At 40.5% G+C, this 63057-nt stretch overlaps 2 protein-coding genes across 2 annotated transcripts; one reads left to right on the forward strand and one right to left on the reverse strand.

The window, feature by feature from the left end:
- The first annotated feature begins 11970 nt into the window (after positions 1-11970).
- LOC139453872 (sodium- and chloride-dependent glycine transporter 1-like) lies at positions 11971-25141 on the forward strand. Its single transcript, XM_071235323.1, has 13 exons — positions 11971-12133; positions 12926-13057; positions 15807-16086; positions 17246-17378; positions 18513-18647; positions 19469-19572; positions 19817-19941; positions 20821-20933; positions 21864-21995; positions 22809-22908; positions 23308-23408; positions 23807-23974; positions 25019-25141. The coding sequence occupies exons 1-13, from the start codon at positions 11971-11973 to the stop codon at positions 25139-25141; spliced, it is 1809 nt and encodes a 602-aa protein (XP_071091424.1).
- Positions 25142-37005: 11864 nt separating this feature from the next.
- On the reverse strand, positions 37006-59567 carry LOC139451863 (cytochrome P450 3A9-like). Its single transcript, XM_071233161.1, has 14 exons — positions 59494-59567; positions 56849-56945; positions 53039-53091; positions 52419-52515; positions 51271-51399; positions 46893-46981; positions 43490-43641; positions 41614-41741; positions 41439-41520; positions 40718-40875; positions 38904-38992; positions 37963-38100; positions 37592-37742; positions 37006-37113 (listed from the first exon to the last, which is right to left on the reverse strand). Exons 1-14 carry the CDS (start codon positions 59565-59567, stop codon positions 37006-37008), a joined length of 1545 nt encoding a protein of 514 aa, XP_071089262.1.
- Between the last annotated feature and the right edge of the window lie 3490 nt (positions 59568-63057).

Below are 63057 nucleotides of genomic sequence, written 5' to 3' on the forward strand. Positions count from 1 at the left end.
GCAATCAAAGCAATATCGTCTGCGTAGAGGAGAATACTTAGCATCGAGTCGCCAACACTGACGCCACACTGAAGAGAGTTAATTTCACTGGCCAGGTCGTTAATAAAAACTGCAAAGAGCGTAGGTGACAGGGCACAACCTTGTCTCACCCAGGTGTTAACATTAAACAGGTCTGTTAAATATCCATTGACGCGGACTTGTCCTGTAGTGTTTTCATACATGGACGTAACAGCTTCATAGACCATACCCGTATTCGTGACATTATCCGACATCAGTTAACATCTGTGATACTCAATGAAATACCGTTAGCCCTATTATCTAATTTTGCATGCTGTATAACCATACACATTTTGTTATGTCGTGTGTGTGTGTGTGTGTGTGTGTGTGTGTGTGTGAGTGTGTGTGTGTGTGTGTGTGTGTGTGTGTGTGTGAGTGTGTGTGTGTGTGTGTGTGTGTGTGTGTGTGTGTGTGTGTGTGTGTGTGTGTGTGTGTTTTGCTTTGTGTCTTGTTACATTTGTGTGTGTATGGTGGGGTACTTTTGATCATGGAAATGATATCGCTTTTGTTAACGCACACTGATGTGTAAATGACATGCTGTGCCACAGAATTCTTATATAACTGGCCATCTGTTACATCAAATGGAATATCTGTCTCCTTAAACATACTGACACGGACCATACTTAATATACTCCGTTCTAATCGTTCTTACTATATAATCTATACGCGTCACACCCTCTCTATGGTACCTTGGGTTAATAATCGATTTCATTTTGAATCTACACCAAATGAACACTTTGAGGACATGGTAAATTGTAAAACAAAAACCGAATTACGCTGAGTTCACAACGAACACCACATACGCCATACCACACAGCATGTGATGCATATTAGATACACTGCAAAAAACACAACATGTAATTATACGAGGTTTCATATTTGTATTGTTTAGTACGTTATTAATTAAATACATTGATTTCTTAGGAGTCGTTGTGTGATTATTGTTGAACGCCGCATCAGCATTCGTGTAGCTATTCGTGGCGACTCACCCATAGGATTATGACTCATATTCTGCCGAGAAAATTGAAGCTGGGCGTCTCATTATCTTGGACCTTTTTTCTCTTTATTGGTTTGTTTTGTTTGTGTTTGTTGTTTAACTCAACACTCAACAATATTCCTGATATATGACGGCGGTTTCTTTATTAATGTAATCTCAAACACCTAAATCCTATTCACTTTCCTAGGCATGGTTAAATTTGAATGTTATGAAAACCACCAAAGACCTCAAGGAAGACCCCGACATCCCCATTGCCCCCGCAATGAAAGAAAGAATAGAAATCTGACTGTTACTTTAAGTCCAAAATGATGAGAGAATATCTATCTAATCTGTCTATCCGTGTACAAGAGTAGCTATTGCGCTATCAAAAAAATACCATGGAATTAGGACTCGGAACTTTGTATTTCTTTGTCAGGTACACACCACTTTGAACGGAATCAAAGTCAAACGTGTTGCCATGGAAACAGAATCTTCTTTCTAAAAATGCCTGAGTAGCAAAAGGCACTAGTTGACAACCTGGTCTTTGCGTGTGCACAGTTTCAAGAATACCTATTAGTTTTAGATATATGGTCCAGACAAACACAGAGTCAAAGTAAACCTTGTTGCTATGGAAACAAGAAAACAATAAAAAAAAAAATTCCTAAATAACAAAAGGCACCACTTCAGCCCTTGAAAAATACATGTACCAAATTTGGATGAAAAATGTTGAATAGTTTCTTAGTTCTGCTCCGGAAACGACATCTACCTCCGTTTCAGCAAAGTCTAAATTGTTTCCATGGAAACAGGGAAAATTCAAATGTTGAAAAATTCAGGCACCACTTCAGCCCTTGGTATCAGGTTTGTATCAGGTCTTTCACAGTTTTCAAGTTGTGCTCCGGAAACGACACCCAACCCTCTCTTTTGTGACATTGTCCACATTGTTTCCATGGAAATCGAGAAAAATTGCCCCAAACAAGCCCTCTCCACATTCCCTATCCAACCCGTTTGCTGTTACAGGAAGGTAGGCTACACCTTTGTCGTCCTCAGAAAAAAATTGGACCCCACCTTACTACACCAGCACCTCCACGCCCAACAACCCCGAGTTAAGTTCAGAGACCTTAGCAACAAGATCGAAAACCACCGTCTACACGTCTTCTGATCAGTACATTCACTTCAACTCCAACCAACCCCTAAAAATAAGTCTGGCATCAGATTCACACTTACCAAGAGAGCAAAGATCATCTACTCTGGCAACCTTGACCATGCACTTTAACATCTGCATCGCGTTTCCACCAATCTTAACCAGTATTCTACGAAGTTAGTCAAGAGAACCACCTTTTCATGTTTTTAATAAAGGTGCTCGCGTGATTTGATGCACTTTGCGATGTAAGACCCGTTTTATCACAATATAGATCTTGATTATCATCAGATCGTCTTGACTGGGCGCCACCGTTTTGATTGAAACAAATGCACGTGATGGAATCTGATTGGTCCATAGGAGATGCTTAGAAGGGACATAACTCGTAATGACCGCTGGTGGCACTACGATCGAGCCCAGGAATTCCAGCCATGTTCGGCAAGGGAGGAAACTGGACTTTTAAAGTCAGTTAACTCTCTTGCCTAGGGTAGATAGAGATGGCTGATTTACTGTCTGATTTGACATTTGAGTTTTTGTTTTCTTTGATTATGGTGTTGATGGGTCGGTATGTTTCACCTACGTATGATAATCCACAGTTACAGTTATTTTATAAACTACACCGCCTTTGCGTTTGGTTAGGTTTCTGCATAGCGTTTGAGATGCGTGCATAGTGAATCTTTGCATATCTGGAGTTGTAGCAGTAGTAGTGCCTATCGGGAGTACATTATCCGTCCAGGAGCTACTTAGACTTTGTAGAGAATAGTTGCCCAGTGCTAGTGACTACCACATTCGAAAGGCCAACTGATAAAAAAAAATAGTCCCGTCGCTAGTGATGTTATTAAATACTGTTGCATAGTTATAAACGGTTGATCTCTTCACGGGCTAGTAATGAAAGTATATATCATGAAACGCGAATTAAAACTAAAGGCTATTATGTTGTGACAAAGGTCTGCCATTTAGTTTGATTTCTCAAATAATTCAGTGGTCTCTGTATTTTGTTTGCAGGGATGTTATGGTATGTTTCCTGGAAGTGATGGGGTTGTGTATGCTGTATTCATATACATGTATATGCGTATATGTTTGGTCGACAATTTGTGGAAAAGGTACATGTTCCCCGTTATCAATACTTTCTGTTACATCTTTCTATATTTACACACATGAACTAACTCTTGTACATTCTACCTTCAAGTATAAAATTGCCTAAAATGATTCCTATCACATTCAAATCTAGTATGCACCAAGATATATGAACTATTTTGTCCTGTTATTTGCTATTTTAGGGGACTTGTCCATTAAATGTTACCACATATTTAACATGAAAATGTGGCCAGCATCTTAAGCTCTGAAAGAGTTTATCATTTTAGTCTCAAAGGGAACAGAGTTTTTGTGTGTTTTAGCTAAACACATTTAAGAACTATAGCCAATGTCATGAGCTGGAATCGCACAAGTGTTGTCTGTTTCTTTCACAGCATACAATCGGTCAACTGTGCTCATTAAAGAGTGGTGTACATAGCACATTTAGGAAATACAGAACGACATTTGTTATATCCTAAGATTATAGGCGTGATAAATGTACAAGGCAAAGTTTTTAATTACCTTAGATGTAGACAATAACGAAATATATTTAAACAGTGTTGTATGAATATCGAATTTGTTTGGTACATATCTTTCTCGTTACCTATTGTATTTAGAACACATTTAAATACAAATGATATTTATCCTCCTTAGTATAACAGAGTAGGCAAATCCTTTCATGTCTTCGAATGTTATGATACTGTCCTGTTTCTATTCGGAGATTATGGGAAATGAAACGGAACTGGGACAAATCCATTCTAAATTTTGTAATGGTAATTGCATTCAAATATAATTAATTGAGAAGTAGTTTAAAAGAGAAATAATATGGTGTTTTAGAATTGTTTCACAATGAGGAATGCCACTCCTGTTCAAAAGCACATTTAAGTCTCATAAAAAATTCTGAAATACTATTTTTTATGTGTAACATTTTGAGGTCCCCTTCCATATCGAAATCCAGCACGATATAACAAAGATTTAAATTTGGAAGCCCAGTTAATCTAATTCTAGGGTTCTGGCAATAACTTAAACCGGTATATAATTACATGTTCAGATGCTAATGTATGTATATGGGGCAGCGACCAAATTCGCCCGAGTCAAATTAATTTGGAATGGATTTCTTAACCCCCAAAGCCTCTTTAGGGGCAATAAAGTAAAATTGCATGACGTGTCTCAGAGATGAAGGCCTTAATTGACATAGTGATCTAAAAACATTGAACAATATCTTCTTAGCCTCTTTTTTATAGGTGACACCCAAGACAAAGCTTTACAGAAAATAACTCCAAAGTATTTAAAACATGAAACACATACCTTCCCTTGGTAATTCCATTTTTCCAAGTTAATAATTAGTTGATAGTTACAGCAATATGTTCCTAGGAATCCATTTTGTCTCTGTAATCCAGCAACAGTGTCAGAATAATGAATAACATCATCAACGAATGGTAAATGAAACATATGTACTGTGTAGTATTCAATTTCCTCTGCCAACTCATTAATAAACATCGAAAGTAAATAGGGGCTGAATACACCTTGACGAACACCGATGTTGCATTCAAACAAGACTGATTAAAGTTTGTTATATACTGAACAAAAAAGTTCCTGGGACATTGAATAAGATTTAATGCAAAGTTATGTTTTTTACCAAATGTGAAACAATTTCGGTTTGCAACCGATAAAAGACTCCTGTAAGTGTTCAAATGGTTAAATGTGTCACACTGACTTCAGAAAATGCGTGATTTCATTAATAACATGAATGGACCAGGCGTCGCACAAAGTCCTGTGGGATATCTGTCCATATCTGCTGGAGCATGTTTCGAAGTTCCTGGAGTGTCTGTGGAACACGGGGTTGACGTCGAAGGCGCCGATCCATTTCATCCCACATGTGCTCGATTGGTGAGAGATCAGGGGAGGGAGCCGGCCAGGGGCTGACATTCACGTTGTTTTGTTGAAGAGAATCCTGAACAAGTCGAGCAATATGAGGTCGGGCGTTGTCATGTTGAAAGGTAATGCCTGTGCCATGACGACTCAAAAACGGTAGAACAACAGGGTCGATGATCTCGTCGCGGTAGCGCTGTCCATTGAGATTTCCCTCTACCACTATCAAACGGGTCCTCTGTCTTGCTGTCATCTCATCCCATACCATAACGCTGCCGCCCCCGAACCGATCTTCTTCCATGATAATGATTGACGTAAGATATATCAGATGAAGTTCTTGGCATAACTGACAAACGTGTTAATTATGAATAACTAAGCCTTTAAACATTTGACTTGGGATTGGGGGTTGCAGTTTTGATGTCTTGGCCCAAACATTTCTTTTGTAGCAGGGGTGGTCGGGTAGCCGAGTGGTTGAAGCGTTCGCTCGTCACGCCGAAGACCTGGGTTCGATTTCCGGTACGGTACAATGTGTGAAGCCAATTTCTGGTGCTCCCTGCCGTGATGTTGCTGGAATATTGCCCATAGCGGCGTAAACCCACTAACTTACTCACTCTTTTGTAGCTGGCTCAGCATACCAAAAACACATTTATTTTTGTTGTTGAAAGTTTCAAATTTGTTCATACTGTTTTCAACCAGAACCAATAATCACAAAAAGGATGGTTTCCTTCAGTTAATGCCTTTACTATTTATACAATCAAGCACCTTCCCATCGCGTGAAATCTTCATTACGCTACCGAGTATCATCGCTGCCACGAGTGAGGACACGAACATTACAAGATTCTTGAAGATCTATCTCTAACCCCAAATGTAGCGACATGTATATATTTTATTTGTGGGAATGCCATTAATAGTGAATTGGGAAAACCTTTACACTTGTCTTACAATTCCCCACATGAATTTATCAGTTTCTTTGTTTAATAAGATTGGTTCGAGATTGCTGACTTACGGAAAGTCACCCAAATCCCCCTTTTCATCCTCACTATGCTGGTGGCACGGGTGGCCCAGTCGTCTAAGGCACCGCGATTCGCTGTGCAGCGTTGCGTACCTTGGGTACGCCAGAAACCTATGATTGTGGGTTCGAATCCTGGTTCGCCCCGATTATGTTTCTAGGTTTGTCAGCACCATACCCGTGCTCGTGGGTTTCAACGAAGTGGTAAACGTCTGAGACCTGCATCACTTGGGGCTTTCCTCCCACATTAAGCTGATTTAACTGGAATACTGTTAAAAGTGGCGTTAAACCCAACTCACTCACTCTCACTATGCTACGTACACGATAGTTGATTAAAATAGAAATTGAAACTGCTGAACAAAATAAAACAATTTAGTTTTGGGAAGAGTTTTGGACGTCACAACAGTCATCACCATTTGTAAATATAACGGCCAGGCATGACAAGCGGTTGTCAATTCAACACAATGTTCTGTAGGCCGCCTAGAACAGCGGGGAGCTTTCGGCTGATGAACACAGCAGCTCTGTGCGAGTGCTCCGTGAATGCGTTATTGCTTCGAGGAGCTTGTTTGCACGTTATGATGACAAATATCATCTTTACAAGGTTGGTATGATTTAGATATCAAGTTCACACAGTCTTGTATATTTTGGATATATCAAATATCCTAAATACGATGGAATGGCTAGCAGTCCCCACAGCTTAATGAGATCGATAATATGTAGCTAACATTGAAAAAAGAAAATACATCCATTAATCACATTACGACCATTGCGCACCTGTTGCATGAGACGCCCGACGCTTGTCAAGAAATCCATTTAGATTATATCCGATGAAGTTAATATTCAATCCCGCGCAGGAAAGCTCAAGTTTGGTTATGAATGGACAACTGAAAAAGTATTAAGGTAGGCAATTCAAAATAGTTCTTAATTAATATATGGACCTTTTGAGTAGCGTGTCGAAATGTAGCCGAACAAAAGCCATGTTGGATCTGACGGTGAAATATATTCAGAGAAAAGTGTAACTGTGATCATGTTCTTATTTATCATGCTGTGACTGCTCGGAAGCTCACACCGTAAAACGCCCTATTTCATTCACCATTTGAATTGTCCTGGTGTTGAATGTGGCTGAATATTGACCCCAGAGACTTTCTTCTAAAGTGTTGTGAGTTTTTAAAAGTACAAAATTAAATTCAAATTTTGTGTTCTTTATTGAAGTTATGGTACAGTTAGTTATATTTTCCATTATTTATATCAACAGTTTTGATCTAAAGGGGACAACGATTTGAGATCTACATTCTCGCATTTCTATCTTGACAAGTGGCTCGTTGTACATACAGTTGGCCAATCTCTAACGCAGCGGTCGTTATTATCCTGACGAAAACTATTGTTTGTTTGAAGTTTAGTGGCGCACTCCGCAATACTCTAGTAATATGACGGCAGTCTGTAAATAATCGATTCTGCACCAAACAATTCTCCTATTGACATCATGATCATCGATCCACGCAATTAAAGGGGATATGATGACACTCATCAAACAAGTCAGCGAAACTGACCCCCCGATCCCGCTAGTCGCCTCTTACGACAAGCATGGTTGCTGAAGACCAATTTTCACGGGCCCAGTCGATAAACATACTCGAGGTGAGGTGAGGTGAAATTGGGTTTAACGTCGCGTCCAAGATTATTGCGCTTATATAGCGACGTGCATGCACGTGTGTTTGTGTGTGTGCCTGCTTGTACTAGTCCGGACTGATGCCGATTTATAGTGCTAGCTCACTAAGATACCATGCCGCAGTTTAACATGAATACCCCACTCAGACACAGTATACTGACTCCGAGCCGACCAGTCCTTGTTTTAGCCCCTTAATGCCGAGCGCCAGACAGGGTAACAACAAGTACCATCTTTTAACGTCTTTTGGTATGACGCGGCCGGGGATCGAACCCCGGACCTTCCGCTCTCCGGGCGGACGCTCTACCACTAGACCACGGAGGCGGTAAACATATACGAATCAATACATGTATATCATCACAGTTACGTTTGCCATCTCTGACTCATAGTTAATACATTTTGTTTTTTGTCATTTCTAATCATACCTAACTCTGCACACAGCAAACCTGTAATAGGAGATGTGCTGTCAAGAACACATGAAATGTTATTGAAACCTTGAATATTCATACGTCATAGCCGATATGACATACATGTAAATATAAAATGGCAACGAGAACGATCAGTCTCGAGTAATTACCAGATTTCATTTTGCACAAAAGGCAAAACAGCAGTGAAATGCATATGCAAATTAGTGATGACACAAGGTGTTCGCGAAACAAGTTACTCCAGTGCAATTCGCAGAAAATGTCCCTATATTGAAGATCTTGTTTAGTATTTAAACTTTAGTCAGACAATTTAGGTCAGCGGAGTGCCCTTCAGAGCCGACCTTGATACCAAGCATCACATTATCATTTAACCAGACACATCAGGGGCATAGCAAGTTAGTGACCGGGGGAATTGTGTTTGTATCCCAAGCTGTTGTACAACCCAGGTTATTGGCCACAGATCATGTTGGAAGTCAAAAGTGACTCATTTATAGTTAATATATGTATCAAATAATGTCAGGCTGCAATGCATTCAGCAGTTAAGTAGTAATGGCATTCCCCTGTAGCTGGGGCTATTAATGTAACTATGTTATGCTGATTATTTCAGACATTATACATCATTATTTTCTGTAAATCTGCATATTTAAACTAAGAAGTGTTAACACAGAAAAAATAAGCACCTCCTGTGTATTTTACAATGACGACCGATGGCTTTGACACCCAGATAACAAAACCACGGAAAAACGTTTGTGGTTTGCAAGAAGACACATCTGACAATAAGAAAATATAAAAAAAGTTTATCCTTTTTTGAGATTTTAATCACGATTCTGACAAAAACTCTGAGGCACTCTATTTGTGCAAAAACAGTAGCCACAATAGGTATGGATGTGGAGAGTTAGGAACACAATTCCACATCATGATTGATGGTGAAAAATTTTCAGCGCAAAGATGACATTCATGATTCAGATCATCAACAGAGGGTAAACCATCGGCTTCCAGTCTTTGACTCATCCCTCCAGTATGTTATCTGATCTGCTGAATGGGCAACCACAGCCATTCCCAATGAAGAGCTGCCAAAGACTTGTGGCTGGCCAGGGCAGTGTGGTCACAGCGTCATTCTGGAGACAACAACTCGTTGCAGGACGGTACGAATGTACCGATCACCATTGAGGTTGCCATGGGCGGTGACAACATCCATCTTACAATCGTGTGACAGGCAACCTCCAACCATTAATGCCCCTCCACCAACCGGGGTCGGAGGTCTTATATTCCTGGGTGTGAAGGCTGTAACCCTCAATCGGCCATCCGTGACATGGAACATGGAAGTGATCCAGACATGTCCTTGACACCGGTAGTTTGCCTTTTATACCCAATGGAAGCTGTTTCGGCCGATATTGGAGACTGGTCGTTCTCTGGCGTTGCATTGCAGTTATTATCACTACAAAAAAGGTTCTAGAAAACTGAAAATTGGTCGTATAAAAATCATACAATCGTGTGACAGGCGACCTCAAACCATTACTGAACCTCAACCATACGGGGTCGTAGGTCTTATATTCCTAGGTGTGATGGACGTAACCCTCAATCGGCCATCCGTGAAATGGAACGGGAACATACTCTCATCGGACCAATGGACTCTTCGCCAAGTCGTCAGGTTCCAAGCTCGCCAGGCCAAACACCATGGTAAACGAATTCTCCGATGAAGATCGGCAAGGAAGGGACACCTGATTACCCTTCTGGACTTTATGCCAGCCGATGTTAGTCGATTTTAACTGTTCGGGTTGACATCTTGCGGGGTGTTCCTGACCGTGAGAGATCCTGTAAAGCATTGCTTAGCCCGTGTTTTCGTATCAGTGTGCTGATTACGTGATGATTGTAGGTCATGCCTGTCAAATCAATACCAATAATACGACATCTTTGCGCCTCTGATAACCTTCCTCGTGCCATTTTCAAGGACAATGCTTGAACAATGCAATACAGTGACGTTATATACCCCCAATTGCGGTGTACAGATACTGCATTTTGTAAAAAGTCATGAGTGGCGTACTGCACGTGCATGGCCTGCTGCGGTGTGACGTCACAGTTACCCTCATACCGTCTTATCATTTCGCCGTCCCATCTCGACATTTACAGTTGGTAATGGGGATATTTCAGTTTTAAAGTTTTCCAGGGGTGCTAAACTTTCGTCTTTGTGTTTATAACATTTTATTACATTTGACCACTTTCTAAAGGGATTGTCTATATCTTCGGCCATGGGAGACGTGTAAATTTACACTTGTCAGAGTGGTGCACACAGTATGTTGGTTGGTTGGTTTGTTGTTTAACGCCGCACTCAGCAATATTCCAGCTATATGACGGCGGTCTGTAAATAATCGAGTCTGGACCAGACAATCCAGTGATTAATATCATGAGCATCGATCCACGCAATTGGGACCGATGACATGCATCAACCAAGTCAGCGAGCCTGAGCACCCGATCGCGTTAGTCGCCTTTTACGACAAGCATAGTCACCTTTTACGGCAAGCATGGGTTACTGAAGACCTATTCTACCCCGGATCTTCACGGGTAGCACACAGTATGTGATGTAGACTACCAGTGGTCAGACTTCCATTTTTGTGGAAGCCTCTGTGGCTGAGTGGATTAGGTCGCTGACTGTGTGTGCTGGCGATTAGGTGCCTCACTCTGAGAATGTGGGTTGGAATCCCGGATGGGACTCCACCCAAGTAAGTAGTAGAGTCTGAACTTTACTAAGAAAGTATAACATACAGTGTGCTAAACGAAATGGTCTATATGAAGTTGTATATAACAGCATTCATCGTTCATCTATACATTCCTTAGTTTGCTTGTTTGTTTGTTGTTTAACGCCCCACTCAGCAATATTTCAGCCATGACGGCGGTCTGTAAAATAATCGAGTCTGGACCAGACAATCCAGTGATTGGCATCATGAGCATCGATCCACGCAATTGAGATCGATGACATGCATCAACCAAGTCAGCGAGCCTGACAAGCCTAGTCGCCTTTTACGGCAAGCATGGGCTGCCGAAGACATATTCCACCCCGGATCTTCACGGGTCACATTCCTTAGTATTTGTTGTCTTTGTTTCAAAATGTGACATGTACGTTATGTACGAAGGTATAAAGACTTATAATTAATAATTATTTGTGTCACATGTAAATGCAAGATCTTGTTTGAAAATGAAATGAGTTTCTTTATTAAACATTCCTTGGCAACATGGACTGGAAAGCATACACCATCTGATGATACCCGTATAAACGTAGAATTGATACAAGCCATACAAAAAACAACATCTTTATCCAATACTCAACAGCCATTACTGCTCATACTGTGTTAGACTCATGGCTGAGGGAAACGATTCACGCAACAGTGCACGGCACCATATGTTTAGTAATAAATGATGGGTGGCACCTTTGAATACGAAAAGTGTATGATCTCAGTTATGATGACTATGACAATACTGTCGGTAAAAAACGAATTGGTCAAATGCGGAATGAAGTCTGTGAAAAGGACGCAGTTCGTCAGTTCTGGTATATTAAACCAGTTCTGGTATATATCACAGGGGTATATTAAAAAAATCATTTGACCCTAATACCCTATCATCAATAACAGCCTACGTAATGACATGTTTGCGCAAGAGCCATATGAAATGTAGAATGTAATACAATACATGGGACTATTAACTGTCTCTCTCTTCATTCAAGCTCTATTGCTGCGCGAGAGAACACATACTAGGATCATCATGTCGCAAGATGGGAGAAGGATGAAGGCTGAGACTGATCACCTAGGACAAAAAAGAGAGGTTTGGACCAACAAACGAGAGTATATTTTGTCTCAGATAGGCTATGCTGTAGGGCTTGGATCATTCTGGAGATTTCCATACCTCTGCAACAGAAACGGTGGAGGTGAGTATGCCTGTAATCCCTTGTTTAACATACCTGAAGTCCTTACTAATGAATGCCGTCCCTAAAAGGGACCACCTTTTCTTTCTGCTATGACTGCGAACAAGTTTGACTGTTGAAATTGTAGAATTGAATGTGTCACTTAAAAAGTAAAGCAGTAAACATGGACACCAACTGACCTGATGTGGGCTCTAATAGTTAAACCTAGACAGTCAAATTCATGCGATTTCACAAAAATGACTTTTAAAACTAGGTTAGGCAAGATTTGTTGCAATGTTGACTCCATCGTGTGCAGATTTGCGTCCCTTAGGGATATCAGAAACCTATGACCGTAATTTCGAATGCTAGATTCGTCCTAAGTGCGCCTTTTAATTCTCTCGTTCCATCTCACATCAAACCGAAACGCCCTGATATAACTAAAATACCGTTCAAACCTCAGTTTGGAGATTCTAACCGCACGTATAAGTGATGCTAATTTGCAGCGTCAGAGACGACTGGGGCCCCAAGGTAAATACAAAGCTTAATACCAAAGGCTGTTGGGAAAGGGGAATGCATTAGATGGAGTCATCTCAAGATCCTCATCCAACAAAATGTTTTTCTCAGAATACTTTTTATTAGTAATATGAATATAGTACTAAGGTCGCTCTGTAGATTGACTTGGACTTGTACGAGTATAATGAGTTGACCAGGCCATCTAGACATGGTGTCCCATTGATGAAATATTGATAACACAGCTTTATTGAAGTATTTGGTGAAGGTTATATTTTGCTTTTGCTTTTTGCTTTTTTTATTCAGGTGCATTCCTCATCCCTTATTTCTGCGGGCTATTTGTCTGTGCCGTTCCTCTATTCTTTCTCGAGGTGTCCATTGGTCAGTTCTCGAGCCGGAGCGCTGCGCATGTGTGGGACATGTGCCCAATATTTAAAGGTAAGGATAGCTCTGTAATCGTGTCAACTGAAAGATGAACGGACAATGTATGATAGTGGAATTTGTGTTATGATTTCACGGACGAATTTAAACTTATGTCAAAGACTTGCTCATGTTCAAATGCTAAAAAACAGTAGTTGTACCCCTTTACTACGTGGAATTGTGAGTAAATAATAATAATAATAATAATAATAAAGGTAGAAGAGGGAGGATCAGTCAGTTTACTCGGATGAGGAGTTATTGACAATCTTGTGGAAGGTCAGGCCTATACGTACTTAGGGATGCAGAATGTCCATATCAAGGAAAAACTCAAAGAACATCTGAATTCACAGCTAAACTCTTGCAATAAAGTCACAAATACTTATGCTGTACCCATCCTTTCATATTCTTTTGGTTTTGTTGATTGGACGAAACCAGAAATTCAGGGTACTGGAACCGTCACACGAAGAATAATGTCAGACAATAGATCCCACCACCCTCACTCTTGACTCAATCGCTTATATTTACGGGAGGACGTGGTTTGATTAACGTTGGGGCTCTTCATGATAGAATTGTTTTGTGCACTTTTGCACACATTTATTTGTCTGATGATCCTCTTGTGAAGCATGTCAAGACTCATGATGAAAACAAGGCATTCAGCAGTTTTCTAAAACGAGCCAAGGATGATGGACATAATCTCAATGTCGGTGTTGATTTGTTGATGGTTCTGTACTGCTGGACGGTATAGAAATGAGTGTCAACCAAGCGAAGTGACATATCAAGTCAGCCCAGACTTTTTTAAAGGAGAGGCTATTTAAACGACCACTGCATCGAGTTTATGTGCAGTGTGTTGAGAAGATCAGTAATCCTGCAGAGTCCTTCACTTGGATGAAGTCGTCTGGCCTGAAAAGTGAAACAGAAGGCTTCCTGTTTGCTGCTCAGGACCAGTCACGTCCCACTCGAAACCGTCAATGTGTGATTTTGCATCAAAATATAATATATGAAATGTAGATTATGTAATGAATTTAATGACTGTCCAACACATTGTCAGTGGATGCCCAGCTTTGGCACAAACACAGTATCTTAAACGACATGATGGTGTAGCTCGATCATTATATTACCGTCTTCGGCATGATTGTGGTTTTGACACAGAGGTCCATCCATGGCACGACTCGGAATATGTAGAGGGCGTCATGGAAAATGATCAATACAAAATTCTTTGGAATAGGCCAATTTACAGCCTTAGACGTATCAAGGCCAGCAAACCTGATCTTGTCCTTTTTTGATAAATCAATGAAATCATTTGTTTCATTGAATTTTCTGTCCCCTTTGACACTATTGTGAATGACAAGATTGAGGAAAAACATGGCAAATATGCAGACCTCGCTTTCGAAATGCCACGCTTGCATCCCAAGTACCAAGTTGTCCTACTCCCCATTGTTCTCGGTGCCTTACGTTTGGTACCTCCCAATCTGGTGATAACAATCATTGGCGAGTTGACATTGGGAAAGTTACCGGGTTAGCTACCAGGAATACAGCCCTTCTGACAATCTTGGTAATGCAGAAGGCTGCAGTGTTGGGGAGTCTTCACATTCTCCGAAAAGGCCTGGGTGGGTTTGACTAGGCAGCGCTTCCTGGGAGAAGTCCCATTCGCTGTCTGGGCTGCGTTTAGAGGGGGCAAGGGCCCTGAGCTGATGATGAGCCTAACCAGCCTGACTGTGTCAGGATCACCCAAACCCTCTTTGCTGCATTTTCTATTTTAATCTGTACACAATAATAATGGTAATATTAATACCACTTGTAATGCGCTGGCAGGTAATTATGGTTTATAGTTTCAACGTGATCATGGTTTGCTGTGAAACTTATCGACTAAGCTGCAAATAATTAAAAGATAAAAAGCGAAATCTCTTTCGTACTAATATTTTTTTTCTTCTCAAATCATGTTTGTTAGTTTGTGTGTTTTTTAAAGCCGCAGTCAGCATTATAAGTCGCAAATTACAACTAGTATAGTCGCTTCTTACGACAAGCATGATCTCTGGATCTCCACGGGTCACCAAACCGATCGGGTTGACAACTTGTTTACTTGTCTTTACGTTTAATCGTACACGGACGGCGCGGCTCGCTGCTCACGATATCAGTCGCTGGCGTGGCTGACCCTGACTCGATTATTTACAGGCCACAGTCGTATAGCCGGAATGGTTCTAAACCGTGTGTTAAAGAACAAATCAAACCGACCCATCGTCGTAAAATGCTCATTGAAGTGGAATATAACATGTAACTAATGTTATATTTGGGATAACACTTCCTTAGTAAAGTACAGATTCTAGTACCTTTTTGGGTTGAGTCCCGTCATGGATTCGAACCCACACCTGCCAGGGTGAGGCACCTAATCGCCAGCACACAAAGTCAGCGATCTAACCCACTCAGCCACCGAGGCTTGGAAGCTTGGGTTAGATCGCTGAATTTGTGTGCTGGCGATTAGGTGCCTCACCCTGGCAGGTGTGGGTTCGAATCCCGGACGGGACTCAACCCCCAAAAAGTACTAGAATCTGTACTTTACTAAGGAAGTGTTATCCCAAATATAACATTAGTTACATTTGACCACTTTCTAAATGACATTGTGTATTCATGGAATATAACAAATATATAGAAAAAAATAAATCTTAATAACAATACGTACATGTTATGATTTTACATGATCACTTAAATTGTCAAATTCGATGGAGAATGGCCATGATATCATTTTTCACTAGTTGCTTCTCTTTTGCAGGCATTGGCATCTCACAGGCCATAGTGTGTTTCATAAGTTCCATTTCCTACAATCTGATTATTGTGTGGACACTATACTATCTGTATCAATCATTTTGGCCCATGTTGCCTTGGACGACTTGCAACAACTGGTGGAATACGGCTCTATGCGCTGATGAGATCGGCAGCAACACAACATACAACGACGTCAATGGCAATTACACTTTGATGAATGAACCTGAAATCGCCGCTCCATGGAGAAAACCAAACGAGACACTGACAGCATCTGAAGAATTTTGGCAGTAAGTTTAAATGTGGTTATACTTAATTGGTCAGTGGACATCAGCAGTCATTTCTACAGCAATACAAACGTAAATAACTTCATGCATACCCTCTTTCGGAAGATTATATTCATTCACATTTCAGTAATATGAAGGTTATGCAACATAGTGAAGCGCTGGCAACATGCGCTTGACCAAAATAATGATATCGTACCTGGTATCTTCACTGTTTGATAGTAATTTAAGAACGCTTGCTCATGATATAGTCGGAATCATGCTATCAAATCTGCTTTCAGCAGAGATTTCCTATGGAAAGCGTTTTGTCGCTTTTATTTATAGTTGATTACGGTATAGATTGGTTAAACAAACTGTTAATGTTTAGTTATGAAGTAAAAATATATGACAGAAACAATGAATTTGTATGTCCATGATGACTTTTTATGCAAATTGTGTGAGTGGCGGCGCTACCAGTAGGGCAGGGCATAATTACCTTTTTCGAACACACCTGGTTGGTTGGTTGGTTGGTTGTTGAACGCCGCACTCAGCAATATTCCAGCTATATGACGGCGGTCTGTAAATAACCGAGTCTGGACCAGACAATCCAGTGATTAATATCATGAGCATCGATCCACGCAATTGGGATCGATGACATGCTTAAACAAGTCAGCGAGCCTGACCACCCGATCCCGTTAGTCGCCTTATTAATTTACGACAAGCATAGTCACCTTTTACGGCAAGCCTAGGTTGCTGAAGACCTATTCTACCCCGGAATTTCACGGGTCCGAACACACCTGGTGTCATCACTGATTTTCAGTGATCCAGACATGTCCTTGACACAGGTAGTTTGCCTTTTATACCCAATGGAAGCTGTTTCGGCCGATATTGGAGACTGGTCGTTCGCTGGCGTTGCATTGCAGTTATTATCACTACAAAAAAAGGTTATAGAAAACTGAAAATTGGTCGTATCCAAAACATCTTTTCGGAGGTGAAACAATGGTATTTATTTTGGGATTTCGACCGGGATAGGTCAATCAGTTCGACACTGATTGGCCTCGTTCAGCCCGTTCATTACATTTGATCAACATGACTTTAAACTGCTTGCCCGGAAACCTGCAGAGTCGTGTGATCAAATTCGTTTTGAAAAAGCAATGTGAAATAGAGCTTTGATGTCCATTTGCAGATACAATGTTCTGAGAGTTTCCAGTGGCGTTGAAACACTAGGTTCTGTCCAGACCCACCTGATGCTGTGCTCGATTGCCTCCTGGGCCATCTTGTTTCTCTGTATGATGTCCGGAGTCAAGTCATTTGGAAAAGTAAGTATTCTGTTTTTATGCACCATGCTAATTTGTTTATAGGTCTTACTGTTATGTGTATATATTCCCTTCTGACGGGGAGATTTGGTCTCCCAACAGCCTATACTTGTCGTAGTCAGATTCGGTGACATCGGTTTTTGTCTCGATGGTGTGAGGCTTTGCTCATAACATTGACCATTGGTTTGACTGTCCCCAATACGATTATTAACATGTAGACGACATATAGCTGGAATAATTCTTAGTATGAACTTAAAACCAAACAAACAAGATACATAGTCTATTTTTGAAGCATATCATGGCTAGCAACTTAAATATGTATGCAATGACCAAATCATACTGCAACCATGCATATTGAATGGGTGTTCCATAACTCTGTCCTGAATATGCGATCATCGTAATGCTGGAATATTGCCAAGAGCGACGTTTAACAACACAGAAACAAACACAATAACATATTTCAGAAAGCTTACCTCCTCGTCTAAAAACCACCTCATCGCCCCATGTGCCGACAACAAAGTTTATAAATAGGGCTCTGGGACACTTTAGCAAGCTTAGATTCTCATGTTTCCAGTCGTCCCACGTTGTATCTTTGTACTTCAGGCAGTCGTGGCAGAACGAAATTGAACAGTTGCAAACATACAACATTTTGGCATCAGGGAACTCCCACCCCACCAAAACACAGACAGGATTAATTTGGAACCAAATGACACAATATTCATGTTTCATGTACGGTATATACATATGTGCTGATGTATTTCGTTCATGCATATTAATCCCATCTATGCGTCTTGTTTTGAAAAATATAGATTTCAAAAATGGTAAAAATTGAGTGAAAGAATTGGGTTGAAATTTGCTTTGAATGGTATTTCAGTTATATTGCGGTATGTCAGCTTCATGTGGGAAGAACGCCTGAAGCGAGACAGATATTTCCCGTTTACCACTTTGGTAGAAACCACAAGCATGGGTTTGGTGTTGACAAACCAAGAATCATAATCAGAGTGAATCAGGGATTCGAACCCACGATGATATACTTCCGGTACGCCAAAGACGACACGTGCGAATAATGAACCAATGTTATATGTTCACTTACTCCATGTTCCCTGTCCTATACAGTGACGGAACCCTATATTGCAGGTTGTGTATGTGACAGCGGTGGTGCCATACATCCTACTGACGGTACTGCTGATCAGGTCTTGCATGATGCCTGGGTCCCTGGACGGCCTTCTGTATTTCCTTAGACCTGATTTCTCACAACTGAACTCTGTCCAGGTGACATTACTCGATGTTTCTAAACCATACACATTTATTATACATGCAATTTAGTGAGTGAGTGAGTGAGTGAGTTGGGTTTAACGCCGCTGTTAACAGTATTCCAGTTATATAACGGCGTGCCAGCTGAATGTGGAAGGAAAGCCCGAAGTGATGCAGGTCTTAGACGTTTACCACTTCGGTGAAACCCACAAGCACGGGTATGGTGCTGACAAACCTAGAAACATAATTGGGGCGAACCGGGATTCGAACCCAATATACAATATAGAATCATACAATATAGAATGGTTGTTGTCAATTAATAATTATTTTTGTAATTAAATATGGTCTACTTGCACTGAATGGAGGTCAATAGCTTGAATATAAGACATTTCGTTTGTTTGTTTGTTGTGTAACGCCGCACTCAGCTATATATTCAAGCTATAGGACGGCGGTCCGTAAATAATCGCATCTAGACCAGACAATCTAGTGATTAACATCATGCGCATCGATCTACTCAATTGGACGTCGATGACACGCATCAACCAAATTACAAAGCCTGACCCCCCATTCCGTAGTCACCCCTTTCGGGAAGCATGGGTTAATGGTTCCTCACGGGGAGAAAATATAAGAAATAAGGAGTTTACTAGCAACAGGATAATATGAGTCGTAAGATATTCTCTACTGTCACAGTGATAGGGAGGTTCACCAAAGTAATACATTTGGGACGTTGCATGACAGTGTCTAGAGACTCGACTTTAAGTAGTGATCCACACGTGAATGTATGTATAGGAACTCCAGTTCTACTGTTCTCCTTCTAATAAGCTTTTTGGTGATGAAAGGTGTGGCTGGAGGCGTTGCTGCAGAGTTTCTACTCGATGAATACAACCTATGGCGGCCTCATCACCATGGGCAGTTTCAACCCCTTCCACAATAATTGTTTCAGGTAATCAAGTTCTGCTGATGATCAAACCATCACTAAATACTTTTTATTACATTTTTTTATTTCATTTTTTCAAAAATCCAAATGATTCACAAAAGATGCATATCAGTACCTTTGCAGATTACTGTCACTATGAGCGACAGAAAACTGCTGTCTCAGCTAATATCAGCTTATACCAAAAGAATTGTTGTAAGAATAAATCCCCACAATCTATGTGTATTAAAATTGTATGTATGTTTAATTTAAGGGATGTGATGGTGATAACAATCATTGGCGAGTTGAGCAGCATCTTCTGTGGTTTCACTGTGTTCTCTACTCTAGGATTCATGGCCAGTGAGGCTCAGGTACCCATCTCTGAAGTCGTATCCTCAGGTCCGTACGTCCATTATCTCAAGCAACGAATATAGCTTCATCTCCAACATTCTTCAAACAATGTAAATGGAATAAGGCTTTTCTTGGACCAACTCCAGCTGGACAGAGATTGAATATTGCCAACTGTGGCGTGGTGTAAACATAAAAGATGTATAATAATGAGATGTTTGGTCCACATGAGGTGTAATATGACCCTGTCATTTGTAAAAGTATCATGCCCGTGGCTTCCAGACGTATATACTGCGCACGTACCTTGCCTAAATGCCAACCTACGTACCGTGAATTGGGGTCGTCCGACACTCTCACACTTCACGGGGGCACAGGTGGCCCAGTCGTCTAAGGTGCCGCGATTCGCTGTGCAGAGTTGCGTCCCTTGGGGACGCCAGAAACCTATGATTGTGGGTTCGAATCCTGGTTCGCCCCGATTATGTTTCTAGGTTTGTCAGCACCATACCCGTGCTCGTGGGTTTCACCGAAGAGGTAAACGTCTGAGACCTGCATCACTTGTGGCATCCCTCCCACATTAAGCTGATACGCCGTGATATAACTGGAATACTGTTAAAAGCGGCGTTAAACCCAACTCACTCACTCACCCTCACACTTCTCCCTGCGCATGTTCATCACATTTGTGTGCGCCATCTCAGTACTTGGTTGCTACAGGCTTCCCGTAATTGTACTGCAGACAAAAACCTTTATAGAATCATAGGAAATCTCTGCTAAAAGCAGAGTCAGTTGTGCGATTCCGAATATGTCATGAGCATGTGTTTATGAATAACGTGATGACACCAGGTGTCAGCGAAAAGTTGAGTATCTCGCCCCACCGGTGGCATCAACATTGTTCTCGTTAACTGTCCTTCTACTTTGTGTGTTATTCTTCAGGATCAGGGCTTGGGTTCATCATCTACCCCGAGGCTATAGCCAAGCTGCCTTTTTCTCAACTCTGGGCAGTCCTGTTCTTCTTTACACTGCTTACTGTTGGGATTGACTCCATGGTAAAGTATAGGAACCAGCAAGTTTATTGATTGACTCCATGGTTAAGTATAGGAATCAGAAATTGTATTGATTGCCACCATGGTAAAGTATAGGAACCAGAAACCGTATTGATTGACTCCATTGAAAAGTATAGGAACCAGCAAATGTATTGATTGGCACCATGGAAATGTATAGGAACCAGCATATGTATCGATTTAACATTTCTAGGAAGTTTTTGTTTTACAATTGTATACCCCCTCAGTACCTGTCACATGTCATAGTTGTATAATATGTCAAGGTCACGTTGAAGGTCATAGCCCCATAAGATGACTAGTAAACAGATTCATACAGTAAATGTTGTCAATATGGTATAGAGACTTCATACAACTAACTCCTTGTTCGCATCAAGTAATATTCTCGCGAACAATTGTGGGTATTCGGGAAAATTGTTCATATGCCTTTTATGCGATATTTCAACTTTAATAAAACTATTCTTCATGAAGTTTGTTACCTTGATGCAGACCGCCTCCGTGGTCTAGTGGTAGAGCGTCCGCCCGGAGTGCGGAAGGTCCGGGGTTCGATCCCCGACCGCGTCATACCAAAAGACGTTAAAAGATGGTACTTGTTGTTACCCTGTCTGGCGCTCGGCATTAAGGCTAAAACAAGGACTGGTCGGCTCGGAGTCAGTATACTGTGTCTGAGTGGGGTATTCATGTTAAACTGCGGCATGGTATCTCAGTGAGCTAGCACTATAAATCGGCATCAGTCCGGACTAGTACAAGCAGCCACACACACACACGTGCACGCACGTCGCTATATAAGTGCAATAATCTTGGACGCGACGTTAAACCCCATTTCACCTCACCTGTTACCTTGATGCCAACATGTATGCAATTAGAGTTCGAATGACACAATTTTCAATTTACCACAACTATTACTTTTTTTTGCAGTTTGGTACAGTAGAATGTGTTATCTCTGGTATTCTAGAAGCATTTCCAAGGGGCCATCCACAAAAACGCGTGCTGATCACACTGGGCGTGTGTCTAGTTAGCTTTCTTCTTACCATTCCCTTTGTTACCGAGGTAAGTATGTCTAATCTCCTTACCGATTATTACCTAATCTCCAACGATGTTCTATTTGAATGAAATAAATGAAGCGACAAAATCCGCTCCATAACAAGAAGAATTTTCTGTCCATTGTAGGATTCCGAAAATATCATTAACGTGTTTTTTAATGAATCACTATCAAATCGTGAAACATAATTACCAAGCAGTTCCCGATTCAGTTTTTTAATGTTATAATTGTTGGTTTGTTGTTTGACGCCGCACTCAGCAATATGTCAGCTTTATGACGGCGGTCTGTAAATAATCGAGTCTGGACCAGACAATCCAGTGATTGATAGCATGAGCATCGATCTATGCAATTGGAATCGATGACATGTATCAACCAAGTCAGCGAGCCTGACCACCCGATCCCGTTAGTCGCCTTTTACGACAAGCATAGTCGCCTTTTACAGCAAGCATGGGTTGCTGAAGACCTATTCTTCCCCGTGATCTTCACGGGTCTTATGTTATAATTATATTCACATTTACATTAGGCCCCCTATTATTTATTTGTGCAAGTTATGTCAGTTTGGATAGCATTATACTTTCAGGTGGTGCATACCCAACTTACATATACGGTTAACCCTTAATATGGTTCCATGCTCGAAAGTTCCGTGTAAGAGAAATCTTAAATATAACACCATCCATTGTCGATGAGAAACATACCTTATAGCAAGAAAGTTAACTGTTTGGTATTCTTGGCTCAAAGTATGTTGCAATGTTGTCCAATTCGTTTGTTTTGAACACACAGTGAAATGATTATTTCATAATTATGCAACTCGAACATTTCAGGGAGGAGTATACCTCTTCCAGTTACTCGACTGGTACTCCTCTTCCTTTAATACACTTCTGATTGGCTGCCTCGAATGTGTCGTCATCTACTGGATCTACGGTAAATGGTCCCAAAAGATTAATATATTTTGAGCTTAGACCCAGTTTGATTCGGGTTTATAGATAGCAACACTTTATTGATAGCCTCTGTAACTAGCTAACTGTACGTGTATTTGTAACACCACATGTGCCTTTTATTTAACAATGTCTGGTGTCTGAGATTGAAGGTGAGGGTCATTAGACCGGAAGTCCTTAAATTAGACCTAAAAATTATTTGGCGATATGGTCGGCTATCTAACTTTGCAAGTATTGTACGAGAACTGACTATTTATGATATCTGACCACACTCCATTAATAGTCTCTCATGTTATTGTCAGATCCGAAGGGAGGGGCAAATACCTTTTATGTAAGGAAAAAAGCACAACCTGCTACAGTTGCATGTGTTATGTTTGTCTTCCAGGTTCTGAGAAGTTCGGGAAAGATATACAAATGATGCTAGGCCGTCCTCCCCCAACTGTGCTGAGACTTCTGTCGTCATATGTTACCCCCGTCATTCTATGTGTACGTCGTTTTGAATTGTTTGCTTGTTTGTTGTTTAACGCCACTCTTAGCAATATTCCAGCTCCATGACAGCGGTTTATAAATAATCGAGTCAGGACCAGAGAATCCAGTGATTGACATCATGGGCTCTTGGGATACGATGACATGGGTGAACCAAGTCAAGAGCCTTACTCGTTAGTCGCCTCTTATGACAAGCATGGGTTACCGAATACAATTCTAACCGGGATCAAGATCTTCACCGGGAGGTGTCTTGTAAAAAGCTATTGTGGTAAAGATGCATATATTTCTATCTGTCGACTGTTTTTTTCTTATGAATATAGAAAGAGTTTTGTCAATAGATATTGACTGACTATTGATCTCGTTTCTTGTTACGATTATATCTCATTTTCTGTTTGCAGGCTGCTCTCATCTTTTCCTTGTTTGGGTATGATCCTCCCAGCTATGGCGAGTACCTGTATCCGGAAAGTGCAAAGACAATGGGAATTCTTTTGGCAGTAATGTTTTCTATACCAATACCTGTCATGTTCATGTACGAGTGTCTCAGAAAGAAAGGGAGTCTCCGTCAGGTAAAGTTTTCACTTTAACCCTCTTTTCATCCCCCTGGTGTGTAATACGGGGGCATATAGTAATGCTTGTCTGTCCGTCCAACCGTCTGTAACCATTTTTCGCTCGTATCAAATCTCTGAAACTAATAGGTATTCTTTCATGAGACTTTGCACACACAAAGACCAGGATGTCAACTGCTGGTGCCTTTTACTATTTAGGGTTTTTAGAATTTTTATTTTGTCCGTTTCCATGGCAACAAGTTGTGACTCGTGTGCATAGTGGTGTTTGTCCGCACGCTAAAAGATATTATTTCACGAAACTTTGCACACACAAACACCAGGTTGTCAACTGGTGCTTTTTTATTTTGACTTTGACTCAATTCACACGGGGCTGCCTTTCCAGAGCACATCTCCAAAACAGTTTTCTTCAGTACGAACAAACAATGACCAAATTTTGAACTGGTGCTTTAAATTCTTGACAGACTTTCAATCATATACGGACAGACAGATTACGTAAGAATTGACTTTCACTTTGTGTGATTTCATTGGAGTATGGACCTTCAAAGAGTGAATGAATGTCTTTAATTGTGGACATAAATAAATATGCAGTGTTTGCAAATTTCGTTTCGTTATATATAGATGCAATCACATGACCTGTGGAGGTCAGCAACAAAGTAGTCCCTCTGTTCAGAAAAGCTTGCTTTTATCAAAGTATCAATGCAACTTTCAGTGCATTCATCGATTAATGCACGCTCTCACAAGTCCTCTGTTAATCAGAAATTCATATCGTAATTATTCAGTAATGGTGCAATATTTCCAAAAATGGCACGCGTACGTTTTTCCCCAAGATCTGCCATTGAAGTTATGCGCGATTTACATATCAAGTGAACGACACTGAATGATATTTATGATTTAAATCAACATGGTTTGGATGTCGTGGATCGATCGAAGTTTTGAGTTTGATTGTTGTTTAACGCCGCACTCAGCAATATTCCAGCTGTATGGCGACTGTCAATAAACAATTCTGTTAATGATAGGTATCAAGACAAAAATTCTCTTTCACAGCGTATACGCCTGGCAAGCCAACCAACACCTGACTGGGGACCCTTGTATGACCAGACTGACAAAGGCTTAACACTGTTATCATTGACAGCGACAGAGAGGGAAGCGGAGGCAGAAACACGATGAATGAAGATATCCTAACGAATATCAATATGTGTTCTGTTAATCGTGCGTTTGGATCCAAAATTTATCACGATTATGACCCCTGGAGTGGCAGCACCATACTCATGCTCATTGTATAAGTATCCTTGCTCTACAAGTCCAATACCTGTGCTTATAGACGCCACCAGTGTATTTCCACCAGCGGCTCTAAATTTCACAACTTTTGAGCCACAATGGAGCATGTTCTTTCTACAAAGATTTCAAAGAACATCAGACAACTCTTGCTCCAAACCCTCAGTAAAGTTTTAAAAAAGTTTTTTTTACTGTCATGTGGAGGACAAATCTAAATTTGGCGCATCGGTGACAAATAATATGTCCGGTGCAATTCCCAAAGCAGCTTGTTCCTGTGTGTTTTGGGGGGATCAATTGACTTCCTTTGCATGAGTGTGTGACGGGTGCAGCCGCTCACCTTTTATAAAACCTACAGCCACATTTGCCTATTGTCATGTAGGTATCTTCCTCACTCGTAATAACCTCTTGGGAGGTTTTACTTATTCCTAGTAAGACCTCACCCCGGGTTTGAGGTTTTGTCTATTCCTAGTAACACCTGGTATGAGGTTTTGCTTTTTACTAGTCAGACCTGAAGAGTTGAGTTATTTGTATTTGGTGTTTCAAACTCCCAGGTTTCATTATGAATGACGGGAATCGAACCTGCAAACCTCCCAAATTGTGTTTGGTTTGTAACTACTGTTTTTCCGCCGAGCCACCGGGGCAGGTATTCAGCTGTACTTGTCATGACTTCAGATTGTGCTGCATGATGCACGTTGTCCTTCTCTCGCACGCTTTGATCGAATTCCCTTTATATCGCGACACACTGTATTGTTTCACTAAACGGTCTCCCGATGTTTTCTTATATTTGCTGGTATTTCTTGCATTTAGATGGTTCATACTTTGGATAAAACACTCGGTTTTGGTACGCGGTTTTACACTTTCAACATTTTCTCGTGTCGTACACATGGACATGCTTTACAATTGCTTCGTTATAACGCGCCAATTATAAATTGGATCTTTTGTTTTAAAACTCTTATGAAATCTCCATATAGATATAATGACACAACTAACTTTGGTGAACTATATTCACAAACACTGTACAGAGTGAAAACTTTAAAACATAAATCAATGAGTGAGTGAACATATTGATCATTTAAGATGATTTGGACTATAATAGGAAGTACAGACAGGAAACAGTATTCCACTGGTGTAAGTGCGCAGGTTTACATCTATTCCAATTCTTAGGGCGGTCGGCACTTGGATTTTGCCGGATACAAGTTCATGATTAAGATTAACTTCCATCCAATGGAAATGTTCCCGAAGAGGATGCCCAACCGCCATTAATACCATTGATGAATTTGTCAAGCACAATACTATGTGCCTGGGCAGTGGGTCAACGCCAACAAATCATCAGTACAGATTCAGGTTGAGCAAAATAACACTACGATGCAAATCCAGGTGGTTTGATACCACCCATAAAGAAGAAGTACTGAAACCTAGCCTATGCCCTTCAGCTGGAGAAGAGACAACTTCTTGGCAACCAGAAACCGGTGAACGATTATCACAATGCTGTTTCACTTTTTGTTGGACTGTGTTTGTTTGTTTGTTGTTTAACGCCGCACACAGCAGTATTCCAGCTTTAGGACGGCGGTCTGTAAATAATTGAATCTGGACCAGACAATCCAGTGATTGACATCACGAGCATGGATCCACGCAATTGGGATACGATGACATGCATCAACCAGGTCAGCAAGCCTGTCCACCCGATCCCGTTAGTTGCCTCTTACAAGCATAGTCGTCTTTTACGGCAAGCCTGGGTAGTTGGACTGTGAATTATATAAATTTGAGATGTGAAGAAAATAAATTTGAGATGTGAGGAAAATACGTATCTGTCGTGTATTTCTGTGTCGCGAATAGTTATCAATGTGTTACAAGCATCCGCCGGTCCCCTATTGTGTTTGACATGACCCCCAGCTTAAACACGCATGATGGGTATTATGTCTTGGCCAGCTACTGGACAAGTAAGAAGTCTATTTGCACCCAAACAGAATGTTGATAATAACATGATAGTTACAGATTGTTATTTGTCATTTTAATTATTCACAATAGCAAAATCAAAGGTGACGTTTCACACATTGAATGACGACTCGTGCCTCTCTAGAAGGATTCCATAATGGCGTACGAACATCAGAACTGCTTCAAACAAGAACGATGACTAATACTGTTTGAGTTGAATATTAAGACATCTGCGTTAGAGTAGCACTCGATTATTGCTGCAGCGAAAGGAATGAAACCCACATATGACTTTAAAGGTAGATGCAAACAATACCTCACAATCAAAACCTTTATTCTCGACACATGGTTTAAGTATCTCAGTCGTGATTTTGTTGCTTGAGTGTGCAAATAAACATTGTTATGTGTCGATTTCCAGGTGAACCCAGAAATATGTACGTAAAAGAACTTAGTGTGAAACCAACAACCAACCAACAAGTGTTATACAATCAACAGTTGTACTACAATGAGTGAATGAGTGTGTTTTTACATAGCTTTAAGCAATATTCCGAAAATGAGCTTCACACATTGTACCCATATGGGGAATCGAACCAGGGTCTTCGGCGTGACGAGCAATCGTTTTAACCACTAGGCTACCCCGCCGCCCCTACAAATGTATTACGAAATTCACTAAGTTTACAAATCAATACAAATAACTGCACAACAATTACAATGGAAGTAAACAATATTTTCTGAATATTTTGGGTCGTACAATGAAGTGACATCTGAGTCGACACTACAAGAATAACGAAGACGGTAATCTACCTTTCATATTTACATCTTGATGCAAAATCACACATTGACGGTTTTGAGTGTGAAGTGTCTGGTCCTGAGCAGTAACGGAATTCGAACTAGAATCGCCCGAATACCAGCACATTGATTGGCTTAACATTGGTGTCACAATTAAACATGGTACGAAATTCCGGTGTGAAAGCAATACCAGTTTGTGGCAATCATTTCCCAGTATATGTTGATATCAATGCGACTGTGCCTGCTGATGTGAATGGCAAACAGTAAATGCGTTAATATTCATTAGTGGCTACTGACAAAAATAGATATTGCAAGTACTATAATATCGACCGGAATGCATTGGCGTTGTCACCATATGTTAATGTATATAAGGTAAACGGTTCAATTCCTTTGTTAAATGAACGTTTGCGACATCGGCATACCTAATAGCAATGTCGCAGATACATCGAATGAAATTCCACGGATGAATTATGATATTAGTAATGATAGTGACAGCGGGAATTTCCGATCGATTAGGAATTATGTAACAGCAGTGGTAAGAAAACAAAGGGGGAATATCACAGGAGTTTCAAATAAATAATGATAAGTGAACACAACTTTGGTGGCACAAATTAGTTTCACCAAAATTATTAAAAGCGATTTTTTTGTACTTGCGTTGTCATAAAGATGACATTGTCAGAAAAGAAAGGGTGATGAAACGTTGCCTTAGACGTTGTAAATACAGACTACTGTGACATCTCTAGAAAAAATGTATGAATCATATAAGTTATCTTTATCTGACTACTGTTGCTACATTTGAGATAAATGTACAGCTGAACAAGAAATTACCCCTGAAAAGCTGCATGAGGTAAGGAACGTGAAATATCTGAAGTACTATATTTTCTTCTTCTAGGATGATTTTTGGATGATTTGTATTAGATGTTTCAGGGTAGATTTGCATAAGATTTGTATAAGTTTCTTACTGATGTCTAAATCTAGCTGCTTACAACAAATGATGGACTACACATCTTTGCATACATACATATTCTTAAATTCTGAAATGATTCATGATGCACCATTGGTACATTTATATAAATTAATAATACATTATGTCCAGTCACATTTAGATGTTGGTTGGTTGGTTTGTTGTTTTACGCCGCACTCAGCAATATTCCAGCTATATGACGGCGGTCTGTAAATAATCGAGTCTGGACCAGACAATCCAGTGATTAATATCATGAGCACCGATCCACGCAATTGGGATCAATGACATGCATCAACCAAGTCAGCGAGTCTGACCACCCGATCCCGTTAGTCGCCTTTTACGACAAGCATAGTCACCTTTTACGGCAAGCATGGGTTGCTGAAGACCTATTCTATCCCGGATCTTCACGGGTCACAGCTATATGTAGATGTATCTGTCAAGCTAGTCAGTAACTATCTAACATATTCAGATCAGCTGTGAAGTGCAGATGGTCACGGTATTAATATTTGCCACTTCTCATGCCCATACAACGTGATCATAAAATTATTATCATATCATGCTATCCAAAACCATTTGTTTGACAGTGCAAAATATTGTACTGTGTCAAAAAAAGAATCGAAGTGTATGTCTTTTCTTCTAGGGAGGAATAACTTTTGTTATAGGCACATTGTATTAAAATAAAAGTGACAAATCCTTTTTCCTTAGCCAAGTCGATTGCATGATTCCGACTGTGACATGATCATGTATTTATGAATAGTGATGATACCGGGTGTTCGCAAAAGGTAAGCACATCCTGCACCACCGGTGGCACCCGTCACAAAAACATGCAGTGGCAAGTCAATAATTCACCTAAAACAGCATGGGTATATTTTGTCACAGATGCGGCAAATTTCGAAACCAAAGACACGGTGGCAACTGCATAAGTTCACTGCATTCCGTGTAAAATGACTTTATTCGCTATACTTGGAAATGCACGTGCTTCATGATCACATGATGCTAATTGGTATATAACCTATATTCCTCAATGCATAAAGAATCCAGATATCAACAATAACAGGCCACGTTTGTTAGCAGAGCAGGGACACAGGGTCATTGGTATGCTGCAGTACGAAGCCAAACACGGCACTGTCACTAAACGTCTTGATTGACCTCTCGAACAATCATACTGGTTCCTGTCGCGATACCGACTGACTGGACAGAGAATTGACAGGGCAGTGACAGGTGGCAGTATTTATTACACGTTTATTTCTTATGATTGTTGATGGCACCTAGATGAAGCGCCCGTAAAAGAGGCATTCATAAAATTAAAAAAAATGGTTCCGTTGGCCTGTGGTGATAATCTTAGGGCAGGTCGTATGGTAGAGTGACCTCCTTAGGTTGTTGATAAACCAATTTCAGTCCCAGTGTAAGACAGATCGACATAATTCGAGACGAGGGCGACGCGAAGCCTACCTTCTAGCACCCGACTTGCAACTTATCGACTTGCCCAGTGAGGACGGGATGCCTATCGGAAAACATCGACTGTTCTACAGTTTCATGGATTCATGAACAGGGCACTTTCAACTGTGATAAATTTCACAGGCGTTCGGTGTTAATCGATGCAGAACGAGAACTGGCAGGGAGTCATGTTTTCTGGCGAGAGCAGGTTTCTGCTCTTCGGAACATATCGCAAAGTAAGTTTGTATTATCGTCGGGGAGAACGCACGAATCGTTGTGTTCAGAAGACATTTCGAGGAGGCGACGTCATTATTTGGGCTGGGATTTGTGTCAGGAATTGACGGACCTTGTTGTGTTGAACGTTAATCTCTCAACAGAATGTTACATGAACGAGGTATTGCCACCAGATGTGCTTTCCTTCCTGGTACAGAAGCCATGATTGACACAAAATCGCACACACTGACCACGGCATTTATCATGTAGAATTATTTTGTTTAATGTTTGAAAGAGCAACGCTGATTTCCTTAACATTCTTTGATTGCAATTTAACATATATATATATATATATATATATATATATATATATATGTATATATATATATAAAATAATAGCTGTTTAGTTTTAAAGAAGCTAAATAATATAATTTAACAACATGGATCATTGATTCTAGATATATATGTAAGCATTAAAAAAGGAAATGTTACTGGATTATACGCGTAAAATCAAAACCTATTTACTCCTCTCGTTTTGGATACACAAATCAAATCACACAACATCTGTTTTTTTAGAAATGTTTAAGTGTATTGTCACTTTAATATAAACGAACAATCTTTCTCCTTTTCTATCAATTCAAACTATCATTTGCATCATGATGGTAAAAACTAAATTATTTTAATAAAGTTTCACAAAATCGAGTTTCGTTTCAAAATTAGGCGAGATGTTTTCAACCAATACAGAAATGATGTGGAAGACATCAATCAATCACACACACACACACACACACACACACACACACACAGACGTTTCTGTCCTGTTCATATTTAAGTCAGTGTCAGATTGACTCTGCGCAACGCACTATTATCTATATGCAGAATATTACTTGTTCAGAGAAATGTAAATGTAGGTCTCGAATCAGTAGCAGAACAAAATATCAAATATGAAGAGACCACTGCCATTTAAAATCATCGTGCCAGACAATCGATTGGTGAAAAACGTGTTGCTGAGGAAATGGTTTTGTCGTAATATAAAAGACAATGAATAAAGGTAATGCTCAAGGCAAATCTCCTGATATAAATGCGCATATTTGACGAGAACACAAAAAACATGCATTTATTCAATATATGTGTTTGTACAGTATCCACTTACGCATTTCCAGACTCGGTGACACAGTGATCATGACGGACTCGGATAACACTGGAAACACAATAAGTGAGTTGAGTTTACAAAATACACTGTACTAATGTATGATGGAATCAACCTGTCAGGTGCTTTTGTGAAACCTATTACATTCTTCACCCTTGTTAACCCTTAGATATTCTCCTATCCACAATTAAACAATGGTCGTTCAGTACTTTCCTTCGTATGAGTGGGAGGATTACAATATACTCCTTTTTCTGTCAACAAAGGATGTGTGACAAAGGTCATATATATCCCAAATTGAATTCACTATTTTGTCAGAAACATGCCTTTTCTTCAATACAGTAAAACGCTATGTTTACATTTTCACCCTGTTTTTCTTCGGCATCGTATTGAACATTATACTGGTAACATAATGATCTAAATAAATGCGACAAACTCCTTTCTATATTCATTAGTAATCTCTGCCAAAATCATGAGCTTGTGTCTAGATATCATTATCAAATAGTGATGATATCAGCGTATCGTGCCAATGCGGTGGCACCCATCACAGAGTCATTATGTATCAGACATCATTTGTTTATTGATGCGTCACATTTGGAAATGTCCTCTATATGTCTACCATAAAACATTTTGAAAGCTCTACTGAGGATTTGAATTTTGTAACCTTGATCAAACAACTTCTGATCAAGATTCGTATGACGATCTGTGAAATCTTGGTAGATGAGCATGCTCGATTTTACCTCAAAAGTTGTGAAATGGTTGGATGGTTGGTTGGTTTGTTGTTTAACGCCGCACTCAGCAATATTCTAGCTATATGACGGCCTTCTGTAAACAATCGAGTCTGGACCAGACAATCCAGTGATTGATATCATGAGCATCGACCCACCCAAATGGGATCGATGACATGCATCTACCAGCGAGCCTGACCAACCGATCCCGTTAGTCGCCTTTTACGACAAGCATAGTCACCTTTTATGGCAAGCATGGGTTGCGGAAGACGTATTCTACCCCGGAATCTTCACGGGGCAGTTCTGAAATGATGTAAACGGGGACATAGCAAGATGCAACTGAACAAAACACTCTCCACAACATTCTCCACAACACTGTTTTGTTCTTGACTTCAACGTTCCAATTATCCTGCAGCTGCAGCCTTTGGTGTTCACATTTCACAACTCCAACAACCCAAAACAAAAGCAGACAGGATCCTTTGGTTGTCAAGGCGAGGATTAGTGTACCCAGAAACTGCCACCAAGCAAAAGCTTCATGAAATCAGTTTTGCCAAAAAACCAAACCCTAGTGTACTCAATAGAAGAACTATAGCAATGAAGTCTTACGTCTGCCCCTTTCCACTGTGACCTAAACCCCGATAGAACTCACCTGGGGTAATTTTGAAAGAATCGGTAGCAAAAAACTTTTCTTGCTTTGAAAGATGTGAAAGACATTGTACATAAAGAAATGTGAACAATTACACCGAAACTGTGGCAGCATTGCGTAGATCATGTTCTTAAAGTAGAACCAAATTGTAATCAGCAATGCTTCGGACGACGACACCGAAAATACTGATTTTTGAGAAAGGGTTGTCTGAGGGTGACTAAGGTGTAGAGAGTATGTGTTTCTTTACTTTTGAGATGATCCCTTGAGGTGTCGACATAAACATGACATTGAAAGTGTAACCTCAGGTCTTGCTCGAGAATCATTTGCTTACATGACTTGTAAGACGTTCGATCAATTTCAGCTGCAGCTTGAATGTTGTCATCAAAACAAATGCGCAATTAAGTTATGAAGGTTAAAAAATTGATTTCTCTCGAGGCAAATATAAACATTTCAATTTGTGTAAGTATGATCGATAACATGCATTTAAATGAATTTGAAGATAATTGAGAAAAACGGTGTCCCAATAGCTAGGTTGATGGACTATACCATATGTTCCTATGTTTTTTGCATGAGTTTGTGAGAGGTGTCACCGGTGGGGAAGGATTCGCTTACCTTGTCGCGAACACCTGGTATCATCACTATTTGCTAGTGATTGATAATCACATTCTTATGCTATGGACGGAATAGTACAATATGCCCTGGCTTTAGCAGCGCGGTTGTCGAATACTGAACAACACCTAAAGCACACAATATCCTAAATGAAAGTAATATAAATCAATTAGACTGAAAGTTGGGTTTGTTGCCAAACATATTTAAAATTCCCCTGAAAACAAATATAAAGGTCATATCTGTGTGTGAGAACATATTGAAAGTGCAGAGATCACATAAAGGTGGTGGTAAATCGCATGTTCACCCTCTTGCCAACCATTGGATGCACAGGAAACAATGTGATATCTGGTGCTAAAATACAAAATCTGATGGGAGGAGTTTATATTGTAGGGGCTTTGTTACATGTATCCACAAGTGGCTGACTGACTGAGTTGGGTTTAACGCCGCTTTTAACATTATTCCAGTTATATCACGGTGTGTCAGCTTAATGTGGGAGGAAAGCCCGAAGTGATGCAGGTCTCAGACGTTTACCACTTCGGTGTAACCCACGAGCACGGGTATGGTGCTGACAAACGTAGAAACATAATTGGGTCGAACCGGGATTCGAACCCACAATCACAGGTTTCTGCACAGCGAATCGCGGCGCCTTAGACGACTGGGCCACCCGTGCCCCCCTATCCACAAGAGAACTGACGGCTCTGTTATACAGGTGGCCTATGTGACGGTGTTCCTCCCCTACCTACTGCTGACCGTTCTGGTCAGAACGAGGCAAGTCTTCCTCAAGTAGCATCTTCAGGGGCTAGTCTTCCGCAAGTGACATCTTCAGGTGGGTAGTCTTCCTCCCGTGGCGTCAGAAATATTGCCGATGTGATGTTAAATTTCACTCACTCAGTCACTCACTCACTTACTCAAAGTATTCTGTAACTCACTCACTTAAAGTTCTCTCTAACTCACTCACATACTCAAAGTACTCTGTAACTCATTCACTCACTCACTCACTCACTCAAAGGACTTCACACTATATATGGCTACAACAGCACAGATTAATTGTGAACATTGTAACTCCCTCACTCAAAGTACTCTGTGACTCACTCACACACTCACAGAACTCTGTAACTCACTCACTCAACGTACTCCACACGATATATGACTAAATATGGTAAGTACGAGTTGGATATCTGTAATATACTGAACCGCAAAAGAAACGTCATCCCAAGTAACATTGCTTGAAAAGTTGTCATTTAAATATCTGGGTAATTTTTACATTACCTTGTCCGGAAAAATGAAATTTGATGATTAAAAAAACAAAGCAGATGACAATAGAACGGATCGCCCAAACGCATCACGGCAACGGCCATGGTAACCCGTTGCATGTGAGTTCCGTGCAATTTGAAATACACATGCGTTCCCCCATTTCTTGCCCTATAAAAATCCACCCAGATCGGATAACATTCATTCTTTATTGAATTGCTACCACATGCCAAGATTGACAAGAAATCAGCGACAACAAGCCCTTGGAAGATTGCAAGCTGGACAAACCGCAGGCAAGTAGCCAATGCATTTCAAGTCCACGTAAGGACCATGCACAGCAAAAAAATGCAGTTTCGGGTAAGTGTCCGGAGCTATCCGGATACCGGAAACTGCATTTGTGTTGCTGTGCAGGATATACAGGCTCCAGCAACGGTAATATGCCACCAACACTACAGATGACCGCCCACCTAGTGGAAGAACAAGGGTCACCACACGACGTCAGGATCGTCATATTGTGCGACAGCATCTTCAAGATCGCTTTGTTACTGCTGCGGAAACTGCTCGACAGACCATGGGGACACACCAGCAACACATTAGTGCGGACACCGTGCGTCGACGATTGACGAGCAGACACCTCCACTGTCACAGGCCACACCGAGGACCCATTCTGACACCACGTCATCGCCGGGACAACACAGCACCAGCATTGGCGCCACCAGTAGTTGAGAAGAGTCCTCTTCTCAGACGAGAGCCGTTACTGTATCTCAACAGCAAATGGCAGAGAGAGAGAGAGAGAGAGAGAGAGAGAGAGAGAGAGAGAGAGAGAGAGTCTGGCGACGCCGTGGGGAACGTTATTCGCATGTTTGTGTTGTTGAGAGAGACTCGTGGGGTGGTCTGAGCATCATGGTGTGGGGTTGAATCGGTCTTGCACAGAGGGTCGGCCCTGTGGTCCAGGGAGAGGCAATGGTGTCACAGCAGCTCGGTACATTGATCAAGTCTTGAGACCCCACGCCATACCTCATTTGGCACGTCGCCGCAACCACGAGTTTCAGCAAGATAACGCCCGTACCCATACTGCGAGAGCAACAAGAGACTACCTCCAGCAGAATGGCATCAGAACCATGCCGTGGCCTGCTCTTAGTCCCGATTCAAATCCCATTGAGCACCAGTGGCACAAGATTCAAAGACGGCTGAATGAAGTCCGACCAAGGCTGCAGCACCTGAACTGCGTCAGGCGTTCCTCAGAGTGTGGGCTCAAGTGCCTATGGCCTTTATCAACCGCCTCATCCATTCCATGTATCGACGTTGCACGACAGTCTTCAATACACATGGCGGACACACGAGATACTGACTTGTGATGCCATTTTCTCAGAGACTAGTGTTGTGTTTCACTCTAAGAACATTTGACACTTTAATTTCAACCTTGATGATCAGTTTTGCCAAATTTCATCTTTTTAATATGTCACAAAGTATGTTTACAGTGTTTGGACAAATCGGGTTTCTCATATATCTATCCATGGTGACGTTTCTTTTGTGGTTCAGCATATTTCAGCCGAGAGGTCACGGTAATTATCACCTTGACAAAAGTTCAATTTACAGAACTACTGTATGGGAAACTAGCTGTTCATTTGAACAAGCAAACATCACATATTATTAAAATAGTAAATCTACAGTTTTATAATTCGCCATGAGAACAGTAGATGCATCATGACTTTGGAGTGTCGGTCATAAACACCAATGGTTTGAGAATCATGTCTGTCGAAGAAACTGTTGATGTATTAACAGATAATCCAACGTTTAACCTAATGTGTTAATCTATCTGAACATAGTACTCAATACCAAATTAAGGATAAGATTATCAATAAAAAGTAAAAAGAGAACCTTTCGTAGTGTGTTTAGTTTTATTCAAACTCTTTCCTTGATGAATCGATTCACACTCACGGAACTGTCGCCAGGATGTGCCGATCTGGCCGAATTTTTATGTAACTATTTTTCAATCCAGCAGTGAGTGAACATGCGGTAACTACACACTGCGTTAGGTCAGGCATAGGTGTTGTCTCTGGGATCTCCCCGGAGTTCAATCTTGAGTTTGATGTCTTCCTTTGGAACCAGCCGACCATAAGCTAGTGGGTCGAATTCTATGACTTCCTGAAACAATGAGTACACTGATGTGAAGTGATGGCGTCGGTTTCATTGACATATGTTTCATCCTCTCTAATCACGGCTCATTAACCTGACATTTCGGTGATGCTATTGTGAGTACCAGACATGTTATGGCGACTCTCTTTCCAAAGATTTATCACGTTATTTATATGATTTCAGAACGGACAAGTGTATTTTTATTGTGTGCGTGCGTGCGTGCGTGCGTGCGTGCGCGTGTGTGTGTGTGTTTGCTTGCGTGCCTGTATGATTTGTGCGAATGCGTGTGTGGGTGAACTGCGTCTACAACAAGCATTCACCTGTGTGTGAATGTCTTGTCCCCTCTTCGGCGTATGAAGGAGAGCCTAAGTGATCAAATATTCTGTCCTTCTAACCGTATCGTTACCTCTGCGAGGCAGTACAATACAATGCAAAAAGAAGTAACATGCGCCTCTTAAACACTCCATCCAAAGGTCCAGGTACTTACAGGTGTGTCAGGCAGTTTGACAAACTTTATTCTTCTAAGGACATGGATCAGCCCAATCTTCATCTCAATCAAGGCCAGTCTGATTGCAATACATTGGCGTGGGCCGTAGCCAAACGGAAGCCATAGCAACGGATTAATCGTCTTTTTCCACCTGAAAGTATAACAAATAATGGAGTTCTATGTCTTATTTAAAACTCAAATATCACTACCATTACCACTGCTACTTCTGTCTCCTTTACCACCATGCACTGGTAGACTTCCTCTACCTTCGTAAACAGAACAGAATTTCAGGACATGCAATATGTTTAAGTTATTGATGATAACTTGTTTAGTTAAACTTATATTCTGACAATCATCTATTATGCACCTACCGATCAGGATCAAACGAATCTGGGTGATCAAAATATTCTGGGTCTCTCTGTATCTCTAGGGTTGGGGCTACAACCACGGAGCCTTTAGGGAAAGTGTAGCCCTTGAGTTCCACCGTGTTCACAGTTTCCCTGGCTACCCTAGGAACATCACATCAGATATAGGTATACATGCATATGTGCACATACTCACTCCATGGAAGGAATACCACACTTGGACAAGTTTGAGCTAAACAGCATACATATAGAGGCCATATGAACGAATTGATGACCAACACAGAGGGATTCGTTAGCAGCAGTCGCTGGCCCCGTAGGGATTGTGGGAAAAATAGACCCCAGCAACCTGTGCTGGTCGTAAGAGGGCACCAAATGGATCGGCAGCGTTGATCCAACCTTACTATGTCGATCACTGGATTGTTTTATCCATACTTGATTAATTACCGACCGCAGTCATACAGATGGAGTATTGGTTCGTGCGGTAATACACAATAAACAAATAAATTAACTTAGTTAATATAAAATAAGCAGGAGCTGGCGTGACTGTCAGTGATCCAATTGTTATAATCACTCCCATTCTATCCAATCGATACTGATTAGTTTCTGGTGTTGGTGTTTCAAATTTAATGTATATGTTTGCTTTTTTGTTTGTTGTTTAACGTCGCACTCAGCAGTATTTCAAATATATGATGGCGGTCTGTAAATAATCGAGTCTGGACCAGACAACCCAGTGCTTGACATCATGAGCATCGATCCACGCAATTGGGATACGATGACATGCATCAACCAAGTCAGCGAGCCTGACCACCCAAACAGGTAGTTTCAAAACTGCCAAAGATCAGTCAATGTGGTTTATACACTTTATGTATTGTGATTGTATCTATTACTAGTGCAGAAATATTGAAGGTAAAGTGTAACCTGTTATCAACTACAGAAACAAAAGTTACAGGGGAATTGAAGGGTAGAGCCTGAGGGTCTCCCGGATGAAGTGTTCCAGATATTCTATCTTCTGTATGTTGTCATATGTCGTCTCCTCCTGAAACAGAGGAACATACAATTGACTATGTTGGTAATGAATAGATCTTGAGGTTGTGGATTTGAAAAATCACATTAAGTATCACGTGAACAATTCCTTGAGTAACACCCACTGGTAATGGGTAAAGCCTGCAGAAAAAGTATTCAATGCTCCTCCTGAACTTTCAAATTTGAGATAACCGTTCCCATCCGTGTTGGAGTCGAAGTTCAGCTAGCATGGCTGAGGGTTGTCGACGATGATGTAGATGTTTTCCAATGATGCCCGTCACGTTGGTAACATGCTGAAAGATCGGGGTTTAGTGCATGTCATGTTAATAAAGTTATCCTGGCGCAAGTCACAATCCGACTAAAGTGAGAATTGTTATTTGAAAGAATACCCAAGGACCAGCGACTTGTGCAAAGGGTAGGCTGAAAGGCTTGAATATAGTATCATGTCGGTACTGTCATGTTACTCTCTCATTGTATATAATGTAATCAAGTGCTGTCTGTCATACCATGTTTGTTTGTTGTTTAACGCCACACTCAGCTATTCAAGCTAAATAATAGAGACTGGACCAGATAACCAAGTGATTGATATCATGAGCATCGATCCACGCAGTTGGGATACGATGACATGCATCAACCAAATCAGCGAGTCTCACCGCGCGATCTCGTTAGTCGCCTTTTACGACAAGCACGGGCCCCTGAAGACCAAGTCTGTCCCGGATCTTCTAGGGTCGCCTAGCCATGTAGCATGCGGATAACCTGCATGAAGACAGTTTTGAATGGTCTAGCACGCAACTCTTAACACAAGCAAGCCTGTGTAGATGTCATTGATTATATTAAATGTTTGTTACTGATTCTGTAGAACCGTAGTCCTGATGAGACGATGCGAGATGTGTGTTGCGGATCTAGATCGTGGTAACGAACTGTGAAACATTAAGTGTTTCCGCTGTTACATGCTGAAGTGTAACCGCCTCCGTGGTCTAAAGGTGGAGCGTGCGCCCGGAGAGCGGAAGGTGCGTGTTCGATCCCCGGCCGCGTCATACCAAAAGAAGTTACAAGATGGTACTTGTTGTTACATTAAGGGGCTCAAGCAAGGACTGGTTGGCTCGGCGTCAGTATACTGTGTCTGAGTGGGGTATTCATGTTAAACTGCGGCATGGCATCTCAGTGAGCTAGCACTTTTAATCGGCATCAGTCCGGACTAGTACAAGCAGCCACACACATGTACACACACACAATTTCACCTCACCTCACATGCTGACATGTAACAATCTGAAGGACGGCTCTTGCCCTGAGATGTGTCATGCCGCAGAGCCTGCATTAATAACTGGACACCAACAATGATCAGATGATACAGTGTGTACTTCAAAAAGTTGTCTGAATCACTATACCGACATGCTTGCTCCACATACCGGTCCGCGAGATCTCCCGCGACATGCCAGCTTTACAAAACAGCTTCCCGCCTGCATCAGATACGGGGAAACTCATCTCGAGATATTGACACCCTCCTGCATTTCGTTCGAATCCCATTTTCTGTCAGTAATCAATACTCGACTCAAGATTAAAACTTTGCTATACTCGAGTTAGCATTAGCAGTTTCATCCTTTAAGCTGTTCTTTGTCAACTCAACACTGAATGAGTATTCATAACTGAATTTTTCGCTTTCAATTAAAAGGCTAATCAAGTAAGTTTCAGAGTCAATTGCTCTCTGAATTGGTGCACGAGTGTCAAACTATCATACATCACCAATCTGGGAGTGGATTTCCTCCACAAGTTTCCTCTGAACATGAGGATGAGTAGCCAGAACATAGGCCATGAACTGGAGGGACGTTGACACGGTCTCGAACCCAGCACCGAAGAAGAACACAACCTGGGCATATACTTCATCCGGCGACAAGCCTGTAATATGGACCCAACATTATACATGGCAGTGGACTGACATATCTGTTTGTTTGTCTGTTGTTTAACGCAACACTCGGCATTATTCTAGCTATATGACGGGGTTGTGTAAGTAATCGAGTCTGGACTAAATAATTGTAACCATCGATCTAAGCTTTTGGGACACGGTGACATGCATCAACCAAGTCAGCGATCCTGACCACCCTCTCCCGTCAGTCGCCTGCTATGACAAGCATGGGTTGCTGGGGACTAATTCTAACTCTGATCCTGACTGATCCTTTGGACTGATAGATGGAGATATGAAGTCTGGTACTGAAAGTATTCTTAAATTATTTGCAATATGTATCATTAATTGTGATGATTGTTTATTCCAACCAATTGTATATTTCCCAAATGACAAAAAATAATTGCATATGTCACCTGAAGCATTTAGGCAATGCCACTCAGGATGATGGGTAGGTAGTATATACCAGGGCTATGGCCTATATTACGTAGTGTTTTATATATATTATAATGATTGATTGCTCTGGAAACATCACAGTATCCTTAGCATGTTCACTCACGTTTAGCTTGTGAGGATGTCTTTCCTTTCCCAACCGTGTTACCTTCAACGTCAATCAAAAGTTGCAGAAAATCCATCTTCGTCTACAATAGGAATAGGTTTTGTGTTGAAGAACATCTATCTAACGGAAATAGTGAGAGCTAAGCAAACATTCAACAGTAAATGACGATACCTACTTTATCAAACAGCTGTCTCCGCTGCACATAGATGCGTTCGGCTGTGTCTCTGTAGAATTTGACGACACTGCTGGTGAATGTGTAGACCCCACACAGCTTCAGCAGAGGTTTAAGAGCAGGGAACATTGCTAGAGGAAGATGAATACACCAGAACAGGTGGAATGGGGTAATGGTTCAGGTTCTCATTTATCAGCATGTTGGTTGGTTGGTTGCTATGTTGTTTAACGCCGCACTCAGCAATATTCCAGCTATATGATGGCGGTCTGTAAATAATCGAGTCTGGACCAGACAATCCAGTGATTGATATCATGAGCATCGATTCACACAATTGGGATCGATGACATGCATCAACCAAGTTAGTGAGCCTGACCACCCGATCCCATTAGTCACCTTTTACGACAAGCATAGTCACCTTTTACGGAAAGCATGGGCTGCTGAAGACCTATTCTACCCGGGAATCTTCACGGGTCCTTTTATCAGCATGTGTACAAGCTTCAAAAATATTTTTTCGAATATAAATAATGATGACTCAATCCGACAACGGCAATGTCGAATCAGTACAACAACGAAGTATGAACTGCGCCCCTCGAGGGATATTCTCCCTGCATTGGTTTATGGGAGCATAATTTATGTCCTGAAATGACGTCATGAAACAACAATGTTTAATCGGGAAATAAACTACGCCTCGTCTTCAGTGTTCTTTGCGATTTAGCGCGTATCTATTTTATATACCTCAATATGACGTCATTTCTACCCGCAATATACTCTAATGTTAATTACCGACGGGTTGAACATCAACGTTATCTTTACTATGAAAACATTTGTTATTTCTGATATAGTTTAAATCATTTATTAAAAAGAAATTCACAACAACACGTACTTTCTACGTGTTCTACTATGTAAGTAAACCTAAAATAACTATACATGTTACACGTCATTGCAGACAGTGAGTGAACGCTCCTGATACTTGAACTTGCTCCGAAAAGCTGCAAGATTTCTGACGCAGCTTTAAGTAATAATCACTCACTCATACCCACAACCAGAGTGTTCTCTAAGCTAAAAGGGGCACAATTCTTCACCACGTGTTGTACCACCTAAGGCAAGAGGGCTGCCCGGACTTTTATGTATATGTTATCACAAGGCGTCACTGTCCGCCAATCTCTAAATGTCAACACATTATTACTTAGTATTCTAATTCACTGTACTATATTACACAGTCAATTTGCTAGTTAAAAACCCCGTTAGCCCGGTTACCTTAAGTCAGCATGAAGACAATGTGTGGATCCCCTCCTTATCTAGGCAGCAATGTTGCTGACACAACCATTAAACCCAACCCACCCGCACAATCTATGTTACTCCGTAAATACCCTATTCATAACGAGTGAGTGAGTTTGGTTTTACGCCCCCTTTAGAAATATTCCAGCAATATCAAGGCGGGGGGACACCAGAAATGGGCTTCACAAATTGTACCCCTGTGGTGAAACGAACCCGGGTCTTCGGCGTGACGAGCGAACGCTTTAACCACTAGGCTATCCCACCGCCCCTTATTCATAATGATGTTACATTGGTTGGTCAGCTGAATTCAAAACGTCAACGACAGAGAATAATGAGTCGCAAGTATCGGCCCAACCAGATTCCATGGGCTACCTGGCGTCGATGCTGATTTTCGATAGTCCATTCTTATGGGTTTCACCACTGTTTTTGCGTCCACTGGTGTCAGCGGATTGTCGAGATGATGTTTTTTCTCTGGTAATGGCGTTTTATATTATGATTATGTAATGTAGTGGCAGAGCACATTCCAAATGGTATGTTTCATAATTCAGAAGCAAAAAATATTTTTAACCTTAAAATCTAAATGATATCCCTTTTTCCTCACCAGACAATAACAGGAATTTATTATTGACGAATCCACTTGAAAACAACTTCGACGAATTGACAACAAATGGGTTCGAAAGATCCTTCTGAGAGTCTATTTGAATACCGAAGGCTGTTCCGGCAATCGTGTCCAGGGCGAATGCTACAAAATACCTGAAACAGTGCAAACATGATAATTGCAGAATAAGAATACCAACATTCTGAAATGTTGATATGACTTTCATTATCCTCTCTCGTACCCTTTTCAGTCGTGCATAGGTTGATATATGTCAGAATCTTCACAAGAAACATAGTTAATACCTCTGTTTAATTCTTGATAGAGGATTCCACGTTAGACAACTGCACCTGGAGGAAAGTGTCTACTTTGAAAGAGTTTATTTTCCAAAGATAGTTTCACACAATGATATTACTTATTTTGGTATGCAAAATGCTACCTTGTTCAGCTATAACATACGTAACAGTTACTCAAAAAGTAAATGTTAGTGATATATATTACCTACAACGATGCCACGGTGTTGGCATCCTGTCTACGGAATGGTAGCACTTGACATTGAACAATAAACTACCGGGAGAAGGAAAGTATACCCTGGACTGGACCAAAACATGAAAAACGTTATCAAAGCTTTGCTAGGTTAAAAAAAACAATCGATGAAACACTGCAAACTTAAGGTCCAAAAAAACAACGATAACACCCGTATCAAATACATCACCATTGAATAACAATATCTTGACATGTTCATTTTTTAGCCATCATCAAACTTGGATTTATGCTTTTCATTTCCCTGGCTTTTTGAAGGAATTTCGTGAAATATTTTGTTATTGCCATAGAGGTATTCCTAAAAACACTTAAGTCAAATGAGCAAATACTTTCGCAGTGACAAATCAGTACAATGAGCAAGTATCTGTGAACATTGGAAAATGGAAGAACTCACATGTAGATGCTATGACAAAATAAAACACTTTTCCAGTCTTTCCAAGCAACAAACTGCAAATTTCAATATATCGAGACTATTTCCCTCATCCCAAAGACGCCGCCGCAGCCATGGTCACAATAAAAGATGAATGCCAAATGATACCAATGATTTGAAGGATGTGGTGCTTTCTTTGAAACGTTTGGCTAAATCAGAAAATGACCACTTGTTCCTGAGTTTGAAACTTGGAACAGATCCTTGAGTAATTTTCTCAGACATAAATCACTTTCCCTAAATTTTTCCACAATGTTTATGACGACGCTTGCACTGAAACACTGTGTCATACTATGTGGAAAAATATAACGTCATCTGTAAAATCATATAATAGTTTATTGAATATGGATCGTGATGTAATCTTGCTGACATCTTATATACCACCGTGTGATTCTACATATTGTACTGTGATTGGAAATGTCTCCACATTGAACCGCGGTAATGGATAACACCATTGATGTATCAGATTGTCATACATGACAATACGTGGAGATTTGGATGTTTGAGTTGGACGTGGAAATCAGCCTCCTGAAACATCCAGTCTCCTGAAACATCCAGTGTCCTGAAACATCCAGTCTCCTGAAACATCCAGTGTCCTGAAACATCCAGTCTCCTGAAACATCCAGTCCTACTGAAACATCCAGTCTCCTGAAACATCCAGTGTCCTGAAACATCCAGTCCTACTGAAACATCCAGTCTCCTGAAACATCCAGTGTCCTGAAACATCCAGTGTCCTGAAACATCCAGTCCTACTGAAACATCCAGTCTCCTGAAACATCCAGTCCTACTGAAACATCCAGTCTCCTGAAACATCCAGTGTCCTGAAACATCCAGTCTCCTGAAACATCCAGTCCTACTGAAACATCCAGTCTCCTGAAACATCCAGTGTCCTGAAACATCCAGTGTCCTGAAACATCCAGTCCTACTGAAACATCCAGTCTCCTGAAACATCCAGTGTCCTGAAACATCCAGTCTCCTGAAACATCCAGTCTCCTGAAACATCCAGTCCTACTGAAACATCCAGTCTCCTGAAACATCCAGTCCTACTGAAACATCCAGTCTCCTGAAACATCCAGTGTCCTGAAACATCCAGTGTCCTGAAACATCCAGTCTCCTGAAACATCCAGTCCTACTGAAACATCCAGTCTCCTGAAACATCCAGTCCTACTGAAACATCCAGTCTCCTGAAACATCCAGTCCTACTGAAGAGAATATTTTCTGCGGAAGACGACCCTGTCTGTGTAGGTGAAAGATCTATTAGTGATAACTTTTTAAAAAAATTCGACATTTTCTTTTAGATCTGTTATGTTTTTTGCATGTACACACTTTATGGAAGCTTAAAAGACGACTTGACAGTTGAATTTTACACCTGGTGTACTTTAATCGATTTGTTTATTTCCACGCCAGGTTATTTGAATATATCTTAACATCCTAAATATCATAAAATAGGTTTTATACAATATATAAGTGATGCTTCAAATTCAGTTTCCTGTTGGATAAATGATCATTGGCATTTGGTGAGAAACATCATTGATATCGTTGTCACAGATGAACAGGTGAACATGCTTGTGAACTGTTATTATGCTGATTGGTGTGGTCTTGAATCTAGATGAATCTTTAATTCTTTTTAGCAAATGATGTTTTTTCTGCAGAAGAAACATTCTGTTGTAAAGCCAGCATGAATAAAGCAGAGTCAGACTTGTCGGACATTTTTACCAATACTGTCAAAACTTCTCCATGCTTCAGAGAATTGATACATAAATGTTAATTGATACACGTGGTCGTGTTAGGCAACGTCGAAATGATAGTCAAACCAATGTCAACCTGAGGCCTCATGACAGATTTGGCGGTGGATCGGTAATGATGTGTGGTGGTATCATTAAGACTAAGTAAACCCTACTCCATATAGTGCAAGGAAGGGTCAATGGAAAGTACCATCTGGACAACATACTGCACCATTTGCTGTCCCGTTTGCAAGGCACTTGGGTCGATATTTTTGTCATTCAGGACAACGACTTTACTCGCCGTGCATGAATCGTCAATGCTCACATCCACCAGCACAACATCCACAGAGTGCCATCTCCAGCAATAAGACCGGGCCTTTCCTCTATTGATCACGTCTGGGACATAATAGGGAGACGTACGCGTCAACGTCATAGGCCGTCAAACCCGTTGGCCTGGCTTTGTCAGGCGCGTCTAGAGACGTGGGACAGACACCCTCAATACGCCATTGGGAGACTCATATGAAATATGCCTCGTCAAGTGAATGAATGTTTCAACTATCAAATTTCCCATCTTGCCCCTATCGTCCTTCCGAGTTTTCCCGACTTTTTAAAAGAGCTTATATGGGCCTATGAGCATTCTGGATAAAGAGGGGGCGGGGAAGGGGTAGGTAATCTGAACGTTCTCGTTGTATTTCATCATCAACTTATCACCTACTCTTTCACATAAATGGCGTCTGTGTGTCCTGCAGCCTCGGCAAGGTTCCTGGTCAGGGACTCCGCCGCTGTGTTGATGTGAGCACACGTCTGTAATGCACAATGCTAACTGCTATTTATTACTTTCTATTCAATTGAGGTGTGTGGTTAAATTATAGGTGAGTATTATCCTACATCAGAAATCTGTCTGAAGTGAACCGCCCGTCCTACCAGTGGCTTCCGTCTTGAGAAGTGACCCACTTCTGACAAATGTCAGAAGTGTACTGCCCGCCCTACCAGTAGCATACGTCGTGAGATTTTACCTACTTCACAAATTTGTCAGAAGTGAACTGTCCGCCGTATCAATAGCACGCTTCGTGAGATGACACCCACTTTAGAAATGTGTATAGCTCTTGATACTGCTTTGAAAGCTTTGGCCAAACCAGAAACCGTGAAACAGACAAAGACCTCATGTTCATGAATTTGTAATTGGCAAACAAAGGGAATTGATGTCTAATGTTTAAGTAACACTTAGAGGAACCACCAACAATTTCATTTCCCTATACGAAATTAATCACATCCAGTTTGTTCACATATACGAAAATGTTGCAAAACGTGGCTGCTCATGATATAAAATCGACAACTTAGGGCTGCCAAGATTCATCATTCTTATTCCAACGCGTGGACCAACAATCACAGGTTATTTTGCCTTTTACGCCCAAAGGAATTGCTTCCTCGGACTGCTTATTCTCTGACGTTACATATCCTCTATTGTTGACCATAATAACCTTCAACAGTTACTGCAATGTTAACCAAATATCATGCACAACCTGCTATCAATTGGAATCACAGGTTTAGAGTGAGTGAGTGAGTTAAAATTTTAAGTCACATCGGCAATATTTCAGCCATATCGTGACTATCAATAATTAAGCATGATCAATACAATTGAACTTATATAAAAACCTGCCAACGAAGGACAGTAAAATTACTAGACATATCACAGAAAAAGTTATTAAACTCGTACGGAATCATTAAAAAGAAAAGCACTATATATAACGATACAAGATAAAAACGGGCTATAGATCGCCAGCAATTGAAGGTAGATCACCATACTAGGGACCATGGGAACTTACAGTACTTTTGCTTCCTGCATGGACCCCAGCAGGATTTACATCATCCCTTCAAGTGTTGGCGATTATTGGCAGAGTTAGCCTAACACATTGAAATAACACATGTTCTACGATTAAAAACGTGGTAGTTCTAAATTTTCTTTGAAAGATGTGTATCCTCTCAGGGGGACAATGATTTTACAGTACCTTAACCTCCTTCGAGGATACAGCCACTAACAATCTCAGTTGTTAATTTAATCTACCAAATTTAAAACATTGTGTTTATGCAAACCATATCAATCCAAATTTTTCGTATAATTCAATATCCTTTAAAAAACCTATAAGTAAACGAGAATTAATACTAGTAAAAAGATCCTTTAAAGATGATTTGAAATATTGTTCCCTTGTGATGGAAAAACACAGCTTTAGAATCAATGTGGATGCTGTCGAAGCGTATGTTACAAAAATGGGCCAATAGAGAAGATTAACCTGTTGAATCTCTTTCACAGCGAGTTATCTCAGTGCTGGATGTTGTCATTGGTACAATGCACAAATTGAAAACGAGAAACATAATAGGACAACACTGTTCTGTCCCAGCTGCTTGTCATCCAAAGTAGGTATGTTGCTGCCCCTGACTAGGCTTTAAATAACAAAGCCATTACATGTAAATGTAAAACATTACGCCAGAGTCTCGATCATCCATCGATACATTTCCACTGGGCATTATTGGCAAAATAGCGGGGAAAACTATATGAATGGACCAATGTAAATCAGTAGCAACACCACATGTTGAACAGAGTAAGCATGTCCTGTACTGACGGTAACACCCACCACTCACAATTTGCATAAAAAGGTGTGTGTTTGTTTTTTTGCCATGCGACGGCTAACCATAAACCATCCAGACAATGGAGTGAAAATCCGCATTTACTGATTTCGTTGAAACCAAAACTGATATCCGCTGTGCACAAGAGATTCTGCTGCAGATAAGTAAAGCGCAGCCTTAAATAAAGCGACAAAACCCTTTCCATATCAAATAGAAATATCTTAATAAGACAGAGTCGAAAGTACGATTCCAACTTTATCCTAAGCACCCGTCACAAACACATGCAAAGGCAAGTCATTTTTCTGAAAATGCACGGGGACATATGGTACAAGTCAAAGTAGGGAATTGCATTGCACATAATTTTTGTCACAGATGCCTTAAATTTTGAAAAATCCTCCACATGTCTACGATAAAGTTGTTTAGAGCTTCACTCAGACCTTGTATGTGAACCTTCTGAGTCGTATGACGCTCTTTGAATTCTTGGTGGAAACAGCAAGATAGAATGTATCTCAAAATTTGTGAAATGTAAACACCAAAGGCTGGAGCTGCTGGAATCGTGCTCGACATAAGGGAAAGTTGACTATTGGAAAGTTGAAGTCACCACTCTTGCCATACATTGTTTTGTCATTCTGAACCTTTATGCACAGATCTAAATATGAAACAGATGAGGCGGTCTCACTGGTCTTCATTATTTCTATTTAAGATAGGTAAATCAGTGGAAGGGAATTGGTTATTTGATTTGTTATTGAACGACATAAGATCATCGAAATACCTATAGCCTCAGGTAAATTTCTTGGCCAAATTACCTTGTTTTGACTCTGCCAGTCCGAGCAGCAATTCCTATTTAAATGCATATAGAAACTGATCCGCAAGAAGGGGGGCACAGTTGATGCTCATGGGGGATGCCTTCTACTTGCCTAAATGTCTTACCCCAAAATGTAACGTAGATCTGATCAATGATGAAGTCCAGCATTTCACATATTCTTTTCACAGAAAACTTCAGATGGCATTTGCTTTCAGTTTTTACAAAATGTCCTGAACCTCTGAATGTAGATACGTACGTGTATCTGTGGTCACCACGTTTTGTAACAGAAGCCCCATGAATCAAGGAATGAAGTTTTTCCTTAAGTTTGTCATGTTGGATGTGCTGTACAAAGTTGAATCAAAATCAAATGAAAGGACAGAATCGAGCTTGGTTCTTTTCTGAGACTGCAAAGAGTCATGCAAATCCTTTGAGTTTTCGAGAATCCTCATGATCATTTTATTATTTCAACTTGTCTCAAATAGGTTTTTAAGAGTCAAGTTGAAAGTACTAATGCATGGTTTTGGCAACTTTCGTCCTCGGTTAACATACTGGCCTTATATGTGGCATTAGTTGATATGGGATCAAACAATTACTGAAGTGATGCTTTTACATATAAAGGTTATGTCATTGGGACCAACAGGACTTTTCAGGACAGCTGGCTAGGACAGAATGGGTTTATTCCAATTCCGTTTCTTCCTTTTACTTTTGTGCGTTATACCAATGACAACATAACATACTGACCTAACCCACTCAGAAAGACATTTAACAGGTTCCTCTTTTGGCCCATTTTTTTGGCATTCGTTACCAACTCGTGTTATTCCGGGACAACCCGAATAGAGACTCGTGCCCCTCTCATGGCCATTTTTGCGACCGGGTTCCGTCTTAGCGCAAACGGGCATACCTAAAACAATTGTCAACTCGTTGCGTAATGGTTCACATATCTTTCCCTACATATAATATATATTTCAGATGCAATTTAAAGTTCATCGCTACATGCGAAATTATACAGTATGATTGAACACATTTAACTGTGTCTTAGGTACATTTTTAGACGCAAGACATATATAAAAACAAAAAAATATTTCTGAGGGATTCTTTGACGAAGAACTTGAAATCATACGCGCATTCTGATTGGTTTGTCGTAATTTCGCACATAACATTCATCGATAGGGGGACGAGTTTTCTTGCAGGTTACGGAAAGGGGCGAGTGGTGATGAATGATTTTTGGGGGCATATTCTTCGACAGCATCCGTAATGATTTTAAAGTGGTGCTTCCAATTGCTCGCATTATTTTGGTCCATATTTGAATAACTGACGATGGAACATGATATTATGGAAATATGTTCGTTATGCAACACAGTTGAGGCAGTTTGAAAATCAGAATTTTATAATTACCTTTGCTTTTAGCGGAAATTTCTTAAGACTTTGGCAAAATGTTCCGCTTGAGTTCACGCAATTACCCAATTCTTATGATCCAAATCGTGATCCGAAATCCCAACCTAAAACCTCGTGGATAAAAGCAGAAGACTGAACCTAAACAAGTGTCTGGACACAAGTTGTGTCTATGTGGGTATTCACGCCGTGATATAACTGGAATACTGTTAAAAGCGGCGTTAAACCCAATTCACTCACTCACTATGTGGGTATTCAGGGATCCACTTACGTTCTTCAGTTTTGACCCAGTGAAGGCAGGAGTCATGATATGGCGAAGTCGATACCATGTATCCCCCCTGGCAAAGGTGAGTGCGATGTCTACAGGGTGTGGATTCATGTTGAGCGACTGGAATATGGACTGAAATAATAAAATATTGCATTAATATGTCAGTTGGGTCAACCTGTCAGTGTCTGCAACTGTGCAGCTGTATGTCAGAGTAGCTATGTGTCTGTCTGTCAGTGTAGCTGTGTGTCTGTCTGTCAGTGTAGCTGTAGGTCTCTCAATGTTGCTGGGCGTCTGTCTGCAAGTGTAGCTGTGTGTCCGTCTGTTAGTATAGCTGTGTGTGTGTCTGTCAATGTAGCTGTGTGTCTCTCAATGTAGCTGAGTGTATGTCTGCAAGTGTAGCTGTATATGTCAGTGTAGCTGTGTGTCTATCAATGTAGCTGAGTGTATGTCTGCAAGTGTAGCTGTATATGTCAGTGTAGCTGTGTGTCTCTCAATGTAGCTGAGTGTATGTCTGCAAGTGTAGCTGTGTGTCTCTCAATGTAGCTGAGTGTATGTCTGCAAGAGTAGCTGTATATGTCAGTGTAGCTGTGTCTCTCAATGTAGCTGAGTGTATGTCTGCAAGTGTAGCTGTATACGTCAGTGTAGCTGTGTGTCTCTCAATGTAGCTGAGTGTATGTCTGCAAGTGTAGCTGTGTGTCTCTCAATGTAGCTGAGTGTCTGTCTGCAAGTGCAGCTGTGTGTCAGTGTAGCTGTATATGTGAGTGTAGCTATGTGTCTCAATGTAGCTGAGTGTCTGTTTGCCAGTGTTGCTGTTTGTCTCTCAATGTAGCTGAGTCTGTCTGCAAGTGTAGCTGTATGTCAGTGTAGCTGTGTGTATGTTAGTATAGATGTGTGTATCTGTCAGTGTAGCTGTAACTATGTCTGTTTGCCAGTGTAGCTGTGTGTCTGTTGGTCTAGCTGTATGTCTCTCAATGTACATGTCTGTCTGTCAGTATAGCTGTATGTATATCTGCCAGTGTGGATGTATGAGGCTCGATGTAGGAGTGTAATGTTTTATCAGCGTATACTCAAACAGACACGCCTGCAGACAGATCTTGTTATAATTACCGGGAACACTCTTTAAACGTTAATTCTTTATCGTTGATGCTTACCATTCTATTCATGAAATTATCAAAGTTCTTCACAAAAACCTCCTTCAAAATATCCAAATCATGAACGAAAATGTATGGTAGCGCGCCCAGGTACTGACTACAAAGCAAAAGGAAACCGATTAGGCATCTGAAATATAACATGGAGGCAATTTTCAGAACATTCACGAGTATACATTCGCTGCAAACACAAATGTGTGTACGTGTGTGTGTGTTCGAGATGGGTTTAACGCCGCTTATAACAGTATTCCAGTTATATCACGGTGTGTCAGCTTAATGTGGGAGGAAAGCCCGAAGTGATGCAGGTCTAAGACGTTTACCACTTCGGTGAAACCAACGAGCACGGGTATGGTGCTGACAAACCTAGAAACATAATTGGGGCGAAACGGGATTCGAACCCTCAATCATAGGTTTCTGGCGTTCCCAAGGGACGCAACTCTGCACAGCGAATCGCGGCGCCTTAGACGACTGGGCCACCCGTGCTCCCAAACACAAAAGTGACAGTTACCACTCATCTACATAATAAGTGAAGACTAACAGTTGCGCTTCGCTGAGGTCGTAGATGTAGCAAGGTATTTGTCACCTACAAGGCAGTGTATTGTCCACTGAGAGTTTTGACTCACCCGTACACCTTCCCGTACGTTTTCCTGTGTCGGCGATGGCGGTCGACAAGACCCTGCCAAAGTAGATTGGCATCTTGTCATTCAAATCCTTGACATTGAGTTTACTATATTTAATGAGTGAGTTTTGTTTGTTTGTTGTTTAACGCCGCATTCAGCAATATTTCATCTATATGACGGCGGTCTGTAAATAATCAAGTCTGGACCAGACAATCCATGCATGTATCAACCAAGTCAGCGAGCCTGACCACCCGATCCCGTTAGTCGCTTCTTACGACAAGCATCAATGAGTAAGAAAGTGTGTTAGTTGGAGTCTATGGTGATTGTATCAATAATCAAACAATATCAGGTCGGAGGGCACAGGGAAAGGAGTTCATACATTGTACTTTTTCGGGGAATCGAACCAGGGACTTCGGCGAGATGGAGTCTTGCACTGTCATCGGCAACTTTAAGACCATGCCTGCCAAAATTCTATAATCTTGGATTGGAATACATGATTCGTACAATAACTACTGGTTAGTCATCACCTTACCCGTGAGGATAGCTAATGGTAAGTATCTAAATCCTGTACGTTGTTTACTATCTCATAGCTGATACACCATGGTATTATTAAATAACATCGACAAAACTCTTTAAGAAATCTCGTCTAAAAGCAGAATTTATTGGAGGAGTCCGACTATTTCAAAGCCATGTCAAATCTCACCCGCTCTTTAACTATTTTACCAGGTGTAATCTCACTCGCTCTTTAACTATTTTACCAGGTGTAATCTCACTCGCTCTTTAACTATTTTACCAGGTGTACTCTCACCCGCTCTTTAACTATTACCAGGTGTAATCTCACTCGCTCTTTAACTATTTTACCAGGTGTAATCTCACTCGCTCTTTAACTTTTTTACCAGGTGTACTCTCATCCGCTCTTTTACTATTTTACCAGGTGTAATCTCACTCGCTCTTTTACTATTTTACCAGGTGTAATCTCACTCACTCTTTAACTATTTACCAGGTGTAATCTCACCCCTCTTTCACTATTTTAACAGGTGTAATCTCACTCGCTCTTTTACAATTTTACCAGGTGTAATCTCACCCGCTCTTTAACTATTTTACCAGGTGTAATCTGACTCGCTCTTTAACTATTTTACCAGGTGTAATCTGACTCGCTCTTTAACTATTTTGCTAGGTGTAATCTCATTCGCTCTTTAACAATTTTACCAGGTGTAATCTCACTCGATCTTTAACTATTTTGCCAGGTGTAATCTCACTCGCTCTTTAACTATTGTACCAGGTGTAATCTCACTCACTCTTTAACTATTTTACCAGGTGTAATCTCACCCGCTCTTTAACTATTACCAGGTGTAATCTCACTCGCTCTTTTACTATTTTACCAGGTGTAATCTCACCCGCTCTGTAACTATTTTGCCAGGTGTAATCTCACTCGCTCTTTAACTATTTTACCAGGTGTAATCTCACCCGCTCTTTAACTATTACCAGGTGTAATCTCAATCGCTCTGTATCTATTTTACCAGGTGTAATCTCACTCGCTCTTTAACTATTTTACCAGGTGTAATCTCACTCGCTCTTTAACTATTTTACCAGGTGTAATTTCACTCGATCTTTAACTTTTTTACCAGGTGTACTCTCACCCACTCTTTAACTATTTTACCAGGTGTAATCTCACTCGCTCTTTAACTATTTTACCAGGTGTAATCTCACTCACTCTTTCACTATTTTACCAGGTGTAATCTCACTCGCTCTTTAACTATTTTACCAGGTGTAATCTCACTCGCTCTTTAACTATTTTACCAGGTGTAATCTCACTCGCTCTTTAACTATTTTTACCAGGTGTAATCTCACTCGCTCTTTAACTATTTTACCAGGTGTAATCTCACTCGCTCTTTAACTATTTTACCAGGTGTAATCTCACCCCTCTTTAACTATTTTACCAGGTGTAATCTCACCCCTCTTTAACGTTTTTACCAGGTGTAATCTCACCCGCTCTTTAACTATTTTACCAGGTGTAATCTCACCCGCTCTTTAACTATTTTACCAGGTGTAATCTCACCCACTCTTTAACTATTTTTACCAGGTGTAATCTGACTCGCTCTTGAACTATTTTGCTAGGTGTAATCTCACTCGCTCTTTAACTATTTTACCAGGTGTAATCTCACTCGCTCTTTAACTATTACCAGGTGTAATCTCACTCGCTCTTTTACTATTTTACCAGGTGTAATCTCACCCGCTCTGTAACTATTTTGCCAGGTGTAATCTCACTCGCTCTTTAACTATTTTACCAGGTGTAATCTCACCCGCTCTTTAACTATTACCAGGTGTAATCTCAATCGCTCTGTAACTATTTTACCAGGTGTAATCTCACTCGCTCTTTAACTATTTTACCAGGTGTAATCTCACTCGCTCTTTAACTATTTTACCAGGTGTAATTTCACTCGATCTTTAACTTTTTTACCAGGTGTACTCTCACCCACTCTTTAACTATTTTACCAGGTGTAATCTCACTCGCTCTTTAACTATTTTACCAGGTGTAATCTCACTCACTCTTTCACTATTTTACCAGGTGTAATCTCACTCGCTCTTTAACTATTTTACCAGGTGTAATCTCACTCGCTCTTTAACTATTTTACCAGGTGTAATCTCACTCGCTCTTTAACTATTTTTACCAGGTGTAATCTCACTCGCTCTTTAACTATTTTACCAGGTGTAATCTCACTCGCTCTTTAACTATTTTACCAGGTGTAATCTCACCCCTCTTTAACTATTTTACCAGGTGTAATCTCACCCCTCTTTAACGTTTTTACCAGGTGTAATCTCACCCGCTCTTTAACTATTTTACCAGGTGTAATCTCACCCGCTCTTTAACTATTTTACCAGGTGTAATCTCACCCACTCTTTAACTATTTTTACCAGGTGTAATCTGACTCGCTCTTGAACTATTTTGCTAGGTGTAATCTCACTCGCTCTTTAACTTTTTTACCAGGTGTACTCTCACCCGCTCTTTCACTATTTTACCAGGTGTAATCTCACCCGCTCTTTAACTATTTTACCAGGTGTAATCTCACCCGCTCTTTAACTATTTTTACCAGGTGTAATCTCACTCGCTCTTGAACTATTTTACCAGGTGTAATCTCACTCGCTCTTTAACTTTTTTACCAGGTGTACTCTCACCCGCTCTTTAACTATTACCAGGTGTAATCTCACCCGCTCTTTAACTATTTTTACCAGGTGTAATCTCACTCGCTCTTTAACTTTTTTACCAGGTGTACTCTCACTCGCTCTTTCACTATTTTACCAGGTGTAATCTCACCCGCTCTTTAACTATTTTACCAGGTGTAATCTCACCCGCTCTTTAACTATTTTACCAGGTGTAATCTCACTCGCTCTTTACTCATTTTACCAGGTGTAATCTCACCCGCTCTTTAACTATACTACTCAAAAGAAGTTAAGGATCACCCGATTCTTTCATATTGGTGATGCTATTCTGTAATTGCATGAGAGATTAACTATTGTAATATGGAAGAATCAGGTGATCCTTAACTTCATTTGAGTAGTATATTTAACCAGGTGTAATCTCACTCGCTCTTAAAGTATTACAGGTGAAACCAGATACTTACACGTATAATACGTTGACGTAGACCTATAAATGGATTATTACTGACAGTGGCGTTAACACTTCAACTGTTCTAATCACCAGACAAGTAAATGTAATATTTAGTCAATACACATCCTGCTGCTGACCTAACTGTCGATTATGTGTAACCTTACATTTACAACACATTTGTAGCTGTATAGAAAATGGTTTACATTTGTTGCCATTTGTTTCAAGTTTCCAAGAAATACAGTTGGAGAGGGTCCCGGGATTCCAGCGTTGGGGAGCATTCGAAGTCGCCATTTGCCGTATCTGTAGACAAGGATGATGTGTTGACATATATTGGTATACAGAAAACAGATATTGCCTGTTTCATGGCATCAGGGTGAGCTAATATTCATAGTTATAAAAACAATAATAAAACGTTGAACAGTAATACGAAGGGATCAAATTGACAAGACACGGGTTTCCTGATCACGTTTTGGTATGTTATTTAAAGCTTACACGGCAAATGACACTTTCCATTCATGATGGAAAACACAGAGACAAACTGTTTATTGTAAGCACTAATTAGATTTTTAATGAAAAAGGTCAAGAAAGGTAACCAAATTTATTACCCATATGGGCTCAAATATGCAGTGTAATATCTTTTTGACATTTGCACAGTGTGCAGTTAGTGATGATCGAAGCTTATTGGTCAGTTGATCAAAGATCAATTTTCATTGGACAACGGGACTATTTTTCTCTCACCCCATTCATTCACAAATCGACGACATTCATTCAGATGTTTTACGTGCTACAATCTCACTGATTCGAGATTTGTAAGACAAGAAACCAAGTTTCATATCAATAACATGATTTCCCATTTTCTTTTTCATTTATTTGACATGATTTTCATTTTACAGTAAAAGCCAAAACGTCTGCGTTGTTTGTAAACAAACATGGCTGACCATTTGACACCTGTCAAAGTAAATGACCTCGTTAAAGCGCTGGAGATCTGACTGACATGAAGAGTTATTCGTATTATTCAACCTCTGAACACATTTAATATCTTTGTTGTCAAAACTGCATATGGCCAGATTGAAGTTCCAAGATTCAGCTTGTGATGTTGCCAGAAACTGTTTCTAGGGCGCCAAAATCAACACCACCAAGTCCGGGTCTGCGTCTGTGTTAGAGGACTTGCTGTTTGATGAATCTTTCGACCACCCGAATCCAAAAACCGGACTTAGTACAGACAGGTTTGCCTTTGTGGACGATGATGACATACATCGATAACTGCCAATGAAAATGAAAACACAATGAAAAAGACTAAACTTGACAAGTTGACATGAACTTAGTTCACAAATTTAAACAGGTAAGAAAAACACAAAAAATAAGAATACTCACACTTTCAACGATGGCATCAGATTAAAATCAAACTCATTTTGCAACAACTTTTAGACTTTCCGAAAGACAATATGAAGATCCAGGATTTTGTAGAATTTTGTAACGTTTTGTGAAGAAATAAGAACGTTGTTACATTTTTTTAATACAATGTATACGTTTTTGTAACAGCAACGCCAGCACAGAACGGCAATGAGCACTAGGCAGGCTGACTAACGTCCAGGCACCACGAGGATTAAATGACAAAGGAAAGGTGGAACTAAACATTATTCTTTGTAAAATTATCATTTCGGCATGCAAATCAGACGGTTTAGAATTCGAAATGTCTACTTTGAAGAAGATCAAGGGTAGCATAGAGTGTCATATGATATGTAGCGACATGATCATCAACATCTGCTCGCGAAATCGATGCACTTTGCTGAACTCGGAGAGGTTTTGAAATCAAAACAAAAATAATTAAAATACAAGGAAAAGAAAACTTACCACAGCGAGCTGATCCTGTGTCCGATTTAAGCTATAAACGAAATGAAGTCCATGAATACTGACGGCTTGGCACCACGTCTTCAGATACCGTGTTAGTCTATCAACAGGTATTCGACTATTGGCCTATGAATCACATCAAAATATCAACTAACTCCTGTCATCTACTAGGTTGTGTTTAACAAGTCCTCCTAACATCCCACATGCACATGTTTCCTATCAGTAACACTTGTCTCAAATCACACACGATGTTCATTAAACTTGTTGTCCGGATTAAACTGTAACGCCGGTTCTCTTGTCATTCCTCGTTTCGGCTGTCTCATGTCGGTGGGTCAAGTCGGGTTATTCATTCCGACACTGTGACGTACTTTTCAAAGTTTACCTATTTTTCGTAACTTTTCTCCAACAAACAGGACTTCTGTACATTCCGTCTATGTTATTATAGGTTTTGGCATTTGTTCCTAATGACACATTAAAAAATTGACACGTTTGCCGTGTTTCCTCTTCTCAATGTAAATGCATGTCTCTGCCGATGCACGACGGCGGCTGTCTGTGATAGCGAGATCGTGTCAAAAGAAGCCTTGATTAAAAAACCTGATGAACCTTTTTGGAAACTTCTTTATCAATGCTAGAAAGTGTACGCCGTGTATATCAGACAGAAATATAACTGCTATAGTGCGATCTTTATAGTTTTTTAACAGAACTATATTTTTCACGCGTAACAACACGTTAAGTGAGTAACGCGATTGTTTTTTGATGCAAAACAGCTGATTCTTGATCGGCGATTTTTTCCCCCTTGAAACGTCTTTAATATGAATATGGGTAATAAATAGAATAACCCACTCGGTACGAGTGATTACGTAAAATATGTCACTCGTGAAAGCTCGGAACTAAAAACATTAATTTCACTCGTGACATATTTTCCGTTATCACTCGTACCTCGTGGGTTATTCCATAAGTGTGTCCGTTGCTGTAGCTAAAACACGAATATACTCACAGATAAATCAGCAAACACAAACCAATTCCATACCAGACAATAGGCAGCATGCCCGAACAGCGAACTATGTCCATACCAGGAACAGTATCTGATTTCATCACCTCGACAACGCGCACCAGTTTATATCCTGCAGCGGCTGCCATATAAGGAATTGAAACAGTGACGTCGTCAGTCACATGTACATCCACCACTCTGATTGGTTCGCGGAGAGGTTCACGCGAGTGTGTTATGGGATGGCAAATATCCTGTATATGGAATAAACATAGTATTTAGCGAGCCTTGGCGATATATACCACCCAAAGCACACAAGCGTGATAACCACTTTTTGATATTATTTCATTCTTAAAATCTTTTTTCGAAATAAAAGTCTCTCACCAACGGTGCTTAAACATTGCAAATGTTCCTGGAATGTGCGCATTAATATATTTCCCTACTAGTTCTGTGATTGGCCAGGCGGACATTGACAACTGGTAATATAGTTCCAACTTTTAAAAAGTGGCTAAACTACCATGAAAACACATTTTATCATTTGTAAAGCTAACGTTTTAAAGCACGAAATAACTTTCTGATTGATCACCTTTCACCTTGATCCACAGAAGTAATTGTCATTTCAGAAAGGGAAGCTACTCTAGTCTTTGAGACGTTTTGTTTGTTAGGATCATACTTTTACATTGTCATAATGATGCGAAATGCAATGCCATGTCCCACACAGCAACAGCACAGCGACTTATTCTTGCCTCATCCAACTATCTCAAATTCGGAAAAAGACCCAGGCACAGGCATGTTGCATACACTTATGTAACGCCTCAGCTACACCCGAGTTAGACACTGACTTTCCGTACCTATTATAGTGATACTAATGATACTATTAGACAAGGGCAATGACATGCATGTAATCATTTAATGTAGGACCTGACCCTTTTTTGCATATTTTTCCGTTAATGATTCTAACGGATACCGTAATTATCCGTTGGCATTATCCTGTTAAGCAATCTAGCCATTACATGATAAATGTGTTTATCCAAAAACATGTTGCAATTTTCCAACCGGACGCTATACACTGTTATAGCCACTGAAAATCACACATCGAGGAATCTTCCACGTGTCTCCATAGTTTGGTTACACTGTGCATGTAAGAACGTGTGTGGCACAAATAGACTATTACGCTCACTGATAAATCGTATGCGATTACTGTGTGGTAAAATGAGAAGATGGCCAGTTTTAGTGAGCTAATGTTCGCCCAAACGTTTCTGGATGTCCCAAGTAGTGCCGATAGGTCAGTGTCGATATGGATTCTGGTGCAACGTCAACGGTTCTCCTCTTAATAGAAGTGACAAAACCATCATGATCAAAGTAATAAACTCGACAAAACTATCCACACGAGTGTACCATAAAGCCCACAATTAGAAAGCTTAAGCCACCCCACCCAGCCTTGCGGACACTATTTATGCGTAAATCTTCTTGCACCTGCAATTTATTCTAAATGTGATTCCCAATTTTTCCGTAAATAGACGTATTTTACGAAACGTAGACTATGCGTGTTGTGTTAACTTCATCATTTTAAAAAGCTTTTTTAAGAGTTTATATATTTTACCTTTTCCCTCAGCTTAAATGACAGTTAAAATACGACTCCGTGGTTTGGTTGAAAATGAAAAATCTCGAAATTGAGAAAAAGCCCTCGGGTCTTCGGTCTCCCTTTTTTTCCCTTTCTCGTGGCTTTCCATTTTCAACAAAAACTCGAGTCGTGTTTTATCCTCCACATCTAAACATGAACCACATGGTCGTTTATATTTCTTGCGCTGGTGTGTAAATCAGTGAAACCTTAAGCTTAGTTTAGACTTCATATCTAAATTCGCGTATTTTTGTTTTGACAAAACGAGAACATATTCTGACTCGTGTGCACAAAGAGATAGGACAGCATGCGCAGAGAGATGAGTACAATTGGTGGCCAGCGTGATGCCCACCTCCCGCCCAAATGTCCCATTTCCAAAAATGTCAGTCCATCGTACGACTCCAACCATAACATGAGCATAAACCACTGGTTAGTCTAGTTCTGAAATTGGTATAAATGCGAAAAAATAAAACTGACCAAACCCTTTCAATAAACATAATAAAAATCTACTGAAGCTTCAAATAATAGAAGTTTCACAGTTCTTCAGTTAGTGGATACAATTTTGAATTGTCGATTGCTGAAGTCACGTAACATCACGTGGCCTTATAATGTTGGTATTTGTAGAGGTCGTTTACTTGAGCATGTTGAGTGTATGTGATGGTACACTGCACGTTTAGATTGTATACAATATATATTAAATGATTTACAGAGCTTCCTAAATTGCCCTCGGTCATGACAGCTTATTTTTTTTATCAAACTGTATTACAAAAGAACGGGCAACAAACACATTATATTATAGATTTTATAAGGGAAAGATTAATTTTGTTCAATATGCTACCTCATGAATCATTCACAATGTATTGTGTGACAACAACTGCTACATGAACGCTTACATATATGACAGCTCAATATTGATGTTTCATTGGCTTGATATTGTAAACATGATAAATTAGTTACTGTTTTCTGCAATTCCGTAGGGTTAACACCATTTAAATCGCAAATTGAGCATATTTACACTATTATAAAACCATTTCATTCACATACAGTCCTAAGACCCTATCTACAGGTGGTTCTATTTCCAACACGGGGACAGTGTAGGAAGTCTATTGTTGGTATGTTACTCTGACATATTGCTGTATGACGTGCAGCTGCCAAATCCATCAGCATATGGCGTCAGGATGTGCCCTTTCATGCAAGGGTTTCCGTTGGTTGGCATGGCATGTCCAAGCTCGTATTTAAGATCGAGTTTCTTCCTTCTCAGTGTGTAATTGAATTATTAAATTGTTCCCGTCTAGTGTGTAAGTGTGTGTGTGAATGCTCTATAGCCCGCTATATACTAACTTCATCATAGTATTAACAGGTACACTGTTATTCTCGAAAAACCAATACTTTTCTTCAAGGATTGATGCATGTCATCGATCCCAATTGCGTGGGTCGATGCTCATGATATAAATCACTGGTTTATCTAGTCCAGACTCGATTATTTACAGACCGCCGTCATATCGATGGAATATTGCTGAGTGCGGCGTTAAACAGCAATCCAACAACCAATCAGGTGTGTACGAACTGTCAGACACATGAACACAGCTACGATAATGTGGTGAAGAGCTTAAGTCGATTTTGGGTGGGTTGAATGTAGGTGTAGGTGTAGGTGTAGACATTGGTATGGGGAAATAGGTACACTCTGCACGCATTCATGGATATACATGTCACATGGGGAGATATATCAACATGTTCAAGTCGCAGACATTACTGAAACGCCACATATTCAAACAGTGAATATGTTGGTTGGTGACATTAATCTTGTGTTATTATGTCAAATCTGCTACTTGTGACCCGTGAAGATTCCGGGGTAGAATATGTCTTCAGCAACCCATTTTTGCCGTAAAAGGTGACTATGCTTGTCGTAAAAGGCGACTAACGGGATCGGGTGGTCAGGCTCGCTGACTTGG

This window comes from Haliotis cracherodii, unplaced genomic scaffold (assembly GCF_022045235.1).
Source record: "Haliotis cracherodii isolate W230 unplaced genomic scaffold, xgHalCrac1.p SCAF_10, whole genome shotgun sequence".
Lineage (NCBI taxonomy): Eukaryota > Metazoa > Mollusca > Gastropoda > Lepetellida > Haliotidae > Haliotis > Haliotis cracherodii.

Bases quoted from the DNA above. Each gene is read 5' to 3' on its own strand.
- LOC139451863 (XM_071233161.1), bottom strand. From the start codon at position 59,567: ATGGACATAGTTCGCTGTTCGGGCATGCTGCCTATTGTCTGGTATGGA. The intron at 43,642-46,892 runs GTAGGTGATAAG...GCACTGTTTCAG, and splicing joins GACGCCATTTATGTGAAAGA to GTATTTTGTAGCATTCGCCC. The intron at 41,742-43,489 runs GTGAGGAAAAAG...ATCTTCCTCTAG, and splicing joins TAAATTCCTGTTATTGTCTG to CAATGTTCCCTGCTCTTAAA.
- LOC139453872 (XM_071235323.1), top strand. From the start codon at position 11,971: ATGTCGCAAGATGGGAGAAGGATGAAGGCTGAGACTGATCACCTAGGA. The intron at 22,909-23,307 runs GTAAATGGTCCC...TTTGTCTTCCAG, and splicing joins CGTCATCTACTGGATCTACG to GTTCTGAGAAGTTCGGGAAA. The intron at 23,409-23,806 runs GTACGTCGTTTT...TTCTGTTTGCAG, and splicing joins TTACCCCCGTCATTCTATGT to GCTGCTCTCATCTTTTCCTT.